The 70516-nt window shown below is 45.2% G+C and overlaps 5 protein-coding genes, 1 non-coding gene and 1 pseudogene across 6 annotated transcripts; 5 read left to right on the top strand and 2 right to left on the bottom strand.

Annotated features, from left to right (window-relative positions):
- The first annotated feature begins 13653 nt into the window (after nt 1-13653).
- Nucleotides 13654-14625, top strand: LOC119923303 (vomeronasal type-1 receptor 3-like). Its single transcript, XM_038742749.1, has one exon. It carries the CDS (start codon nt 13654-13656, stop codon nt 14623-14625), a length of 972 nt encoding a protein of 323 aa, XP_038598677.1.
- A 16130-nt stretch (nt 14626-30755) lies between these two features.
- Nucleotides 30756-34970, top strand: LOC119923302 (vomeronasal type-1 receptor 3-like). Its single transcript, XM_038742748.1, has 5 exons — nt 30756-31637; nt 34254-34279; nt 34400-34481; nt 34598-34615; nt 34908-34970. Exons 1-5 carry the CDS (start codon nt 30756-30758, stop codon nt 34968-34970), a joined length of 1071 nt encoding a protein of 356 aa, XP_038598676.1.
- Nucleotides 32926-33062, bottom strand: LOC119923310. Its single transcript, XR_005448818.1, has one exon. It is a non-coding gene; the product is annotated as a small nucleolar RNA SNORA7 (small nucleolar RNA).
- A 2410-nt stretch (nt 34971-37380) lies between the features above and the next one.
- LOC119923301 (olfactory receptor class A-like protein 1) lies at nt 37381-39873 on the top strand. The gene is made up of 2 exons (XM_038742747.1): nt 37381-37389; nt 38944-39873. The coding sequence occupies exon 2, from the start codon at nt 38953-38955 to the stop codon at nt 39871-39873; it is 921 nt and encodes a 306-aa protein (XP_038598675.1). The 5' UTR covers nt 37381-37389; nt 38944-38952.
- An 8417-nt stretch (nt 39874-48290) lies between these two features.
- Nucleotides 48291-53485, top strand: LOC119923300 (annotated as a pseudogene).
- A 339-nt stretch (nt 53486-53824) lies between these two features.
- LOC119923299 (vomeronasal type-1 receptor 4-like) lies at nt 53825-55981 on the bottom strand. The gene is made up of 4 exons (XM_038742746.1): nt 55965-55981; nt 54669-54792; nt 54063-54584; nt 53825-53953 (listed from the first exon to the last, which is right to left on the bottom strand). The coding sequence occupies exons 1-4, from the start codon at nt 55979-55981 to the stop codon at nt 53825-53827; spliced, it is 792 nt and encodes a 263-aa protein (XP_038598674.1).
- Nucleotides 55982-60526: 4545 nt separating this feature from the next.
- Nucleotides 60527-66355, top strand: LOC119923297 (vomeronasal type-1 receptor 4-like). Its single transcript, XM_038742745.1, has 5 exons — nt 60527-60547; nt 61236-61314; nt 61413-61479; nt 62968-63008; nt 65526-66355. Exons 1-5 carry the CDS (start codon nt 60527-60529, stop codon nt 66353-66355), a joined length of 1038 nt encoding a protein of 345 aa, XP_038598673.1.
- Nucleotides 66356-70516: the final 4161 nt, after the last annotated feature.

Here is a 70516-nt window from a genome sequence, read left to right as displayed (position 1 = left end):
TCTGCTCTTTCCACTGAGCCATGCTGCTTCTTGTTTCTACTTTCATTCATTCAATTGTATTTATTGAGTGCTTACTGTGTGCAGAGCACTGTACTAAGCGCTTGGGAAGTACAAGTTGGCAACTTACTTCTACTTCTGTTTCCCATTTCATTTCCCAGCCCCATCGCAAGAAGCCCACAGACTTGATCCTCACCCACCTGACTGCAGTCAACATGGCTATGCTGCTCACCCAAGGTGTTCCCTCACTGATATTTGCCACCGGGGTAGAGAATAGATGGGAAGAAGCTGGATGCCAGCTTTTGACCTACATTCGAAGAGTGACCGGAGGCCTTTCCATCTGCACCACATGTCTCCTGAGCGTGTTCCAGGCTGTCACCATCAGTCCGGGTACCTCCCACTGTGCACAGTTCAAACCCAGAGCCCTCAAGTACATCCTCTGGGGAAGTACATCAAGTACATCCATGGGGAAGCAGCGTGGCTCAGTGGAAAGAGCGCGGCCTTTGGAGTCAGAGGTCAGGGGTTCAAATCCCGGCTCCGCCAATTGTCAGCTGTGTGACTTTAGGCAAGTCACTTCACTTCTCTGTGCCTCAGAGACCTCATCTGTAAAATGGGGATTAAGACTGTGAGCCCCCCGTGGGACAACCTGATCACCTTGTAACCTCCCCAGCGCTCAGAACAGTGCTTTGCACATAGTAAGCGCTTAATAAATGCCATCATTATCATTATCCTCCCTTCTTTTCTCTTCTGCTGGATCCTGAACCTTTCAATATACATTAATTTACTAACCACCACAATAGTCATCAAAATGCCACCATCACAGTTAGTAGTTTAAATATAAAATACTGCTCTAACATATTCTGGGTGAAATATTTGAATGATATGATGCTTCTCAGCATCATAACTCTCCAAGATGTCATCTTTGTATTCCTCATGTGCTGGTCCAGTGGCTACATGGTGATGGTGCTACACCAACACCGCAAGCAAGTCCAGCACATCCACAGCACCAGTCTCTCCCACAAATCCTCCCCCGGGGCCAGGGCCACCCAGACCCTCCTGCTCCTCCTCACCTCCTTTGTTTGCTTTTACTGGATCAACTGCAGTTTTAACCTAGCCTTCAATTTTGCAGAGGATAAAGACTACAAGCTGAATGACATTGCAACATTCCTGGAGGCCTGTTATCCCTCTCTCTCCCCACCCATTGGTGCTAATAAACGGTAACCCAAGTGTCCCCAAGCTTCGATGTGTCCTGGAGAAGGCGAAAAGCCCCTCTCCTCTCCTTGACCTCGGTGGGAAACAACACATCAGCTCTTGGCCTTATTTTTCCCCAAGGTCCCTCTATGAAGAATCCAGCTAAAGAGAAGAAATGGATGTGGGCAGAGTACAATGATGCTTGGTCCTTCTGGTGAAAGAACACGATGGAAAACTTCAGCGACTCGCTCCTCCCAGGTCTGTGTACCCATACAGTTTCTTCCTTCCTTCTTACACTCAGGCAGATTTACAACGGGGTGACCACATAAAGAGAGGCTTTTTTAGCCCAGAGCACTCAAGTAAATGTCCTGATACTCCATCTCCCCACATAAAGAGAGACTTTCTTAAGTGTATTGCTATTCACCCCACCCTCAGAGCACTTATGTAAATATCCTGATAAGCAATCTCCCTTACCTGTTTTTATTGTCTTTCTCCCTTTGTAGTCTGTAAATTCGTTGTGGGCGGGGATTGTCTTTAACAACTATTACATTGTACTTTCCCAAGCACTTGGTACAAGCCTCTGAAGCCACTAAGTGTTCAAAAAATACCATTGATTGATGGATCGTTTGTGGTTGTAAATGGGGAAGGAGGAATTCGAGAAGATGAAATGTAAGTGTTTTTATGTGTGTATATGAAGTAGACAATATATATGAAGTGGACCAAGAGAGGCGGAGAGATTGCTTCTGAAACATCAAAATCAGAATCCTTCCCTATCCCCAGCCCCATTGTCCCACCACTCTCACCTCCTCCTGGCTTCTCAGGAGGGGTCATGCCCACCTTGCATAACCCCCAGCTCCTGTGGCTCCACCTCTTCGCGGGACAGAGAGGAGGAGGTAGGAACTTACCAGCGTGGCTCAGTGGAAAGAGCCGGGGCTTTGGAGTCAGTGGTCATGGGTTCAAATCCAGGGTTCGCCAATGGTCAGCTGTGTGACTTTGGGCAAGTCACTTAACTTCTCTGTGCCTCAGTTACCTCATCTGTAAAATGGGGATTGACTGTGAGCCCCCTGTGGGACAACCTGATCACCTTGTAGTCTCCCCAGCTCTTAGAACAGTGCTTTGCACATAGTAAGTGCCTAATAAATGTCATCATTATTACGGAGGGGGATGGAGAGGCCACTGCAAGAGGGGTATTGGAATGTCCCACCTCCCTTTTCCCCAACTTGACCCCCTCCCCACTGTCACTAGGCTGGTGACTAACCGTGGCTCAGTGGAAAGAGCCTGGGCTTTGGAGTCAGAAGTCATGGGTTGAAATCCCAGTTCTGACAATTGTCAGCTGTGTGACTTTGGGCAAGTCACTTCACTTCTCTGTGCCACAGTTACCTCATCTGGAAAATGGGGATTAAGACTGTGAGCCCCCCGTGGGACAACCTGATCACCTTGTAACCTCCCCAGCGCTTAGAACTGTGCTTTGCACATAGTAAGCTCTTAATAAATGCCATCATTATTGTTATTAACATAGTTTAAGTCGTGGAGACAATGGATGAGACAGTGAGAGACTGTAGCAGTTTTACCTGCTCATCTTATAGGACTTCAGATAAACGCATGATAGTTCAAAATGACAATAGTCTTTTGCAGAACAGTTCCTTGTTTGGAAATGGTTGGAAAAGGGTGGCAGTTACTATGGTTTCTGTGGAGGCTTCTGCCGTTCACATCCTCTCTTCCCTCCCTCCCCTTCCTTCCACCTTTTTACTGGGATTTCTCAGTAAGAAATGTGGAATCAGTCCAGCCCTGGTTCCATGGTTTTAAGTCAAAGGAAGGGACTTAGTTGCAGTTGCAGCAGGCTGTTGACGGGGGCTACATGCACAAACTAGTAGTTTCCTCTGAAACTGAAGAACGTGTGGGTGAAGGGGGACTTAATTGTGCAGTTTCTAACCCCAAGCCAGGGAACAGAGAGGAGGTGGAGGCACTGTGTGGGTGAAGGGGTATGAGCACTTGTGCAGAGAGAAGCGAGAGAGGAGCTGGAGGGGTTGTGTGGGGGGAAAGGGGACACACACGCATCTGTGGTTTCCAGATAAAGACACTGAGGCTCAGAAAAGTCAAATGATTTGCCCCAAGTCCGGCCCCATATCTCCAGCCCTGATTTCTTTATTGCAGCCTCAGAATTCCTCATGCCTTCTGTACTTTGATGTTCCACCCACATCTCAAACTTAACACGTCCAAAACAGAACCCCTAATCTTCCCACCCAAACCCTGTCCTCCCCGTGACTTTCCCATCATGATAAACAACACCACCAACCTCACTGTCTCACGAGCCCTTAACCTTGGCATTATCCTTGACTCATCTGTCTCATTGTACCCACATATTCATTCTGTCACCAAATCCTGTCAGTTCAACCTTCACAACATCACCGAATTCTGCCCATTCCTCTCCATCCAAGTTGCTACCATGTTAATCCGAATACTCAGCCTATTCCATCTTCATGGCTGCATCAGTCTCCTTGCTAGCCTCCCTGCCTCCTGTCTCTCCTCACTCCAGTCCATACTTCACTCTGTTGCCCAGATCATTTTTCTAGGAAACCATTCAGTCCGTATTTCCCCACTCCTCCCAAACCTCTAGTGGTTGCCCACCCCGCTCTGTATCAAACAGAAACTCCTTACTATAGACTCCAGGTCACAGACAAGATATGGGTGAGGGGTCAGTAAATAGAAGAGATTGAGGTACAGTAAGTAGTTTGGCATTAGAGGATGGAAGGCTGGGCTGTAATAACAAATCAGGGAGATAAGGTAGGAGGGGGCAGGTGATTAGAAGATGTTGGGGGTCATATCATAAGCTGTTTCAGGAGAGTGACAGAGGCCTGTCCATCTGCACCAGACTAAGCCCCGCTCTGTCCTCTTCTCCCACTCCCTTCTGCATCACCCTGACTTGCTCCCTTTATTCTTCCCCACTCCCATCCCCACAGCACCCAGCGCTTCAGTGCTTAGAACAGTGCTTTGCACATAGTAAGTGCGTAACAAATGCCATCATTATTATGTCTGTAATTTATTTATTTGTATTCATGTCTATCTCCCCCTGTCTAGACTGTAAGCTTGTTGTGGGCAGGTAATGTGTCTGTTTATCATTGCATTGTACTCTCCCAAGCACTAAGTACAGTGCTCTGCATACAGTAAGCACTCAATAAATACAATTGAATGAATGAATAATGTGTTAGATAAATTTAGTACCCAGCAGTGTCAGCTTAGCCGGACAAAATTGATAGTCCGAAAAACCAGCTCTTTCCCCAAAAGGGAACTAGTTTTGTCCACTAGAAAGAACATGGGCCTGGGACATAGAGGACCTGGGTTCTAATCCTAGTTCCACCACTTACCTGCTCTGTGACCTTGGGCAAGTCACTTAACTTCTTTGTGCCTCAGTTCCCTCATCTGTTAAATGGGTATTCAATATCTGTTCTCCTTCCTATTTAGAAAGTGAGCCTGATGTGGGAATTCATTATCTTGAGGCAGCATGGCTCATTGGAAAGAGCACGGGCTTTGGAGTCAGAGGTCATGGGTTCAAATCCCAGCTCCGCCACTTGTCAGCTGTGTGACTTTGGGCAAGTCACTTAACTTCTCTGGGCCTCAGTTACCTCATCTGTAAAATGGGGATGAAGACTGTGAGCCCCCTGTGGGACAACCTGATCACCTTGTAACCTCCCCAGCGTTTAGAACAGTGCTTTGCACATAGTAAGCGCTTAATAAATGCTATCATTATTATTATTATTCTTATTATTATTATCTACCCTAACACTTAATGTAGCACTTGGCACATAATAAGTGCTTAACAAATGTCACCATTATTAATAACAATTAACAATAGTGCATATTCCCAGTTATCATCCTTCTGCTATTTTCCAAATCCCTAAGATTCAGTGCCTAAAACGTTCCCCTGTCCCTGAAAAAGAAACACATTTGCAAAGACAAACAGGCATCCAGACTATCAATGACCATAACCTTTGCAGAGTGACAAACATTTATCCACCATTAGACCCCCTATGCCAAGCTGTAATAGTGATACCACACACAGTTTGCCCTTAACTCACCCTTAGCTCTAACCCTTAGATCACAGACATCTTATGTTAAAGATAATTAGAAAGAAAAGATCAGTGGAACCAGCAAAGTTGAACAGATAATCTTTTTTCTTTACATGTGCCTACACGCCGAATTTGTAGTGCTCAGGAAATAAATCCCTTCCTTGCGTGCACCTGCACCCTTATCACAGTTTCCCCAGGTCCCTGGATGCACTAAATTAAACCATCCCCGTGATTTGACACAACAGAAATTTTGCAGTGGGGTGGGAAGCTGGGTCATTCTTTGGAGAGGTCTCATTATCTGCCTGGAGACAGTGTCACAGCCAAAGTGAGTGACACAGTAATCACAGCCCTGGGGGAGATGAGCTCACATCATCTTCTCCCTATAACTGCTGCTGCCCAACTGTAACTTCACAAGGCATTACATGATCCAGTGAGAACATACGGAGCACTGGGTGAGTCTCTTTTAGGCTCGGGGCTCTTCTCTAGAAAGGTAATGGAGAAATGATGAAAAAGAAGGTTTAAGCTCAGGGTCATGGGATGTGATCATGTAACAGGAGAGATTTCTGAATGGGATCCGTGTGAATAGCTACTTTCTAAGTGTCTCTGCCCTGCTTATTTCTACCTCTAACTGCTTGTGTTAAACTCAGTCGGGGGAACCCGAACTGATAGAAGATTCTAGGGGGCAGAATCACTTGGTTCCACTGAACTCGACAGATAGCAAATATAGATAGATTCTCAGTTTAATATTTCTGCTGGTTCTTTGTGTTGCCTTGCTTACCCTGACTCTGTGTGCTCCCTCTCTGTCAGAAATTCATGTTCTGCAGGGAGCCTGGGAAAGTAATCAAGGGTGGGTGAAAAGGAATATGGAAGAGGAATCTCAAGAAATGATCAAAATAATGACTAACCGTTCCTGGAATTAATATTCTGTCCTTGGATTTCCATAGCCTATATCTTTCCGAGAACGCCTTCTCGTCTTCGATGTTATTTTGTCTCCACTTCATGGTGCAGCACAGGTGATCTCTATTATCCCGAAAGAGAAAACAAGTATCAGAGATGTTGAGTCTCAGTCCAGATCACACAGCATATCAGTCACAGAGCCAGATTAGAGCCCAGAATGACTCAGTGTCCAGCCAACCACTGAACCATGCAGCAAGAAATGCCAATGTGTTTTATCTTCGTAGTGAAGCTTTCTGAAGTATATACTCTAAGGGATTCCAGCACTTAGAACAGTGTTTTGCACATAGTAAGCCCTTAATAAATGCCGTCATTATTATTATCTTTGAAGTGATCCTAGAAGTTTTCCCCCACAGGGGCTAAAGCTGATTTTCCAGAGATTTCACTTCTATCAAGCAGAAATTGCTTCTTCTAGAAGTCACTGAAGTTTTGGTCGCTCCTTGATCAAATTCACCCTAGAAGCAGCCCCTACACTGGAAGTCCTAGCCCAATTCTCCCTGTTCCTTTGGGTTTCCTGGAGTCTTACCCACATCCCAGAATCAACCCCGATTTTCTTCCATCACCCCACATCCTTCTCTGTATTCCAAATGTATTTTTGTATTTTTTTTCTTGGGTTTCCTGGAGTCTTACCCACATCCCAGAATCAACCCCGATTTTCTTCCATCACCCCACATCCTTCTCTGTATTCCAAATGTATTTTTGTATTTTTTTTTCTGTCTGTAATGTAATAGATGTCTGCTGCTGCAGGTAGCAGCGCTGCTCTTGCAGTCCCCTCTCACTAGAGCTATAAAGTTGTGGGGCTGAGGGGCTACACTGGGGCAGGCAGTGGTGGAGGAGGAAAGTGGGGCCCAGAGAAGAAGATCTATGATCCTACTTCATCCCACACCTCCACTTCCTTCTTCTCTCTTGCTGCCGTCACCTGCTCACCTACATAATCATAATAATTTTGGTATTTGTTAAGCACTTATTATGTGCAAAACACTGTTCTAAGCACTGGGGAGGATACAAAGTGATCAGGTTGTCCCATGTGGGGCTCACAGTTTTAATCCCCATTTTACAGAGGAGGTAACTGAGGCCCAGAGAAGATAAGTGACTTGCCCAAAGTCACACAGCTGACAAGTGGTGGAGCCAGGATTTGAACCCATGACCTCTGACTCCCAAGCCCATGCTCTTTCCACTGAGCCACGCTGCTTCTCGCTGAGCTCCAGCATCAGTTCACCATCTCAGTGACTCCAGTCTAGGAAAGGGGGGGGCAATAAGATCTGCAGCAGCCCTAGAGGGGTCTTTTGCTTTGGGGTTGCAGGGTGGAGGGGAGCGGAGGAGGGAAGATTCAGAGTGCCTGGGATGAGACCCTATGAATGCTATGGAGTAACAATAATAATAATAATGTTGGTATTTGTTAAGTGCTTACTATGTGCCAAGCACTATTCTAAGCGCTGGGGTAGATGCAAGGTAAGGTCGGAGCAGAATAGCTTTGCAAAACTAGAAGGGAAAAGGTTGGAGTACATAGGTTCTGTGGCTTCTAGAGGAGTAAAATTCTCTCCTTCAGTAGTAACATTCCAGACAAAAAGCTGACTCACAGCAGGGGCTGGGGTAGATAATAATAATAATGGCATTTGTTAGGCATTTACTATGTGCAAAGCACTGTTCTAAGTGCTGGGGGGATACAAGGTGATCAGTGTAGGAGAAGTAGCGTGGCTCAGTGGAAAGAGCATGGGCTTGGGAGTCAGGTTATGGGTTCGAATCCCGGCTCCTCCACTTGTCAGCTGTATGACTTTGGGCAAGTCACTTAACTTCTCTGTGCCTCAGTGACCTCATCTGTAAAATGGGAATTAAGACTGTAAGCCCCATGTGGGACAACCTAATTACCTTGTATCTACCCCAGTGCTTAGAACAGTGCTTGCCACATAGTAAGCGCTTAACAAATGCCATCATCATCATCAGTTTGCCCCAAGTGGGGCTCACAGTCTTAATCCCCATTTTACAGATGAGGTCACTGAGGCTCAGAGAAGTTAAGTGACTTGCCCAAGGTCACACAGCTGTCATGTGGCGGAGCCGGGATTCGAACCTATGACCTCTGACTCCCAAGCCCGGGCTCTTTCCACTGAGCCACGCTGCTTTGCAAACTTCCCAGTCCTGATTGCCTCTGAAGGTAGCATGAGCAACCACCAGGAATCTGAGTGGGGGTTGCCCTGTGTAAAGGACTTTGCTGCCCAGATTCCATTATCACAGGATGAACCAATGCCAGTTGTGGAACTTGTTCTGGGGGCTAGGAACAAGGATAAGCCACATAGAAGGAAGATATGAAGTTGAGGGTCTCTTTCCGATCAGGTCAAGGTGAGCTCAAGTGAGGAGAGCAGCAGGAGGAGCTGCCTAGAGGAGCCTGGAAAAACCCAGTAGAGAGAAGAGCCCATGGGAGAGGAAAGAGGAGCCCAGATCTGCATCAGACTACAGGCTGCATTAACTAAATAATTAATAACCGTGGTACTAGAGAAGTGCTTGCTATTTGCCACACCCTGTGCTAAATGCTGGGATAGATACACTATAATCAGGTTGAACACAGACTTTGTCCCATTCGGGGCTTACAACGTAAAGGAGAGGGAGACAGTTATTTAATTGCAGTTTAAAATATGTGGAAATTGAGGCACAGAAAATTCAAGTGATTTACCAAAGGTCACACAGCAGACAAGTGCTGGGATGAGAATCCAGGTCCTCTAACTCCCAGACCTGTGCTCTTTCCATTATTCGTTCATTCATTCATTCAATCGTATTTATTGAGCTCTTACTGTGTGCAGAGCACTGTACTAGGGGCTTGGGAAGTACAAGTCGGTAACAGATAGAGACGGTCCCTACCCAACAGCGGGCTCACAGTCTAGAAGGGGGAGACAGACAACAAAACAAAACATATAAACCAAATAAAATAAATAGAATAAATATGTACAAGTAAAATAAATAGAGTAATAAATATGTACAAACATATATACATATATACAGGTGCTGTGGGGAGGGGAAGGAGGTAAGGCGGGGGGTATGGGGAGGGAGAAGAGGGGGAGAGGAAGGAGGGGGCTCAGTCTGGGGAGGTCTCCTGGAGGAGGTGAGCTCTCAGTGGGGCTTTGAAGGGAGGAAGAGAGCTAGGTTGGCGGATGTGCGGAGGGAGGGCATTCCGGGCCCGTTATGGGCAGGGAATGTGTCTGCTAATTCTGCTGTATTGTACTCCTCCAATTGCTTAGTACAGTGCTCTGCACATAGTAAGTGTTCAATAAATATGATTGAATGATTGATTGATTGATTATTGAAGTTCAGTTGATGTCCTTTTAAGCTAATCTTGATCCTGTTGTAAGATGTGTTGGCTTGTTTTCGATTACTGTTTGTGGTTATGCCCAACACTGAAACCTGCCTTTAACTTTAGTAACATGCTTAATGCATCTGAACCCTAAATGAAATACTGGTGGGTCTGGAATCGTGTGTTTTCCCCAACCCATTTGAGAGTGGGAGGGAGGATGGAAAACCCCCCAGCAAAGCACCTCTTCCAAGTTCTTAGGTAGGTCAAGAGTGGTGAACACCCACTTTGGCCTGTGCTGATTGCAGATGATTGGACAACCACGGGAATTTCTAAGTGAATTAGCTACAAATCAACTGATAATTTAAATGTCCCTTTCTCCAAGCATGTTCACTGCTAATCTTCACAGATTTCCCTAAAGGAATGTGCTGTATTTTACAAGTAAATACAGAAATTCCTTGGAATAATGGCATTGATAAATTCCATTTGAAATAGTGAATTTTCATGGGGTTCCATTTCTCTCACCATTTCTTGTCTCTGTTTTTCTCTCCACATGTGTGGAAGAAAAGAAATGCTTGTTGTATCACTTTCTAGACAAACCTGAAAATAATAATGATAATAATAATGATGGCATTTGTTAAGCGCTTACTATATGCGGAGCACTGTTCTAAGCACTGGGGGGGATACAAGGTGATCAGGTTGTCCCACGTGGGGCTCACAGTCTTAATCCCCATTTTACAGATGAAGTAACTGAGGCTCAGAGAAGTTAAGTGACTTGCCCAAGGTCACAGAGCAGACATGTGGCGGAGCGGTATTAGAACCCATAACCTCTGACTCCCAAGCCCGTGTGCTTGCCGCTGAGCCACTCTGCTTCTCATACTGTCAGTATCTGTCAGTGGATGACTTCCCATGCATTTGTGTCTCTCAGGAGTCTGTGTATGTGTTGTGGGGTGGCGGATGAGAAGGAAGTAGATGGGGGAAATGATCGAACCTAAAAGATGGGGATTTTCTTGAGATTCAGGACGAGGTAGATGGGGTTCCTGATGCAGTGAGAGAGTCTTGTGCGGATTCTATAGCTTTCACCAGCGAGAGGATGAAGCTGCCCGCCCCACCTTTATCAAAGCATTCAGTAAATGTTGTGGATTAGAGAGAAAAACTTACAAACTGCTGTGCGAGGAAATGTTTCCCTTTCTTTTTTAAACTACCAGGCTTCAGTGGACTTTCCCATTTCCTACTGTGTCTTCACCCCTTCCATATCGGATATCCCCGTGAGAAACTTCACGAACTTTCTCTTTCAGTCTTTATCTTTCTAAACTGGACACCGCTAAGCTTTTCAGTCTATCCACATCTGCCTCCATCCATTCTCCTCCACCCTGCTGGCAAGCACTCGGACGCTTAAACAGCTACAGAGAATGGCAACTGTGGAAACTGCTACCTTCACTCCCGTCACCAAGGGTACCTGGCTCCTGAAATGCTATTTGCTTGGTGGGTCAGGGATAAAAACCTGCTGCTGTGGGCTCTCGTCATTTCCATCACTGGGCAGCCAGACATGCTGCTTACCCTGGAAACGACACCCGCTCTCCTCTGTACCATAGAGAAGACTCAGTTCCACCACCCTGACAGGAAAGACAAAACCACTCTCTTCCTGAGGCCTTCCCAAGCCCCTGGAAGACTGGTAGCTGCTGTAGAAGTCACACTGTCCATGGGTGGGCCCTGAATTCTGAGCCCTGTGGAACCTGCAATTCTACTCCTCTAGCCCCAGAACCATGCTGACTTTTCTTTTTATTTCATGCATTTGTGTTGTGGTTTTATGTCTCATCATTCCTCATCTGTCTGTCTTCAGGTCCGTCCCCACTTCTACTTTTAGATTGTGAGCCCCCCTTGGGACTGGAACCATGTCTGATTCCCACCGGAGAAGCAGCGTGGCTTAGTGGCAAGAGCACGGCCTTGGGAGTCAGAGGTTGTGGGTTCTAAACCGGGCTCCGCCACTTATCAGCTGTGTGACATTGGGCAAGTCGCTCAACTTCTCTGTGCCTCAGTTACCTCCTCTGTAAAATGGGGTTTAAGACTGTGAGCCCCACGTGGGACAACCTGATTACCTTGTATCTAGCCCAGCGCTTAGAACAGTGCTTGGCACATAGTAAGCGCTTAAGAAATACCATAATAATAGTAATAATAATTCTCTCCCAGGGCAGAGTACAGTACTCTGCACACAGCAAGGAGCGTGGCTCAGTGGAAAGAGCACGGGCTTTGGAGTCAGAGGTCATGGGTTCAAATCCCGGCTCCGCCAACTGTCAGCTGTGTGACTTTGGGCAAGTCACTTCATTTCTCTGGGTCTCAGTGACCTCATCTGTAAAATGGGGATTAAAACTGTGAGCTCCCCGGGACAACCTGATCACCTTGTAACCCTCCCAGTGCTTAGAACAGTGCTTTCCACGTAGTAAGCGCTTAACAAATACCATTATCATCACCTCTTTAACCTCTCCTTCTTCTATGCAGATGACTCCTTAGAGCTCCTATCTCCGACTTGCTCAACAAACCTGTATTTCTTCTTGCTCCCAGGGCCTCTCCACTTGAATGCCCCACAATCTGGGCGGTTGGAACTCCACTTTTCCAAATCGAATGTGTAAGTTTCCTTCCTAAACCCAACTCTTTCCTCTCCACTGACGCCTGCCTCGGGGGCTGACAGGCTGGGAAGCTGCCCCTAAGCATGTCCCCAGGAAGGACTCCAAGGGGCAGAGCCTGGGCTCCCACCATCTAAAGATCAATCAATCAATCAATCAATCAATCAGTCGTATTTATTGAGCGCTTACTGTGTGCAGAGTACTGTACTAAGCGCTTGGGAAGTACAAGTTGGCAACATATAGAGACAGTCCCTACCCAACAGTGGGCTCACAGTCTAGAAGGGGGAGACAGAGAACAAAACCAAACATATTAACAAAATAAAATAAATAGAATAGATATGTACAAGTAAAATAAATAAATAAATAGAGTAATAAATATGTACAAACATATATACATATATACAGGTGCTGTGGGGAAGGGAAGGAGGTAAGACGAGGGGGGTGGAGAGGGGGAGAAGGGGGAGAGGAAGGAGGGGGCGAGGTGATGGAGAGCCTTGAAGCCGAGGGTGAGGAGTTTCTGCCTGATGCGCAGATTGATTGGTAGCCACTGGAGATTTTTGAGGAGGGGAGTAACATGCCCAGAGCGTTTCTGGACAAAGACAATCCGGGCAGCGGAGTGAAGTATGGATTGAAGTGGGGAGAGACACGAGGATGGGAGATCAGAGAGGAGGCTGATGCAGTAGTCCAGACGGGATAGGATGAGAGCTTGAACGAGCAGGGTAGCAGTTTGGATGGAGAGGAAAGGGCGGATCTTGGCAATGTTGCGGAGCTGAGACCGGCAGATGAACCAACATAAGCTGCTTTCCTTCAGGCTCCAGTGAGTGACTGTGATTCAAGCATTGCTGCCACCTCCCAGGCCCCAGCTTTCCTGTACCTGCCTTCCCTCAGACCCGTTCCTCCTACTTTATTTTTGATTGGTAAGTCCCCTGCCATCCACCCCCTCCTGCTGGGGAGTCCCCACATGAAAATAACCAATAACGTGTCAATAATTACAACTCTTAGCTGTCATTTTCCAGTACAGCTGCACCACTTTCCCAGTGCCCTGCTCAAAGTGAATGTTTTTGATTCCAGATGGTGACAGGCTGAAGGGGCCAGTGGTCCTCTCCAATAGCCGGGGAAGAGAGGGAGCTGCTGGGAAATTTCTTCCCCCACCCTGGTCTCTGGAAGGGATCATCCCAACTGGGATGGCCAGATCTCCGATTCCAAAAGAGGCTTGTCTGGGGTTCCAAAAATGGGCAAGGGAATCATCTGTTCTCCCCTCAAGCCCCTCAGCCTATCTCTAGCTATTCCATCTGTGGTCGTTCACGTACTGACCCTTAAGTCTCTCAGCACTCTGGGTGGTTTGAGTTACCTCTGCCTCATCATTTGATGTTGATGACCAAACTGACCTCCTTAGTTTTCGACCCCCTTGGTCATTTTTGTTGTCTGCAGATGATGAGCATGACAGTATTCTGGAAAGTTAAAATATAAAATAAGGATCACTATTGGCTTTACTTTTAGGAACCTCTGGGTACCCTGGTTAAGAAGAATTTTGCTGACAATGCTAACCAGCGACATAATCTTTGGAATTATTTTCCTCTACCAGAGTGTCTTTGGATTCCTAGGAAACGCAACTGTGTTTGTGGTGTATATGAACAGTTTCATAACTCATCCCCAGCAGAAGAAGCCCAAAGACCTGATCCTTACCCACCTAACCGTGGCCAACACGGTGACCCTTCTTACCCGTGGGGTCCCAGAGACCATGGTGGCTTTTGGGATGAGGAATATTTTCAATGATGTTGGGTGTCAGAGTGTCATGTACATTAACAGAGTATCTCGTGGCCTTTCCATCTGCACCACCTGTCTTTTGAGTGTCTTCCAAGCTGTCACCATCAGTCCCAGCACCTCCCAGTTGGCCAGGTTCAAACTCAGGGCCTCCAAATACATCCTCCCTTCCTTCCTCTTCTTCTGGATCCTCAACATGTTGATCTACATCAGAGTGATTACCTCCATTCAAGCAATCAGAAATGTTACCATCATGGGGCAGGGATATGTTTTGAAATACTGTTCCACTATTCCGGATCTAGATTTTATCCACTCGATTACCTTTATAAGTGCCATGACTATCCGAGATCTCTTCTTCATATTCCTCATGAGCTGGTCAAGTGGCTACATGGTGAACGTGCTCTACCGGCACCGCAAACAAGTCCAGCATATCCACAGCACCTGTGTCACCCCCAGGTCCTCTGCAGAGACCAGAGCCACCCAGACCATCGTGGTCCTGGTCAGTTGCTTTGTTTGCTTTTACTGGATCAACAGCTTTATAACAGTCTATCTGACCAATGTAGTTGATAAAGATCTTCACCTCGAGAGCACAACGGCTTTTCTCTCAGCCTGTTACCCCTCCCTCTGTCCCCTGGTCCTGGTCAGCAGTGATCCCCGGGTCAGGAGGAACTGCTGTGCCCTGGGGAAGGGGAGACGTCCCTCTCATCCCATGAGGGCCGTGACCAGTCGAGTCATTCCTGAGCACTAACCTCTGCCTTGGGCCCACCAGTGAGTGGTCCGATCACTAGGCAAAAGCAGATTCTGCGAACAGGCTCTCCCTCTGTAGGAGACCTTCTCTGTCCTTGGACAGCCAGGACAGTGGGAGTTAAGGTTGACCAAATGAAGTGGCATGCTTGCATGTGTGTTTGTCTCTCCCCTGCCTGCCTTTTCTCAATCAATCATTTGCATTTCTTACTTCATGTAGCGCACTGTATTCAACTCTCGGGAGAGTACAATGTGATTGAGTTGGTAAACACGAGCCCTGTGGAGGAGGAAACCAATCGCCTCTTCGCATTGCTGACCTTCTTCTCTTGCTAACCATTTCACTAGATTTGCAGAATACAAGCATCTGTCTGAACTCTTCACAGTCATTTGCACACAGAGAGATCTAAAGGAAGCAGCGGGAGGCAGAAGAGACAGAGTTTAGGTGGGTCAGGGACTGTGGCCCATCTAAGACCCTTATAGGCAGGGATCACGTCTACCATAATCTTGACATTATCCTCTACTCATCTCCCTCATTCAACCCACCAGCAAAATCTGTCACTGAATTCTGTCCGTTCTACCTCCATACGATTGCTAAAATCCACTCTTTCCTCTCCATCCAAACTGCTACCCCGTTGATCCACGCACTTATCATGCCTTGACTAAGGCACCAGCCTCCTTGCTGACCTCCCTGCCTTCTGTCTCGCCCCACTCCAGTCCACACTTCATTCTGCTGGCCAGACTTTTTTTCTAAAAATACACGGAGTCCACAATTCTCCACTCCTAAAGAATCTCCAGTGGTTGCCAATCCACCTCCACATCGAACAGAATCTCCTTGCCATTGGCTTTGAAGCACTCAATCAGCTCACTCCCTCCTATTTTACCTTGCTGAGTTCCTCCTACAACCCAACCCATTCATTGCACTCTCTTAATGCCAACCTTACTTACTGTACCTTGATCTAATCTATCTTGCCACAGATCTTGCCTCTTGCCTGGGATTCCCTCCCCCTTCAAATTCTGTCCATTTGTTTTGTTTTGTTGTCTGCTTCCCCCTTCTAGACTGTGAGCCCGTTGTTGGGTAGGGATTGGCTCTATCTGTTGGCAAATTGTACTTTTCAAGTGCTTACTACAGTGCTCTGCACACAGTAAGTGCTCAATAAGTGCGATTGAATGAATGAATATCCCTCAGACGATCACTCCTCCCACCTTCAAAGCCTTATTAAAACAGCATCTCCTCCATGAGGCCTTCCTCAAACAAGCCTTCATGTTCTCTACTCCCTCTGCCTTTGGCAGTGTCCTTGAACTTGGATTTGCACTATTCATTCCCCCCATCCACAGCCCCATTGCACTGACGTATATATCTGTAATTTATTTATTTATATTAACATCTGTCTCTCCCTCTAGACTCTAAGTTCACTGTAGGCAGGGAATTTGCCTACCAACTCTGTTATATTGTACTCTCCCAAGCACTTAGTTCAGTGCTCTGTATACGGTAAACTCTCAATAAATATGATCGACCGATTGGTTACCAACTCTATTGTGTTGTACTTTCCCAAACAGTACAGAGCTCTGAACACAGTAAGTGGTCAATAAATACCATTGATTGATTATTTCGTTGTTTCTACCTCAATGCTTAGTGCCTACTCTGATCATTATTACTAACATTATTATTGTTATAATTACTGAAATTATTAAGACTTTTGATTATAATAGAAGATCTCTCAGGTTCACAGGATGCCACACTGCTTCTCTCTAGACCTTTCCAAGGCAAAATAAACCTCAGATCTGCTTGGAAGAAATCTGGCATCCAGAGATCTTCCCCAACTCCTAGCACCCTTAGCTTCCAGAAGGCTGGTTGTTGGGGACTGTCCTTCCCATTCTGTCCTGTGGGAACGTGTGGGAATTCTTGGATAAATTTCACAAATCGTGTGCTGAACAAGTCACGCCTGAGACCAATTTTCTCCCCAGAGGTGATGGTGACAATCAAGTAGCAGTTGTGGACTCCGAGATTATGTCCAAGGCCTGTTCTTCAAGTGGGCAAAATCATCAGGTTTGCTTCTCCCAGAGTCACTTTATTTCTTATATTTTTCAATCTCCTTTGCTTTTAATTGTTATTTTCTGAAAGCCCATGTTGTCAATTTTTTGTCTGTGATTTATTTCTCCTTTCAAAATATCTGTCCTCCTCAGTCAAGATTGTGAACTCTTGGTGGGACAGAGGATACGACTGCGAAGCAGTGTTGCCTAGTGGAGAGAGCACAGGTTTGGGATTCAGAGGACCTGGCTTCTAATCCTGGTTCCCTCACTTGTCTATGCCTCAGTTACCTCATCTGTAAATCGGGGGCTAAGATTGTGAGCCTTATGTGGGACAAGGACTGTGTCCAGCCTGATTATCTTGTATCTATTCCAGCTCTTTGTACAATGTTTAGCACATATTAATAATAATAATGATGGTCTTTTTTCATTCAATCATATTTATTGAGCGCTTACTGTGTGCAGAGCACTGTACTAAGCGCTTGGGAAGTACAAGTCAGCAAAATATAGAGACGGTCCCTACCCAACAACGGGCTCACAGTCTAGAAGGGGGAGACAGACAACAAAACAAAACATGTAGACAGGTGTCAAAATCGTCAGAACAAATAGAATTAAAGCTATATGCACATCATTAACAAAATAAATAGAATAGTAAATATGTACAAGTAAAATAAATAGAGCAATAAATCTGTACACACATATATACAGGTGCTGTGGGGAGGGGAAGGAGGTAGGGCGGGGGGGATGGGGAGGAGGAGAGGAAAAAGGGGGCTCAGTCGGGGAAGGCCTCCTGGAGGAGGTGAGCTCTCAGTAGGGCTTTGAAGGGAAGAAGAGAGCTAGCTTGGTGGATGTGTGGAGGGAGGACATCCCAGGCTAGGGGAAGGACGTGGGCCGGGGGTCGACGGCGGGATGGTCCTTGTTAAGCACTTACTATGTGCTAAGCACCGTTCTAAGTGCTGGGGTAGATACAAGCTAATCAGGTTGTCTCATGTGGGGCTCACAGGCTTAATCCCCATTTTAGAGATGAGGTAACTGAGGCACAGAGAAGTGAAGCGACTTGCCCAAAGTCACGCAGCTGATAAGTGGCGGAGCCGGGATTAGAACCCACAACTTCTGACTCCCAAGGCCGAGCTCTTTCCCTAAGCCACGCTGTACATAATAAGCGCTTGACAAATACTATTAAAAAAAGGAATCGTGTTTTATTTTGACCCCAGCACTTAGGACAGTGTGCTGAATGTGCTGAAGGCATGCCATTTAAACTAATATGGGCTCAGAGAGCAGTGCCAGCAGAAGCAGAGCATTAAAATAATTCTGTTTGTCCTTGAATCTCTCTTCCTGTCACCCATAGCCCGAGGTCAACCTGTCCATCCTCATTAAATATGGGTGCTGACCAGAGGCAGATGCCCATGGTTTGGAAACTTAGAGAGATGGAAGCCTTCTGGAATTCACGTCCTGTGCCAGTTTACTTTTTGAAATGATCCTGGAGATTTTCCCCGGGATCTAGAACTTTTTCATTAAATGAAGCAACTATACCGTTAGAATGGCTTGACCAGACAAAGTGTTTGTTGCAATGGGAAGAAAAGATTGTTCATTCTCTGGATAGGTCTCAGACTCCCGTTACAGACAGTGTCACAGCCATAACATTTGACACATTTGAACTCACGGCATCCTGTCCTTATAACAGCTGCTTCCCATGCGTATCCCCTGAAACCCCAGACACAATCTTTCCATCGCATGACTGGGTGTAAACATAGGCAACCCCAGGTGAATCTCTCTTAGCATTCAGGCTTTCTGATAGGAAGGGAAGGGGAGAAATAGTAAGAAAGAGATTTTCAACTCACGACCATGTTGATGTGATGCGACAGTATGGTTTCCTGAATGTAATCTGTGTGAGCAGGTTAGTTCCCAGGGTCTCAGCCCTACCTGTTTCTGCCTAATCTCAGTCAGAAAAGCCTGTGGGGAGGGAGGCTTCTGCCTTTTGGGAGCAGAATCAGCCTGTTCCACGGCCTTCGGTAGGCAGCAATTGCAGATAGATCCTCAATGTAAGGTTTCTGCAGGATTCCAGTGTTATCTCCCTTATCCCGACTCTGTGTGCTCCCCTCCACGTCTCTGATTCTACTGCTCATCCTCAATAGAGATCATGGGGATGAGATGGGATATGAAAGAGCTTAATAGGAGTTTAAGAGGAGTTTAGTGGCTCATTTCCTCCCATAAACCAGAATGGCTTCTTACCTCATATAATAATAATAATAATGTTGGCATTTATTAAGTGCTTACTATGTGCTAAGCGCTGGGGAGGTTACAAGGTGATCAGGTTGTACCACGGGGGGCTCACAGTCTTAATCCCCAGTTTACAGATGAGGTAACTGAGGCACAGAGAAGTTAAGTTCTTTGATCTTCACCCCATGGGGTGCTGCAGATCATCTCCACTGTTACTAATGTTCTCCCTCTCCTTTGGACTGGGATCCCTGGCATAGTGGATAGAGCGTGGGCCTGGGGGTCAGAAGGTCATGGGTTCTAATCCTGGCCTGCCACTTGTCCAGTGTGTGACTTCAGACAAGTCACTTCACTTCTCTGGGCCTCAGTTCCCTCATCTGTAAAATGGGGATTTAGAGTGTGAGCCCCACATGGGACAGGGACTGTGAGCCCCACATGGGACTTTGCCCCCCTTCAAAGCCTGATCGAAGGCCCATCTCCTCCAAGAGGTCTTCCCTGATTAAGCTCCCTTTCCTCTTCTCCCACTCCCTTCTGCGTCGCTCCAGCTTCAGGGAATATGCCCATTTATTGTTATACTGTACTCTCCCAAGTGCTTAGTACAGTGCTCTGCTCACAGTAAGCACTCAGTAAAAAGATCGAATGAATGAAATATCAAGAACACTGCCTGCTCTTATTTGCTGTGTGACCTTGGTCAAGTCACTTCACTTCTCTGTGCCTCAGTTCCCTCATTTATCAAATCAGGATTCAATACCTGTTCTCCAAGACCATTAGACTGAGAGCCCTATGTGAGACAGGGACTGTGGTGGATCTGATTGCATTGTACCTACCCTAGTGCTTGGTAGGGTGTTTAGCCCATAAAAAGCAGCATGGCCTAGTTCATTCATTCACTCGTAGAGAAGCAGCGTGGCTCAGTGGAAAGAGCCCGGCCTTTGGAGTCAGAGGTCATGGGTTCAAATCCTGGCTCCACCAATTGTCAGCTATGTGACTTTGGGCAAGTCACTTCACTTCTCTGGGCCTCAGTTACCTCATCTGTAAAATGGGGATTAAGACTGTGAGCCCCCCGTGGGACAACCTGATCCCCTTGTTACTTTCCCAGCGCTTAGAACAGTGCTTGGCACATAGTAAGTGCTTAATAAATGCCATTAAAAATTGTATTTATTGAATACTTTCTGCATGTGGAGCACTGTACTAAGCACTCGGGAGAGTACAGCACAACAATAAACAGGCACATTCCCTGCTCACATGGATAGAGCAGGAGCCCGGGAGTCAGAAGAACCTGGGTTCTAATCCCAGCTCTGCCACTTGTCTGCCGTGTGACCTTGGGCAAGTCACTTCACTTCTCTGGGTCTCAGTTACCTCATTTGTAAAATGGGGATTAAGACTGAGCCCCTTGTGGGAAAGGGACTGTGTCCAAACTGATTAAATTTTGTCTACCCCAGCACTTAGTACAGCGCATGGCACATAGTAAGCCCTCAACAAATACCATAAACAAAATAAAATTAAGGTGGCATTTAACAATCCCATGATGATTATTAGGTTCTTTATCCTGGCACCTCTCCCTAAATTGGGAATCCATCAAGTATGTATGCACAGCATGGGATAATGTGTTTGGTTGTAAGGGAGAAGCCATGGTGCTTTCTAATGTATTAAAAATTGTAACTGGAACATGAAAGATCCATAAGAAGAAAATGAGAAAAGTGGTTGAGAGATGGAAGTGGTGTGAAAAGCGTACAGAGAACATTCACTATAAAATTGCAAGATATTCTAGACCTCAAGCTTATTGTGGTTCAAAGCCCTACTGAGAGCTCACCTTCTCCAAGAGGCCTTCCCAGACTGAGCCCCCCTTTTCCTCTCCTTCTCCCCCCCACCCTACCTCCTTCCCCTCCCCACAGCATCTGTATATATGTTTGTACAGATTTATCACTCTATTTTACTTGTACATATTTACTATTCTATTTATTTTGTTAATGATGTGCATTTAGCTTTAATTCTATTTGTTCTGATGACTTGACACCTGTCTACATGTTTTATTTCGTTGTCCGTCTCCCCCTTCTAGACTGTGAGCCCGTTGTTGGGTTGGGACCGTCTCTATATGTGGCCGACTTGTACTTCCCAAGTGCTTAGTACAGTGCTCTGCACACAGTAAGCGCTCCCCAGCACTTATTACAGTGCTCTGCACAGAGAAGTGCTCAATACAATGATGGATTGATTTCTCCAGGACTTTCAGCTGCTACTATCTGTCTGGACATTATAGGTATTCATTGTTCTGTAGAGAAGGAGCTGACTCAAATGACCTTTTTCTCTTCACTTCTGGATCTATTTATTTGTGTCTATCAACACCCAGGTTCAACCACTGATAAAGCTGCAAAAAGTTTCTTCCCATGCTTATAGTAAGATTTGTGCACTCATTAAATAATTTCTCAGTTGAAAAATGAAGCCATCCATGTGATATGACCAGACAGAAGGCTTGCAGTGGAGGGGAAAACATTGCTAATTCTTGGGAGAGGTCTCAGATTCCCACTTCAAACAGTGTCACAACCATTGCGAGTGACACAGTAATCAAAAGCCTAAGGGAGATGAGCTCACACCATCCTGTCTCTATAACTGTTGCTTCCCAACCGTGTCATTTCAGGGCATAGACGGGACAAGTCTTCCATCACATGATCCAGGTGAGGACCTCTTAGCTTTGGGGCTTTTCTGGATGAGGGGAAGGGAGAGATGGAGAGAAGAGAGCCTAGGGCCAGAGCCATGTGAATCTGATGATATAACAGAAGAGATTGCGGAATCCATGTGAATGGAATCAGTGCCTCTACCCTGACTGTGTCAGACTGCTTTTGTTAAGCTCAGTCTGGGGAACTTGAATCGAAGGAGGATTATGGGGAACAGAATCAGTTGATCTCAAGGCCCTTGGAAGAAGACAATTGCAAATCAAGTTTCATTTTACATTTTCTGTTCGTTTCCTGGATTGTCTTGTTTACCCCGACTATGTGTGTTACCCTCTTTGTCCTGAATTTAGGTGCTGCAGGGAGTCTGAGGAAGTAATTAGGGGTAGGTGAAAAGGAATATGGAAGAGGAATCTCAAGAAACGATCATGATAATGACTCACCATTCCTGAAATTGACACTATGCCCATATAGTTCTATAGCCTATATCTTTGTGAGAATGCCTTCTTGCCTTTGATGTTATTTTGTCTTCACACCATAGTACAGCACCAATGATCTCCATGTTACTAATGTAGAAATCGAAAATCAGGGATGTTAAGTGTCTTGGTCCAGATCACACAGGACATCTGTCACAAAACTGGATTAGAACCCAAATGACTCAGTGTCTAGCAGGCCACTAAACCATGAAACAACCAATGCCAGTGTGTTTTATCTTTGAAGTGAAGCTTCCTGAAGTTTATGTTTTAATAATAATAATGATGGCATTTATTAAGCGCTTACTATGTGCAAAGGAATTGAGATTTTATCTTTGAAGTTATTCTTGAGGTTATTTCCCAGAGGCTAAAACTGACTTTCCAGAGATTCCAAGCCTACCAGGAAGACATTGCTTCTTCTAGAAGAGATTGAAGTTTGTATATCGCTTTGGCCAAATTCACCCGAAGATCAGCCACCTACACTGGCCTTCCTAGCCCCATTCTCCTTGTTCCCCTTGGTTTTCCGGACCCTTGCCAGAATTCTGGGATCAACAAGAAGTCTTTCCAGTCACCCATCATTCCTCTGTATTCTACATCTATTTCTCTAACTTTGTTTTTTTCTGTCTCTGGCACATTGGATCTCTGCTGCTGCTGCTGCTGCCAGCGATTACTGGCCAATCTCCTCCCACCGGGGCCACAAATTTGAAGGACAAAGAGAACGGACTGGGAAAGTGGGTGGCGGTGGAGGTGGAGGCGGTGAGTGCTCAGAGGAGAAAATATTTTGTTCTTTCCCATCCCCCACCTCTGCTTCTTTCTCTTATTCTTCTAGCGCCATCGCCAGCTCTCCCTCATCCTATCCTGGCTCTGCTCCCTGACTATTATTATTAATATTAATATTATTATTATTGTTGTTGTTGTTGTTGTATTTTTTATGTATTTACTGTGTGCCAGGCACTGTATTAAGCACTGGGGGGAATACAACCAAATTGGGTTGGGCACAGTCCCTGTCCTACATGGGGCTTGCAGTCTTAATCCCCATTTTGCAGATGAGGGAACTGAGGCACAGAGAAGTGAAGTGACTTGCCCAAGGTCACACAGCAGACAAGTGGCAGAGTGGGAATTAGAACCCAGGTCCTTCTGACCACCAGGCCCATGCTTTATCCACTAGGCCACACTGCTCCTCCATCTACGATGTCTATTTCACTTATTACTCTATTTATTTTACTTATTACTTTATTTTACTATTACTCTATGTTACTTATTATTTTATTTATTTTACTTATGACTCTATTTATTTTACTTATTACTGTATTTATTTTACTTGTACATATTTACTATTCTATTTATTTTATTTTGTTAATAAGTTTTGTTTTGTTGTCTGTCTCTCCCTTCTAGACTGTGAGCCCGCTGCTGGGTAGGGACAGTCTCTATATGTTGCCAACTTGTACTTCCCAAGCGCTTAGTACAGTGCTCTGCACACAGTAAGCACTCAATAAATACGATTGAATGAATGAATGAATGAATGAATTTAGCTTTAATTCTGTTTGTTCTGACGACTTGACACCTGTCCACATGTTTTGTTTCGTTGTCTGTCTCCCCCTTCTAGACTGTGCGCCCGCTGTTGGGTAGGGACCGTCTCTATATGTTGCCAACTTGTACTTCTCAAGCGCTTAGTACAGTGCTCTGCACACAGTAAGTGCTCAATACATATGATTGAATGAATGAATGAATGAATCTAGTGCATCTGCCTCCTCTTAACCTCCCAGCCTCCATTCTCTCCCCACTCCAATCCGTACTTCACTCTGCTGTAAGAGTCATTTATCAACAACAATGTTCCATTCATCTCTCCCCACTTCTCAAGAACCTCCAGTGGCTGCCCATCCGCCTCTGTATAAAACAGAAATTCCTTACCATTGGCTTTAAGGCACTCAATCCGCTTGCCCTGTCCTATCTCACCTCACTAATCTCCTACTTCAGCCCAGCCCACAAATTCCACTCCTTTAGCGCCAGTTTAACTCATCGTGCCCTGATTTCATCTATCGCACCACTGACCCCTTTCCCACGATCTAACCCCTAGCCTGGAACTCCCTCCCCGTCCATATATGCCAGACGACCACTCTCCCAACCTTCCAAGCATTACTAAGGTCACATCTCCTCCAAGAGGCCTTCCCTGATTAAGCACTCTTTCCCCCAGCTTTCATTCTCTCCTGTGGCATCTATGCCCTTCCATTTGTGACCTTTGGACATTTGATAGTCTCACCACCCCCACCCCACAACACTTATGTACATATCCTTATATATTATAACTTATTTATTCACATTAATGTCTGTCTCCCCTTCTAGACTGTAAGCTCATTGTGGGAAGGGAATGTGTCTGCTAATTCTGTTTTATTGTGCTCTCCCAAGTTCTAATCCCGACTCCGCCACTTATCATCTGTGTGACTTTGGGCAAGTCACTCAACTTCTCTGTGCCTCAGTTACCTCATCTGTAAAATGGGGATTAAGACTCTGAGGCCCACGTAGGACAACCTGATTACCTTGTATCTACCCCAGCGCTTAGAACAGTGTTTGGCACATAGTAGGCGCTTAAAAAATACCAGCATTGTATCTGTTGCCGAATTGTACTTTCCAAGCGCTTAGCACAGTGCTCTGCACACAGCAAGCGCTCAATAAATATGATTGGATGAATGAATGAATGAATGAATGCTCAGTAAAGTGGTCTGTACCTAGTAAGCATCGAATAAATACCAAGGATCAATTGATTGCCCCACATCAGTCCTCCAACTCTGGGGCTGTGGGGTAAGAAAAAGTGGTGCAGCAGCCAAAAGAGGGGTCTGTTGCTTTAGAGCTGTGAAGCGGGAAAAGGAAGATAATTGTGTGGATTTGGAGTGGAAGAATGCTGAAGGGAGCAGCAGAGGGCAGATTCAGGCACAAGGAAAGGGACCAGGACAGGATGAAAAACTTGTGGCTACTAGAGTAGTGAAATTCCATCCTTTACTTGCAACTGTCCAGGTAAAAAGCTGACTCATGGTAAAAAGCGGACAGGGAAGATGGTTTTGGCAAACATGCCAGTCCTGGTTGCAGCTCAATATAGGGTGAGCAGCCATCAGGAATCTGAACAGGACCTCTCCTTGGGAAAGTTTCCCCACAAGGAAGAGGACGCTGAGGATCCTGGGGAAAGAAATAGCCTGGTGGAAAAAGGCTCTGTAAAGGTCTGGCGTATGGTCCGTGAGTCTCCCAGGAGTCACAGCCAAGAAAGTCCCAGGGGTTGGGCATGGAGCATCTTTGGCACTTGGCAGCTGGTGCCCAGTGAAGGCACTTAGTTAGTAAATGCCCGGTGGCCTCCTTCCTTTGTTAGGTAGGACTCTTCCAGACATATAGCTGAGCAAGAGTGGTGGGAGAATTCCTGCCCTTCCCTCAACTCCAGAAGGAAAACTGGAGAGTTGAAGGCAGACCACTGACCCCTTCCCCACCTCCCCAACCTCACATCCCTGTAGAAAGATCTGCAGTTATTAAACTCCTGTCCCTCAATTGGTCCTCTGAGTCATATTGCCCAACATCATGACCTTACCATGCACTTGGCATTAACCATCTCCCTGTCTTGCTAGAGAATATTTCCCACGCATGATCTTGGGCAACTCACTGTATTTATCTGGGCCTCTGGTTCTGCATCTGTAACAGTGGAGATTGAATACTTACTCTCCCTCCTTACTAGACTGTGATTCTCCGATGTGGGACAGGGGCTATGTCCAACCTAATTAATAATAATAATGATGGCATTTATTAAGCGCTTACTATGTGCAAAGCACTGTTCTAAGCGCTGAGCACTGTTCTAATTAACTTATGTCTACCCCAGCACTAAGTATAATGCTTGGCATATAGGAAATATTTAATAATAACGATGGTATTTGTTAAGCGCTTACTATGTGCCAAGCACACAATTATTATTATCATTACAAATCTCACTCTTCATAAGAGTGTTCATGGCTCATCTTCACTTCTTTCTGTAAATGAATAGATTCATTCATTCATTCAATCGTATTACTGTGTGCAAAGCACTGTACTAAGCATTTGGGAGAGTACAATAGAACAACAAACAGACGCATTACACATTCCCGCTCACAACAAGCTCCCAGTCTAGAGGGGGAAACAGACATTAATAGAAATAAATCCATGAATAAATAAATTACAGATAATGATAATAATGATAATAATAATTGCGGCATTTGTCAAGCGCTTACTATGTGCCAGACACTGTACTAAACATTGGGGTGGATATAAGCAAATGGGGTTGGACACAGTTCCTGTCCTCCAGGGGGCTCACAGTCTCAATCCCCATTTTACAGATGAGGTAACTGAGGCACAGAGAGGTAAATTGACTGGCCCAAGCTCACACAGCAGACAAGTGGCAGAGATAGATGATGAAATCTAAATATGAAATCTAAATACATGAAATTTCAGTATTCCATGAGAGGAAGAAAAAGATTAATTTCATTATAAGAACTTATGAAACTGAGACATCTCATCAGATGTTTCTTTTTCTCACACTCTTTTGTGTCCCTATTTTGTGATCCATGCAGGGAGAGGGGTCAAGCCTTCATATATCACTTTCTAACTATAATTTTTTGGGTGTCAGTGCATACACGCCCATATGTGTATGTGTGTGTCCCTGATGGGTTTCTATATAATTTGTTTGTGTTGGTGATTATGACTCTATTAACTGTAGATAGACTATGACTCTATATATTTGTGTGATAAATTGCATGTGCTAACATGGATATTTTTCTGGATGTGTGTATGTGTGTATTCTGGATGTGTGTGCTTAGAGAAGCAGCGTGGCTCAGTGGAAACAGAACGGGCTTTGGAGTCAGAGGCCATGGGTTCAAATCCTGGCTCCACCAATTGTTAGCTGTGTGACTTTGGGCAAGTCACGTCACTTCTCTGTGTCTCAGTTACCTCATCTGTAAAATGGGGATTAAGACTGTGAGCCCCCCGAGGTACAACCTGATCACCTTGTAACCTCCCCAGCACTTAGAACAGTGCTTTGCACATAGTAAGCGCTTTATAAATGCCATCATCATTATTATTATTATTATTCCATGTCAAAGTTACAAGGAAACTCACCATTTGCATTGTCTACCTATATTAATGAGGATGAAAGGGGAAGGAAAAGTCCAAGATAATTCTAAGGTGGAGGGATTGAGAGACAGGGAGGGTGTTGCTGTTGTTGAGAGTGTTGGGAATTTTAGAAGAAGAGGATTTGGGAGGAAAGATGAGGCCTTGAGTTTTGGACATGTTGAACTTGAGGTGCTTTGGAATATTCAGGTAGAGATTTGTTGGAGGCAGAAGGAGATTCATTCATTCATTCACTCAATCGTATTTATTGAGCGCTTACTGTGTGCAGAGCACTGGACTAAGCGCTTGGGAAGTACAAGTTGGCAACATATAGAGACAGTCCCTACCCAACAGCAGGCTCACAGTCTAGAAGGGGGAGACAGACAACAAAACAAAACATATTAACAAAATAAAATAAATAGAATAGTAAATATGTACAAGATATGCAAGAGTGCAGAGAAGCAGAGAAGGAATATGTGTTCTCCATTATTTATTTTGCCCAATTTAATTGTAAATAATTTCCTGCTGGCTCTCCCTTTAGGGTGCAAGTTCCTTGTGGGCAGGGAATGTGCCACTTCTTTATTCTGTACTTTCCAAGCTCCTGGTACAGAGCACTGTATCTGGTGAGTACTCAGTAAGTACGGCACTTCCACCTACTATGAAACGTGCCACCAATCAATCCAAATATTTTAGTGGTAGTACTGAGAACCCACTGAGAACAATGCAGGGTATTACGCACTGTTGCAGTTCAAAGCCAAGCTGCCACACATTTCTAATCCCCTTGTTAATATGGAACAAAAAATAAAAACATTGACAAAAGGAGTCAAAGTAAGTACAATCGATTAAACCTATATGCAAAAGTTACTGAAAACACTGATCTTGCCCCCGATAAGCCATTATGGACTCCTCATCCATAGATTAATCAAAACCCTTTTAAACCTACTGGTGGAGTCAGGTTCTCTGGCCCTCATCCTCTAGACTGTAAGCTCGTTGTGGCGAGGGAAGCTGCCTACCGACTCTGGGATACTGTTATATTGCATTCTCCCAAGTGCTTGCACCTAGTAAGAGCTCAATAAATATGATCGATTGGTCCTGTGAAAATGGATTCTACTTCACTCATTATTCTGTGTCCGACCGGGTATACACACCTGCTCCCTGCATAAATGCCTTCAATATTCAATCTGACAGAACGCAACCTTACCCACTTTCAAGGCTGACCAAGAAAAATAATCCTCTCGAGGTGATGCCCTAATGCATCCTGATCTTCCTAATCATACCATCCCACTGACACCATAGCAGAGTTGTGCATATTTGCCCATTCTATTTATTTCTTTAATTGTCTATATTTATTAGTATTTTCACCACTTGTAGTTTGTCCCTGTGTTGCCTACGCAGGCTGATAGAATGGTGGTTGTGTAGCTCTTCAATTGTATTGTAAACTCAAAGGCAGGATTCAGGTTTTTAACCTGTTCAGGATGTTCCAAGCAAGAAGTCAGTGAGCAGTCTGTAAATATTATCAAAACACTTGCCCTCTTTCCCGCCCCTGCAACAGCCATCTTTAACTGTTCATTCTCCACTGGCTTCTTCCTGACTGCTTTCAAATATGCCAGTGTCTCACGTATCCTAAAAAACTCTCCCTTGACTCCACGGCTCCCTCCAGTTTATTGCCCCATCTCCCTCCTAACGTTTCTCTCCAAACTCCTTGAGCCAGTTGTCTACACCCGCTGTCTCAAATTCTGCTCCTCCAATTCTCTTATTGACCCCCTCCAATCTGGCTTCTGTCCGCTTCACTCCACAATAACTGCCCTCTCACAGGTCACCAGTGATCACCTCCTTGCCAAATCCAGTGGCCTCTACTCCATCCTAATCCTCCTTGACCCCTCAGATGCCTTCAATACTGTTGACCACCCCCTTCTCCTGGAAAGATTATCCAACTTTGGTTTCACAGACACTCTTCTCCTGGTTCTCCTCTAATCTCTCTGGCCATTCATTCTCAGTCTCCTTCACGGGCTCCTCATCTGCCTCCCACCCCCTAACTGTCGGGGGGGGGTCCCTCAGGGTTCATTTCCGGGTCCTCTTCTATTTTCCATCTACACCCACTTCCTTGGGGAGCTCATTCGATTCCGTGGATTCAACTACCACCTCTATGTGGATGACACCCAAATCTACATCTCCAGCCCTGATCTCTCTCCCTCTCTCCAGTCTCGCAACTCCTCCTGCCTCCAAGACAGATCTACTTAGATGTCCTCCTGTCACCTCAAGTTTAACATGTCCAAAACCAAAGTCCTTATCTTCCCATCCAAATCCTGTCCTTCCCCTGACTTTCCCATCACTGAACATGGCACCACCATCTTTCCTGTCTCACAAGCCTATAACCTTGGCTTTATCCTTGACTTCTCTCTCTGATTCAGCCCACATATTCAACCCATCATTAAATCCTGTCAGTTCCACCTTCACAGCATCGCTAAAATCTGCCCTTTCCTCTCCACCCAAACTGCTACCATGTTAATACAATCACTGATCCTATCCCGCCTGGATTACTGCATCAGCTTCCTTGCTGATCTCCCAGTTTTCTGTCTCTTCCCCACTCCAGTCCACACTTCACTCTGCTGCCCAGATCGTTTTTCTACAAAAACTTTCAGGATATGTTTCTCTACTCCTCAAGAAACTCCAGTGGTTGCCCATCCACCTCAAACAAAAACTCCTCACCATTGGCTTTAAAGCACTCAATCACCTTGCCTGCTCCTACCTCACCTCGCCACTCTCTTACTACAACCCAGCCCACAGATTTCGCTCCTCTAATGCTAACCTTCTCACTGTGCCTCGATCTCATCTATCTCACCGCTGAACCCTCGCCTACGTCCTGCCTCCGGCCTAGAATGTCCTTCCTCCTCAAGTCCAAAAGACAGTTACTCTCCCCCACCTTCAAAGCCTTATTGAAGGCACATCTCCTCCAAGAGGCCTTCCCTAAGCCCCCATTTCCTCTTCTTCCACTCCCTTCTGTGTCACCCTGACTTGCTTCCCCTGTTCATCCCCCCTCCCAGCCCCATAGCTCTTATGTACACATCTTTAATTTATTCATTCATATTAATGTCTGTCTCCCCCCACAAACTCTAAGCTCACTGTAGGCATGGAATGTGTCTGTTAATTGTTGTACTCTCCCAAGTGTTACATACAGTGCTCTACACACAGTAAGTACTCAATAAATAGGATTGAATGAATGAAATGTTGTTAATGAAGTTGACATGTTGATTATCTGCTGCGAAAAGAAAGGTTTACCTTTGCTTGTTTGAACTTTCAGCCTTCAATAGACATCCCTTCCATTTTGCACTGTAGATTTCGATGAGTGACAATTTGTGATTTTACCTCATCTATAACTTTGATGGTTTGATACACTTTACAATTGTCCCCATCCAATCTTTGTCTTTATGAAGTGGAAACCACTAAGCTGTTCAGTCTCTCCTTCTCCAGAATGTTTTTGACCACCTTGGACATCTTTGTTGCCCTTCTATTGTCCTTCTGCAGATGATGAATGTCACAGCATTCTGGAAAATCAAAAATTAAATAAAACAACAATCACTATTGTATTTACTTTTCAGGATATCTGGGTTCCCTGGTTAAGAACAATTTTGCTGACAATGCTATCCAGCGATGTAGTCTTTGGAATTATTTTCCTCTACCAGAGTATCTTTGGATTCCTAGGAAACTCAACCATGTTTCTGGTGTATATGAACAGTTTCATAACTCGGCCCCAACAGACGAAGCCCACAGACCTGATGTTCACCCACCTAACCGTGGCCAACACAGTGACACTTCTCACCCGTGGGATCCCAGAGACCATGGTGGCTTTTGGGATGAGGAATATTTTCAATGACGTTGGGTGTCAGAGTGTCTTGTACATTAATAGAGTGTCTCGTGGCCTTTCCATCTGCACCACCTGTCTTCTGAGTGTGTTCCAGGCTATCACCATCAGTCCCAGCACCTCCCAGTTGGCCAGGTTCAAACTCAGGGCCTCCAAATACATCCTCCCTTCCTTCCTCTTCTTCTGGATCCTCAACATGTTGATCTACATCAGAGTGATTACCTCCGTTCAAGCAATCAGAAATGTTACCATCATGGGGCAGGGATATGCTATGAAATACTGTTCCACTATTCCTGATCTGGATTTTATCCACTCACTTATCTTCCTAAGTGCTATGACACTCCGAGATGTCTTCTCTGTGCTCCTCATGAGCTTATCCAGTGGCTACATGGTGATTGTGCTCCACCAACACTGCAAACAAGTCCAGCACATCCACAGCAGCAGTCTCTCCCCGAGATCCTCCGCGGAGACTAGAGCCACCCAGACCATTCTGATCCTAGTGAGTTGCTTCATTTGCTTTTACTGCCTCAACAGCTCTATTACACTCTATTTGACCTATGCATTTCAAAAAGATCTTCATCTGGGGAGCACAACAGTTTTTCTCTCTGCCTGTTACCCCAGCCTCTGCCCCATCTTCTTGCTCAACATCGATCCCCGGGTCAGGAGGAACTGCTGTGGCCTGGAGAAGGGGAGACATCCCTCTCACCCCATCAGGGCCTTGACCAATCAAGTCATTCCTGAGCGCTAACCTCTGCCTTGGGCCCACAAGTGAGTGGTCCAATTGCTAGGTAGAAGCAGATTCTGAGAACAGGCTCTCCCTTGGTAAGAGACCTTCTCTGTCCTTGGACAACCAGGACATTGGGAGCTAATGTTGATTAAATGATATGGTCTGTGTGCCTTTGGATTTGTCTCTCTCCTGCCCACCCTTCCAAGTCAATCAGTCAATCAATCAATGGTATTTCTTGAGCACTTGCTATGTGCAGACCACTGATTCAATATGTCTGATCTCTTCACACCACCAGAAGGAGGTGGAGGAGATAAAGGCTCAGTGGGTCAGGGTCTGTGACCAGTCTAAAATCCTTGTGGGCAGGGATCACATCTACCGTGATCTTGGCATTATCCACAATTCTTCTCTTTCATTCAATCCACATATTCAGTCTGTTACCAAGATCACTAAAATCCACTCTTTCCTCTCTCCCTTTGCCTTCTGCACTGTCCTTGCAATTAGATTTGCACCTTTTATCCACCCCACCTTCAGCCCCACAGTACTTATGTGCATAACCATAATTTATTCACTTACATCAATGTCTTTCTACCCCTCTAGACTGTTAGCTTATTGTGGGCAAGGAACGTGTTTACCAACTCCGTTGTATTCTCCCATGTGCCTAGTAAATTGCTCCACACAGGTCAATAAATATGACTGATTGATTTATTGATGGATTACAACTCAATTGTGTTGTACCTTCCCAAGCACTTAGAACAGTGCTCTGCACCCAGTAAGTGCTCAATAAATACTGTTGAATGAATGAATTCTCCCCAATGTTTAAGTTTCTGTAATTTGTAAATTTATGATAAAAATTGCATCCCCACTCAACCTCACAGGAACAATGCACCCGTGGATTAAAAAAATTAACTGTGATAAGTGCTTTGGAAAATTTAAGTGATGCTCAAATGTCTTTCCCAGTGATACACAGTACCCCCAGATCTACCTCTACTACTTGTTATGCCTTATGCTGTCGAGACGTGTCCGACCCATAGCGACGCCATGGACACATCTCTACCAGAACGCCCCACCTCCATCTGCAATCATTCTGGTAGCGTATCCATAGAGTTTTCTTGGTAAAAATACAGAAGCGGTTTGCCCTTGTCTCCTTCCGTGCAGTAAACTTGAGTCTCCACCCTCAACTCTCTCCCATGCTGCTGCTGCCCAACACAGGTGAATTTTGACTTGTAGCAGATTGCCTTCCCCTCGCTAGCCACTACCTGAGCTAGGAATGGAGTGGATTTGCCTCTGCTTGACTCTCCCTCCGTAGTCGAGACTGGTAGAGTACTGGAAACTCTCCAGGTATGATCCTGAGAGGCCTCCTACTTGTACTTATGTATTATATCATTCATTTATTTATTGGTATGTTCAGTAATTTGTTCAGCTATATAATCTGGATATTTGTATGGCTTCCTGTTGTACCCTCATCCTTCCACCTGCTCTCATTATCTGTAAATGGTCATTGTCTATCCCCTTCACAAAACTGTAAATTCCTTGTGGGCAGAGAACACCAGATTAGATCAGTTCCTTGTCCTGTTTTCTGCCCAAGGACCCTCCAGGTTGTAAAAAAGAAGAAGCAGCTTCTGGAAACAGTCTTGAAAACCATAATCAATTTTTTTTTAAATGACTGGTTTGATGAACCTCTGACGTGAAACCCTGTAGGGGAATTCTCCCCCATTTTCTTACTCCCCTCCTTGAAGAGAATGTCTCCCCTAGTCTTTCCTCTGAACTGTGTGTATTGTGATTCCATTGCCTCAATAAAGACAAAAATAAGTGTATTCTGGTCTGGATCATATTCACAGGATGCTTTTTCTGCTCTTGTCCATGAACTGCAAAGCGCTTCTGGTAGAAATCCAGATACCACGTTGACCTCGTCCATCTCAACTTCATTCTTACCTATTTTTACTTTGCCCTCTTCTCCAGCTGGCAACAATTCTTCTCCCTCTTAATTAATTAATTGCCCTTAATTACACATATTAAAACTTCATTGCTTCTCCCTAGTTGTAATTCATTTTAGTGTACATCTCCTCTGCTAGAAATTTGACTCTTTGAGGAGTGATCCTTGCCCCATAGATTGTGAGCTGCACGAAGAACAGGGACCTTGACTGATCTGATTGCATTGTATCTACCCTAGCGCATAACACAGAGCATGTCACATGGAAGTATTGTTTATCAAATACCACGATGATTATTAGGTTCTAAGTCCTGAGGCATCAACCTGAAGCTTTGATATGTGAGAGAAACTACAGGGTTTTCCAATATGTTAAATATTGTGCTTGCAACCTGAAAGATCCCTGAAAAGAACATGGGAAAAGAGAGTGAAAGGAAGGAGTGGCAGTGAAAAGGATATGGAGATAATTCACTTAAAACTTCACTTAAAATAATTAAATTGCATTACATTAAAACTTCAGGACTCTCACAATTTCTTTTCTGTTCTGCTCATTTTAAGTAATCACCATCCTGGATGCTGGGGCTGAGTTAAATGACTTTTCTATTGCCTTCTGGGTCTAGGAACCTGTGCTTGACACTACCTCTAGGTCAATCATCGATTAAGCTTCAAAATGTTTCACTCTCATGCGATGATATTAAGATTACTGCCTTCATCAAAGAATTCCTCAATTGAAAAACTAAACCATCCATGTGATTTGACCTGACAGAAAGCTTGAGAAGGGGAGGAAAGATGGCTTATTCTCCATCTCCAGATCTCAGGTCTCAAGTCTCAGACTCTCCCTGGAGAAAGTATCACAGCCCTGGGCAAGATGAGCTTACACCATCCTCTCCCTATAACTGCTGCTGCCCAAATGTGTCCCCACATGATCCCGATGGGACAAACCTTCCATTGCATGATTCTTTAGGACCATAGGCAACCACAGGTGAGTCTCTCTTTAGCTTTCAGGCTCTCTGCTAGGAGGGGAGGGAGAAATGGAGAGAAAAAGAGACCAGGTTGAGGTTCATGGAGATGTGGTGATGTAATAGGAGAGATTCCTTACTGGAATCTGTGTGAACAGCTGAGTTCTGAGTGTCTTCCAGACTGCCTGTGTTAAGCTCAGGCAGGGGAACCCAAAGCAAGAGGGAAAGAAAGAGTTAGCCCTGTGGCTCTCGGTAAATGACAATTATAGTTTGATTCTCAGTGTAATTTTTCTGTTAGTTCCCTGTGTTATCTAGCTTACCCCTCTTCATACCGCTCCTTATCCTAAATTCATATGTGCTGCAGAGAATCTTGGATAGCAATCAAGGGTGGATGAAAAGGAATATGGAAGAGGGACCTGAAGAAATGATCATAATAATAACTAGCCTCTCCTGAAATGAATGTGATGTCCTTTGGATTCTATGGCTTATATCTTTTTGAGAATACCATCTTGTCCTCGATGTTATTTTATCTTTACATCATGGTGCAGCGCAAGTGATCTCCATGATGCTGATGGGGAAAGAGAGGATCAGTGTTACTAAGTGTCTTGGTCCAAACCACAGAGGATCTCTGACAAAGAGCCAGACAAGAGCCCAGAATGATTCAATGCTTAGCAGGGAATTAAACCATGCAGCAAGCAATATCAATGTGTTTTATATTTGTAGTGAAGATTTCTGAAGTGAATATTCTGAGGAACAGCATTGATGTGATCCTGAAGTTTTACAGTGGGGATAGAAATGACATTCTAGATATTTCATTTGAACCAGATTGGCATCACACCTTTTAAAGTGGGTCTCCCCATAATCAAATTTGCTCAAGAAGAAGCCCCTGCACTGGACTTTCTAGCCCAATTCTCCCTATTCCCCTGGGTTACCTGGAGCCATTCATTCAGTCATTCGATTGTATTTATTGAGCGCTCACTGTGTGCAGAGCACTGTACTAAGTGCTTGGAGAGTACAGTTTGGCAACAGATAGAGACAATCCCTACCCAACAGTCTAGAAAGTCTAGAAAGGCTCACAGTCTAGAAAGGGAGGGACAGACAATAAGACAAAACAAGTAGACAGGCATCAATAACATCAAAATAGATCAATAGAATTATAGATATATACACATCATTAATAAAATAAATAGAATAATAAATAGGTACAAATATACACAAGTGCTGTGGGGCAGGGAGAGGGGTAGAGCAGAGGGAGGGAGTGGGGAGGGGAGGAAGAGCAGAGGAAAAGGGGGGCTTAGTCTGGGAAGTCCTGGAGGAGGTGAGCTCTCAGTAGGGCTTTGAAGGGAAGGAAAGAGCTGGTGCTCCGCTACTTGTCTGCTGTGTGACCTTGGGCAAGCCTATTAACTCCTCTTTGCCTCAGTTACCTCATCTGTAAAATGGGGATTAAGACTGTGAGCCCCACGTGGGACAACCTGATTATGTTGTATCTACCCCAGAGCTTAGAGCAGTGCTTGGCACATAGTAAGCGCTTAACAAATACCATTATTCCCTGTAGGCATCCTGGGGTTCACATTCTTCTTGCTCTCCTAAATGCGGGATCCAATGGAACTGGTCATCAGAGCCATGAAGCAGGCAAGTGGGGGGCAGCATCAATAAAATCTATGTTTTAGCCCGAGGCAATGATCTGATGGGACAACACACTCCCTCTTGGTCTTCTGAACCTCATCATGATTCTTCTGTACCTAATCATGATAGACTGTAACATTGCTGCACGGATCATCCTGAAGCGTTGCTCAACCCCCAGCTCTCCAATCCTCCCAAATTCTCCACTGGCTTCCCGGGTCCCTCCTTGTTATACAAACACCCCTCACAACTGGTTTCAAGGCAACCCACCAATTCACCTCCCCTTATTCATTCAATCGTATTTATTGAGCACTTACTGTGTGCAGAGCACTGTACTAAGCACTTGGGAAGTACAAGTTGGCAACATATAGAGGTGGTCCCTGCCCAACAGTGGGCTCACAGTCTAGAAGGGGGAGACAGAAAACAAAATGAAACATGTGAACAGGTGTCAAGTCATCAGAATAAATAGAAGTAAAGCTAGATGCACATCATTAGCAAAATAAAATAAATAGAATAGTAAACATGTACAAGTAAAATAGAGTAATAAATCTGTACAATAAATCTCCCCTTATCGTTCTACTCTTTTCAACCACCTTTGCCCAACTTGCTATCTTTGTTACCCCCCAAACTGCTTGCCCTCCCTTCCCCTTCCTCCTCAAATTCCATAGTCCACAGCCCTCTGGAAATTTCATCTTTTCCATCAAACCTTCCCAAATGAATTCCCAGTTTCCCAAGTTGTTTAAATCCATCAGTCACTTTGAGCATGCATGTCCCTGTTCAACCCCCCCCCTCAATAATGCTTCCACTGTTCCGTAACATTCCACTGTTATGCTCATTAATATATTTGAGAATATTTTTATGTCTATATTCCCCATTAGAGCTGAATTTCCTTGTGAGCAGCAAATGTGTCACTTATCACAGTGTATTGACACCCAGTCGGTGCTTAATAAATGCTAACACTACCACTACTGCTACTTCTCATACTACCAATCCCGGCTCAGCCACTTGGGCAAGGGTAACCTTGGAGATGTTCCAGTCTGAGTGTCAGAGTGGATTAATGATCAGTGACTCACACATTCATACACATGTGCGTGCGTGCGGGTGCACACACAAACACACACACACACACACACACACACAAATCACCCCCTGAGGGAGGGGAGCAAAGAGGAAAGTGGCTGATAAATACTGCCTCAGCCTTGTTCTGACAGTCTGGCTGCCCACGAATGGCCATCCCAGCCAGCAGAAGCAAGGGAGGTGAGTAAGAGAAAGCCATCTCTGTGTCATTAAGGTCCGGTGTTTGGATTTACCATCGAATAGGGAAATTCTGACTTTTACTGAAGCTCAGAGGTGTCTCTCAGGTCTCTCCCATCTCTCTGTTCCCTGGACCACAGAACAGAAGTCATTTGGCATTGGATGGCACCATTTTCTCTCTGCAGTGGCAGAAAAGAATCAATTTTAATCTTGTGAGAAGGCAGAGAGCTGTATGTGGGTTGCCTGGAGGCTCTAAGATAGAGGTTGGCAGGCAGTATTGGGGCAGAGAGAGGTGTCTGCACTGTAGTATGTGCCTCTGGGTGATACCCAAATCTACATTTCCGGCCCTGATCTCTCTCCTTCTCTGCAGTCTTGCATTTCCTCCTGCCTTCAAGACATCTCTACTTGGATGTCCTCCTGCCACCTTAAGCTCAACATGTCCAAAATAGAACTTCTTCTCTTCCCACCCAAATCCTGTCCTCCCCCTGACTTTACCATCACTATAAATGGCACCACCATCCTTCCTGTCTCACAAGCCCGTACCCTTGGTGTTATCCTCAATTCCTCTCTCTCATTCAGCCCATATATTCATCCATCATTAAATCGTGTTGATCCCACCTTCACAACATCACTAAAATCTGCCCTTTCCTTTCCATCCAAACTGCTACCACATGAATACAAACTCATTCTAGCCCACCTGGGTTATTGCACCATCCTCTTGCTGACCTCCCAGCCTCCTATCTCTCCCCACTCCACTCCGTACTTCACTCTGCTGCCCAGATCATTTTTCTACAAAAACAGTCAGGACATGTCTCCCCGCTTCTCAAAAAACCTGGCACATAGAAAGCACTTAACATATGCCATATTGAAAAAAACACCCGAGGGTCTCCGTAAAAACCATACAACCATAAAAAGACACACCGTCTGGGGGATGAAATTGTTGGTGGGGTTGGCCTTGTTGGGTAGAATGCTGTCTATTTCTTCTGGCAGTCTCTTCTGGACTTCAGCATGAGTAGTCAAGTTGTAAAACACAAAGTTGAGAATTGACCTGGTGGTTTTGAATCCAGCAAAAATCCAGAATACTCTCCCTCTTGACTGTAAGCTCATGGTGGGAGGGGAATGTGTCTGTCACATTGTTATTTTGTATTCCCCCCAAGTGCTCAGTACAGTGCGTTCTGCACACAGTAAGTGCTCAATAAATATGACCGACTGACTGACTGACTGATCAGAGCATCTGTCAGGATGCTGTCATTGATTTGGGCCAATCCGAAGAGAGGAGGGTTGCCAGGGAGGAGATGCAAGGCATAATGCCTAACTATTAGAAAGTAACAAGTGTAGATTCACTTCCTCTCTGCCTCTCTCCGTCCTTTCTTCTCTCCTCACATTTTCTCTCCTCTCGCCTTTCCTCCCTCTCTCCTTTCTTCCCTTTTCCCGGCTTGCTTTTCAGGAGGCTTCCTTTCATGTTCACTGCCAGTTCAAGACAATGAATGCCATTGAACTCCACTTTGGAATCCTGCTTCTGTTACAGATCACCATTGGGATTTTGGTAAATGTATTTCTCCTCCTATTTTATGTCCACTTGGGTTCCACCACTCATAAACTCAACTCCCCAGACCTGATCCTTGCCCAGCTGTCCTTGGCCAACACCATAATTCTTCTTACCTTTGGGATCAGAGAGACCATGTCAGCTTGGGGACTGAGAAAATTCCTGGATGATGTGGGATGTATAATCCTCCCTTACCTTTACCAAGTGTCCCGGAGCCTGGCCATCTGCTCCACCTGCCTTCTGAGCATCTTCCAGGCCATCACCATCAGTCCCAGCACCTCCTGGTGGGCAGGAGTCAAAGCCAAATTACCCAAGTGCATCATCCCCTCCTGTGTCCTCTCCTGGATCCTCAATATGCTGATGGAGTTTGATATTGTGATGAACCTAACAAGCCCCCAGAACGGCAGCGATGTCCGAATCATATTAGATCTCAAATACTGCACCAGTGTCAGTGAAGATACTCCCCTTATAATTTCAATCGTGCACTCCTTCCGGGATCTGTTCTTTGTGGGACTCATGACGGTGGAGAGCGGCTACATGGTATTTGTCCTGCGCAGACATCAACGGCTGTTTCGGCACCTTCACGGTCCTGGCCACTCCCCCAGGGCGATGACTGAGGTCCGAGTGGCCAAGAGAGTCATTGCCCTGGTGACCCTCTATGTCCTCTTCTATGGGCGGCAGTCAATCATGCTGAGTACTATAATGAACATGAAAGAAAATTCTCCTCTGCTGGTGAATGCCCACATGGCTTTAGGATTCACCTTCTCAGTCATTAGTCCTTTCTTGATTATTCACAGCGACAGGAGAATGAGAGCATTCTGGATCAGAGAATCTCTTGTTTTCAATATGGCTTCCTAACGGGGTCCAGGAGGAGCAGCGTGCCCTCCCACTGGGTCCCGTTGGGATAAGGCCACCTGAGATTTCTATTTGGGTAGCACCAATCAGTCAATGGTATTTATTGAGTGATTAACGTGTGCAGAGCACTGGTCTGAGTGCTTGAGAGAACAATATATAATAGCACCAAACTGATGTTGGGGGACTTGGGCCCAGGCAGCGGCAGTCCTTACTGCTCCCGCCCAGACCCCAGCCCAGTCGTCAGCCCTCCGCAGACTCCATGGAGCGATGGCAATGGAATTTGTGTGGAGGGAGGAAGTGAGCCCGCCCACTCTGCCATGGAGCCCCAGCCCAGGTTTTGCTCCAGGTGGAGCTTCTTCTGTTCTTGCTGTTGTGGGGGTTCCATAGTGGAGCTGTCTTCAAATACCAGAAATCCTTGGAGACAGACCCCAATGGGAGCAGCAGAGAACAAACAGTGGCCATGGTAGAGAACCACTGTGAGGAAGGGGCAGGCTTTGTGCCTTATTCCGTTGGCCCAAGTGAAAACTTACCTGGTGAATACTTCTTGGACATATGTGCTGCACCCTGAATGTCTGGTACCCCTGTCTTTCTTCCCTTCTCTTCCTGCCTCTGGTTCTGTTCCTTGGGACTCCACCCCTTCCTCTGACCCCTCTTACTCTTTCTGCTCTTCTCCCTTCCACTTCTTTCTCTAACTTTTCTGCCATTTTCTCTTCAATAGTCTACCACTTGCTCTTTCCCCAGTCAAGCTCCACTCCTCCAAAGACTCCACTCCTTATCTCATTTTGGCATTCAGAAAATACGACTCTCTGTCTTGGTCTGTGAGTCCTAAGTGGGACAGGGACTTCAGCGCTTAGAACAGTGACCAGCGCTTAGAACAGTGCTTTGCACATAGTAAGCGCTTAATAAATGGTATCATTATTATTATTATGCCCGACTTGATTATAATAATAATAATAATAATAATGGCATTTATTAAGTGCTTACTATGTGCAAAGAACTGTACTAAGTGCTGGGGAGATTACAAAGAGGTCAGGTTGTCCCACGGGGGGCTCACAGTCTTAATCCCCATTTTACAGATGAGGTAACTGAGGCCCAGAGAAGTTAAGTGACTTGCCCAAAGTCACACAGCTGACAATTGGCAGAGCCAGGATTCAAACCCATGACCCCTGACTCCAAAGCCCGGGCTCTTTCCACTGAGCCACGCTGCTTCTCTGATTATCTCTAATCAACCCCAGTACTTAATACAGTACTTGACACACAGTAAGTGCATGCTTAACAGATGTTATCATTATTACTAGGGGTATTATTGCCATCATTATTATTATCATTGTTATTAAAAGACTGATAGAAAGGGAAGAACCAAAGAATGGCTTCACAGTACCATCAAAATTGCTGAGGTCACGTCTCCTCAGGATCAGTTTTGCTACTCACTGGGGTGTTGGGGCTTCTCTTTTTGGGAAAACCACCTCCGATAACTAAAATATGAATGTCTGTATGCTCTTTGAAATTACAATAAAAGTAAAGTCCATTTCACTTGCTCTTCTGGGTATATGTAGGGGTGTGTACTAACAAGGATTGCAATCACATGCTGGGCTATGCTCTACAGTTTGTAACTCATTAGAAGTGAAGATGGTACACTGGTTAGTGTGTCGCCTTATGCTATGCTTTACGGTGAGTTGGTGCTTAGGTTGCTAGGAACCTATGGAGGCATCAAGGAAGTGCCCAAGAGGAAATGTCCTGGGCCTGGGACTCAGAAGACCCGGGTTCTAATCCTGGCTCTGTCAATTGCTTGTTGTGTGACCTTGGGCAAGTCACTTAATTTCTCTGTGCCTTAGTTTCCTCAACTATAAAATGGTGATTAAATCCTATTCCCTCCTACTTAGGCTGTGAGCTCCATATGGGGCAGGGACAGTATCCGACTAATTAACTTAGAGAAGCACCTTTGAAATTGTGAGGGTCTCTTTTTTTTTAAATGGTGCTTGCTAAGCGCTTACTATGTTGAGGGGCAGACAACAGCACAAGGAAATATCACCTACTGGACTGGAGGATGGGATTGGGCAAGAGGATAACAAGACCCGACCAACCAACCACAGAGGGACACAGATTCCAGAAAGGACCAATGGACACCCAGCAGAAATCCAGGCAACCAATGGAAATAAGGGAGGGTGTATGGAGAAGGGTGGACTGAACTGATCATTGTGTATTCTCCAGTAGCTACAGAGAGTGTGTCCATCAGGTGTACAACCGATGCAGCACCCCTCCTTCAGCAGAGATAACAATAAAGCTGCTCTTTGCTACTTCCAAGTACCTCTACATTGTGGCTTTGCGGCAACAACCCACTGGGGGTAATCTATTTCATTTGCAATACTGGCCATTGGGTCGTTATTCCGATCCATGCTCCACTCTGAGATCTCACATTAAAATTTTGATGTTAGACTGACCAGTGAGACAGTGACACCAGGTGTCTCTGATGAGAACCTCCAGGGACCACATTAACAATGGGCTTCCTACCCAGATGCCCCCCACCCCGCTGGAAAAAAAGCCTCCTTCTGCATCTTGAGTTTGTACAAACAGGCATCAGGCCCTTCCCACCCCACCAGCTCCAATGGCCTGTGGGGTCAATGGCCCCCCTTCTCCGCTCTCTGGGATGACCCATGAGCGAGTCTCATTAGGATCTGACTAGGAAGAAAGATGAGTAGGGGAGTTGGGGACTCCATATCCAGAAAAGCCCAGGACCCTCACTGCTCCCCTCACCTCTAGGCTGTAAACTCGTTGTTGGCAGGGAATATGTCTGTTTATTTATAACGATAATGACAGTATTTGTTAAGCACTTATTATGTGCAAAGCACTGTTCTAAGTGCTGGGGGGGGGATACAAGGTGATCAGGTTGTCCCATGTGGGGCTCACAGTCCTAATCCCCATTTTACAGATGAGCTAACTGAGGCCCAGAGAAGTTAAGTGACTTGTCCAAAGTCACAGAGCTGACCAGAGGTGGAGCTGGGATTAGAACCCAAGATCTCTGACTCCGAAGCCCAGGCTCTTTTCACTGAGCCACGCTGCTTCTCAGTGTTATACTGTATAGTATAGAGTACAGAGTTATACTGTATTCTCCCAAGCTCTTAGTTCAGTGCTCTGCACACAGTAAGCACTAAATAAGTACAGTGAGGCTTTCCTTTTTGCCTCAGGTGACAATTGGATGGAAGACCTCAGCAGCTGTGCTTAATGTGAAGAGGATTGGGAAGTATTTGCAAATATATGTTTCCTGGATTGTTCATAAAGTTATTTACTTTTACTATCTTGTAAATATTTTATGTTTATCTCCTTGAGGACAGAGAATGCACCTTTACTCTGTACTGTAGTTTTCCCACCACTTAGTAAGAGTACATGACACTCAATGGAGGCTCAATAAATACTATTATTGCTAGTTACTCATCTCACTAAATCTTAAGGTCTTTGAGGGCAGGAACCATGTCTACCAATTCTATTGTATTGTACTTGGAAAAAGACTTAGTACAGTACTCTGCACAAAGTAAGCGCTCAGTTGAATACCACTGACTGGCTGATTGATTGATCATTTCGTCAATCTCCCCACCCTACTTTTCTTTCCTCACCTGGACCAAATGGAATTCAGATGGGGAAGGGCTTTTAAGGGTCTGTGCTCCCAAGACTCTTCCTAGACAGTCATGATCAAGCAATGAGATGGGAGGGTTGGCTATGGGCAGAGCTGGAGAATGACTAACCACATCTGGGCACATAGTAAGTGCTTAATAAATGCCATTATTATTATTAAACTGGGCACGGGGGGTTGTGCAGCTTACTTGACTGAGTTTTTAAACTGGTGTGTGTGTCTCCATTGCAGGAGCTAAGGCTTGGTGGTGGGCTCTTGCTGGCCACCAAGTGAAACCTCTATGTAATCGGTCAGTCAATCAATGGCAGAGCACTGTACTAAGCCCTTGGGAGAGTACGCTACAACAGAGTCGGTAGACATGTTCCCTGTCCACCAGGAGTTAACAGTCTAGAGGGGGAGACGGACATTAAAATCAATTAAGGGTAAAGTTCAAAGTGCGTAAGTGACACAGAAGGGAGAGGGAGGGGGGAGAGAAGATGAAGGCTTAATTGGGTAGCACCTCTTGGTTGAGGATGTGATTTTAAAAAGGCTTTGGAAGTAGGAAGAGTGGTGGTCTGTGTGGATGTACTAATAATCGTATTAATAATTGTGGTATCTGTTAAACGCTTCCCCACAGCACCTGTATATATGTTTGTACATATTTATTACTCTATTTATTTATTTTACTTGTACATATCTATTCTATTTTATTTTGTTAGTATGTTTGGTTTTGTTCTCTGTCTCCCCCTTTTAGACTGTGAGCCCACTGTTGGGTAGGGACTGTCTCTATATGTTGCCAACTTGTACTTCCCAAGCGCTTAGTACAGTGCTCTGCACACAGTAAGCGCTCAATAAATACGATTGATTGATTGATCTGGGGCCTGCAGGATGTGGCAGTGAGTATTTTTTGTTTTCTCAAGGATCCCTAAGTGGGGTTAATTAGCATCTGTGCCTTGTTGGGAATTGTCTTAAGATTCTTAAGTCCCAGATTGTTGGATAGCAGGGAGGGGAGTCAGGATATTTCCAAAGACTTCCCAGTTGGAGGGTCAGAGTGATTTAATGGTCAGCAACCCTCACCCCCCTGCGTGCCCTCCCCCCAACAGCCCCTCTCCATGTATGCACACACTAATCATACCCTGGGAGAGGGAAGTGATGAGAAAAGTTAGCTGATAACTGCTACCTCAGCCTTCTTCTGCCTGTGAGATATCCTCTGAGCTGGAACTTCACAGACAGGTGAGTAGGATGGTGCTATCTCTCTTCTCATAAAGTACAAGGGTCAGGAGTTTGAGTGGAGAGACTCAGCTTGAGACACTAGTTGCAAACTAGTATTGAAGCAGTGTGGCTTAGTGGAAAGAGCACGGGCTTTGGAGTCAGAGGTCATGGGTTCAAATCTCAGCTCTGCCGATTGTCAGCTGTGTGACTTTGGGCAAGTCACTTAACTTCTCTGTGCCTGTTACCTCATCTGTAAAATGGGGATTAAGTCTGTGAGCCCCACGTGGGACAGCTTGATTACCTTGTATCTACCCCAGTGCTTAGAACAGTACTTGGCACATAGTAAGTGCTTAATAAATGCCATTATTATTATTATTAAACTGGGCATGGGGGGTTGTGCAGCTTACTTGACTGAGTTTTTAAACAGGTGTGTGTGTGTCTCCATTGCAGGAGCTAATTTGGGGTGGAAAGGGGACTTGAGATAAGATGGGAGGGTTACAGTTGGAGTCATATGACCCTACACCTTACTGTGCCTTGATGGGGGTATGATTTGCATGGCAATGCTGTGATTGATCTCAGAGGCTGTGTGGGGGCCCTATCTGGTTTACCAATCTCAAGACCAAGGGGTTAATGATTTTCATATATGGTGCCCTCTACTTCCCCTCCTCTTCCTCCAGTCACATAATGCAATCCTTAGTGGCTGCCCCCTAGACAAACTCTTGCTCCTACAAATGATCAGTTATTTTAGGATGAGGAAACTGAGGCACCAAGAAGTTGTGCCGTGCACCCACAACGCCCACCTAAGGTGCTTTCCCGAATATTTAGTGCAGTGGTCTGCATTCTATGAATGTCCACTAAATACCACTGATTTAATGATCTGAGTGGTCCTAAAATTTCCAGTAGGCAGGTAGATAGAATTGGAGGAGGAGGAGGAAGCACCCTGAAAAGCAAAGATTCTACCCAGCTGATCACTTCTTCAAAATGTAAATATTTTTTCTGCACTTCTTGCAGGAATGGGGCCTTGTTTCTGCCTGCATATTCTTCCTCTCCTAAAGGAGAAGCAGTGTGGCTCGGTGGAAAGAGCCCGAGCTTTGGAGTCAGGGGTCATGGGTTCAAATCCCAGCTCTGCCAACTGTCAGCTGTGTGACTTTGGGCAAGTCACTTCACTTCTCTGTGCCTGTTACCTCATCTGTAAAATGGGGATTAAAACTGTGAGGGCCCCCCCCGCCCCCGGGACAACCTGATCACCTTGTAACCTCCCTAGCGCTTAGAACAGTGCTTTACACACAGTAAGCACTTAACAAATACCATTTTTATTATTATTAAAGGCACCCCCTCTTCCAGGAGAAGGGCTGTAAAGGTCCTAACACTAACAACAGCAAGAGAGGTGGGGGATGGTAGCAGGGCCTCCCAAGGGTGTGGGCTGCCCTCTCCCAAAATGAATTTTGAAGAAACATCAGTGGGGTAGGGTCTTTGCTTTTCAGGGTACTTTCCCTGCAGTGTGAGGGGGGAGCTCTGAAACTCATCTCATTGATTGATATGAAACTCAGTAATTGTTTTATCACTGAGCCACCCACCAAATACTTAAGATATAGTCTCTTCTGTAGAACTGGAGGTGTTGGATACTAATGTTTCATTGTCTGAAATCTCTACCCACCGGCTGCAAGGTTTTTTAGCATACAACACCCTTCCCCCTCCGCCCCCACACTGGTAGGCCATTTGGTTTATCATTGAGAAGGACCATTGTATACGTTAATTCTCACAAACCTTTTGGAAGTTATTTGGAGGTTTTTGAGGGGTTTTCTTTGATAACTTCACAATTAACATGAGTCAGAGTTCTTGGAGAGACAGGGAAAGTCCATAATCATGGAAATGACATTTTCCCCCAAGGCGAGGAGTCTGAAGCACAACTTTAGTGGGGAGGAGGAACTAACTCCTCCACGCCCTTCCTCCATCCACTCTGCCTTCAATTCTCTTAAACTGCAGCTGAAAGTTTTAGGGCCACTCAGATCAATAAATCAATTAACGAGCACTTACTAAGTGCCCAGAACTGTACTAAATGCTTGGAAAAAGGAGATGGGTGGAGTTAGAGGTGGAACTGGGATTGCTAGGCAGGGTGTAGTGCAAGAAGCACGCCACTTAACTTCTTGTGCCTCAGTTTCCTCATGATGAAATAACTGATAAGGCTGTCACCATTTCACAATTGGTGGAAGTGGATGGGCAATGACTGGAGTTTTTTGAGGAGTGGGGAGACATGTCCTCAATGTTTTTGTAGAAAAACTATCCGTACAGCAGAGTGACGTTTGGACTGGAGTAAGGAGAGAGAGGAGGCTGGGAGGTCAGCGAGGAGGCTGATGCAGTAATCCAGGCAGGATAGGATGAGTGACTGTATATAACGTGGTAGCAGTTTGGATGGAAAGAATAGATTTTAGCGATGAAGGTGGGACTGACAAGATTTAGTGATGGATTGAATATGTGAATATATTGTGAATATTTAGATTGAATATATTTAAAGTAAACCAGTGATTAAGTGGCACAGAATTGCCGAAGTTGCAGTTGGAGCCATCACTTAGGGAGATGAGAGATTGAAGGAAAGGTAAGAAAACCTACAGAACCCGAGAGGCAAAGAGGATGTTTTCATCTATACTTCGTAGAAGCCACTGGGATAGTTTAAGAAGAATTTTCTTTTCCTTAAATAAGGGAAGTACTCCACTCCCCCTATCTGAATGGGACTAAGTTTTCCTTAGAGGATTATAGGGCTAAAAGCCTCAATTTTGTGTGCTGACTTTTGTTCCTGCTGGTTGCTTTTGATATGATCCAAGTTCAAACCTTACTAGAAGGGATTTCTGTATGGTGAGGTTATTTTTGTTCTGTTTAATCTATACCTGGGGTAAGGGGAGGGCTGAGTGAGCTCATTTGGCATTATTCCATCTGAAAACATTTGTCAGTCCCCTTCCTTCAAACCAAATCCTCAAAGTGCTCATGTGACAAGCACATGATGAGTGGCTTTTGGTATTCAGACAAATGTTTTGCATTTGCAGCTTTAAACCTCAGTGACTTTTAACGGTTATTCTCTAAACCTCAGTCTCGGTATCTCTCTGGGTATGCTTTCCAATTTTAAATACTGACTAAATCTTGGCCTTAGCCAGTATTCTGTTTGGGAAACTGGTTTAGCTATGACTACTGGGGTTTTTGCAGAGTTTGTGGTAGGTCTTGGTCAACGTCTATTCAGTTTCCCCTACTAGACTGCAAATTTCTTGAGAGAAGGAATCGTGTCCAATTTCTCTATTGTACTCCCCCTGATGCTTAGTATAGTGCTCTGCACACAGTAGGTATCCATAAATACCATTGATTGATTGATCTTGGGCTCCCAGTCCACTCCTCTTTCCACTAGACCGTTCTGCTGCTCAGATGGAATAGGTGAGATTTTTTTAAGGTGCTACAAATTAATTTCAACTTAATGTGGTGCAAATATGTACATCGTGTCTCAATGAAACACTTCCATCTCTCGTTTCCTCTGTCTCTTCTTCTCTCTATTTCTCTCTCTATCCAGGTTGCACTGAAGGAGATCCTCTCTAATTCTGACTTAGAATTCATATGAATGGATGCCAGTGATATCTCCTTTGGGACAGCAATTCTGTTACAGATCAGTATTGGGTTCTCAGGAAATGCATTCATTCTCCTATTTTATGCCTGTGTGGTTTCTGCCAGACAGAAGTTCTGCTCCTTAGACTGGATCCTCGCTCACCTGGCCTTGGCCAACACCATAAGACTTCTTGCCAGTGAAATCCCAGAGACCCTGTCAGCTTGGGGATTGAGGAATTTCCTAGACGATGTCGGGTGCAAAATTCTCCTTTACCTTCGAGTGGCCCGCAGCCTGACCATCTGTACCACTTCTTTCCTGAGCATCTTCCAGGCCATCACCATCAGTTCCGACACTTCCCGCTAGGCAGGAATCAAAGCCAAGCTGCCCAAGTCCATCCTCCCCTCCTGCCTCTTCTCCTGGATCCTCACTACGCTTATAGATACTAGTACACTGATTTTCGTCACAGGCCCCAGGAACAGCACCAGTGTATGACTCCTATGATCTAAAGTATTGCTCAATAGGTGTTCTTAGTGCAGACGCTAGCCTCATAAATGCAGTTGTGGCCTCCTTCAAGGATATGTTCTTTGTGGGTTTCATGAGTGGGGCCAGTGGCTACATGGTGTTTGTCCTGCACAGACACCACAGGTGGGTCCACCATCTTTATGGATCTGACCACTCCCACAGGGCAATGCCCAAAGTCAGAGCAGCCAAGAGAGCCATTGGTCTGGTAGCACTGTATGTCATCCTCTATGGGAGACAGTCGATCATGCTGAGTGTTTTAATGAACATGAAAGAAAATTCTCCTCTATTAGTGACTATTCATGTAGTTTTGTCCCCGACCTTCTTGGCTATTAGTCCTTTCTTGATCATTCTTAGTGACAGGAGAATGAGAACATTCTGGAAAGGGAAGTTCCCTGTTTCCAACACAGGTCTTTCATTGGAGCACATGAAATAATAGTGGTAATAATAATAATGATATTTATTATACATTTACTCTGTGCCAATCACTTTACTAAGTACTGGGATAGGGACAAGATAATCAGGTCAGTCACCATCCCTGTACCACTTAATGCTCACCATCTTAGTAGGAGAGAGAACAGGCATTGAATCTCCAACTCACAGAAGAAGAAGAAACAGGTACAGAGAAAACCATTGACATGCCCAAGGTCACACAGCAGGCAAGTGGTTGCTCTCCTCTGAAGATGCCTTGTGGGCAAGGAAAGTGTTTGCTAGTTCCTTTATTTTGTACTCTCCCAAGCATTTACTTCAGTGTTCTGCATATTGTAAGTGCTCAATAAAGACCATTGACTGGATCAAAAGCATGAGTCATGAAAACCCTCAGCAGCAGTCAATCAATCAATCAATCGTATTTATTGAGCGCTTACTGTGTGCAGAGCACTGTACTAAGCGCTTGGGAAGTACAAGTTGGCAACATATAGAGACAGTCCCTACCCAATAGTGGGCTCACAGTCTAAAAGGGGAGACAGAGAACAAAACCAAACATACAACAAAATAAAATAAATAGAATAGATATGTACAGGTAAAATAAATAAAGTCCTATCCTGATTACAATTCAGTAGGTTTCTGAAGCCTATTCCTGGATTTCTCCTCAGACCCCTCCCCCCAAACTTATCACCCCAAAAAATATTTCCCAGAAGAGGTCTCAGTTCTTTGATCTCAGCTCAGACACACAATTTGAGTTCCTCCATGAGGTAACAAACATTTCTTTCCACAAATATCCTCCCAGAGAGGAACTTACCATAGGGTGACTCCAGTCCTCTCCCTTTTGAGCCATTTATCCTGAGCATATCAGGCTGAGAACCAAAGCCCTGAAAATCAGCAAGAGCAGCAGGGAGTGAGAAAATGGCAGTTTCCTGGGATCACAAGAACAAAGAAAGTCATAGGATATTAAAGTGTTTTTTTTCTCCCACCTTAAGTGCTCTGATTCTTACCCCTCTCAAACCCCACAGCACTTATGTACATATTCTTATACCCTGCTGCTTCCCCTATCTGTAATTTATTTTAATCTCTCTCTTCCCTATTAGGTTATAAGCGCCTTGAGTGCAGAAAGCGTATCTATTGCATTGTACTCTCCTAAGCCCTTAGTACAGTGCACTGTGCACAGTAAGCTCCACTGAATACCATTGATTGGTTGATTGAAAGTCACTATTTTGATATTAAAGCTGAACAACAAAGATGCTTTGGATTAGAATGAGACGTTAGCACGAGACCCCATCAATGTAGTGCGACTTGGTAAGAAGGAATAATTTCAACCAATAATAAAAAGAAAAATCTCTGCAATCTTCGGTGTAGAAGAACAAGGCTAAGCTTAATAATTTTTGTGTGCGTCAAACCTCCCAAGGCAGCAAGGGAGAGAGAATGTCCAGGCAGAGAACAAGTGTCTTGATTCCTTTGCTGCTAAATCAGAGATGGGAAGCCTGACAGTCTTTCAGAATGTTTCTATTGGGGTGAAACCTTTACGCATGGAATTTATATAAGTGCTCTGCACACAGTAAGCACTCAATAAGTACAACTGAATGAATTGTACAAGTTTTATGTCACTGTATCCCTGGAATTTGTGCATTTTTACCTTTATACTACCAGATAAAACATTTAGGATATCTTCAAATATGCATTTTATATTACTAATCGCAGCGTGGCTCAGTGGAAAGAGCACGGGCTTTGGAGTCAGAGATCATGGGTTCAAACCCCGGCTCCGCCAATTGTCAGCTGTGTGACTTTGGGCAAGTCACTTAACTTCTCTGTGCCTCAGTTACCTCATCCATAAAATGGGGATTAAGACTGTGAGCCCTCTCTGGGATAACCTGATCACCTTGTAACCTCCCCAACGCTTAGAACAGTGCTTTGCACATAGTAAGCATTTAATAAATGCCATTAAAAAATGTATTTTCTGTGTTTCCTCTCACATTTCCTGTACATTTATCTTGACCCTTACCTGATATTCTACTATTATATCATATGTATCAAAAGTTATACGAATAGTGATTCCTAGACATGCCTCCTGGATTTATTTAGAATTGTCAGGACATGTGCTCTTGAGAAACAGTATCATCACAGCCTGACTGGACTACTGCATCAGCCTCCAAGCGCTTAGTAGAGTGCTCTGCACACAGCAAGTGCTCAATAAATACGATTGAATGATCTCCATGGCAGAAGAAGTAAGCCTGATACAGTGGGTTAGAGGCTCAGCTGGGAGGAGGTGAAAGTGCTTAGCCGATAGCTTTGTGTAGATGACCCCAGGTCATCTATCAGATTTATTACTCCATTTTACTTGTACATATTTACTATTCTATTTATTTTATTTTGTTAATATGTGTTGTTTTGTTGTCTGTCTACCCCTTCTAGACTGTGAGCCCGCTGTTGGATAGGGACCGTCTCTATATGTTGCCAACTTGTACTTCCCAAGCGCTTAGTACAGTGTTCTGCACACGGTAAGCACTCAATAAATATGATTGAATGAATGAATGAATCTCTCAGGCTGCCTTTACTCCCTATTTCAGACAAGTTAGCGCTAATCTTATTACTCTGCACCCACTGATATTGGCCCAATTTTCTTGCCACTGAGAACATAGCACATCCTCCCCCAGAAGAATGTTTGTTCTTCTTCCTGCTTCTACTATTGGCAAAATTTTTTGTGCCTCTCCAGGTTAGAGCAAGAGCATAGGTGACTCAGAAGGGAGAGTAAATAGGGTGGGGAAATGAGAGGTTAGTAAGGGAAAGTCCCTTGGAGGAGATTTGATTTTTGTAGGGCTTTAAGAGGATTTTAGTAGGGATTCTTAGTAATAGCTACCTTTCTATTGTTGGAAAGTATCCCTTTCACATAACTTTGTGATTATAGTCTCCTCATAGTCTGAATACAATCAGGATATTCCTCCTCCCTGCCTTTTCTAGCTCAAAATCTATTCCTCACAGACTACTGGATATCACAAAACATCACAATATCTGCAAGATCCCCCCCCCCCAATTTTTTATTTAATTTTGCTTCTGTAGCGTGTACATAATCTCGCTACTTATACCCCAGTTGTGCTCAAGTTGTCATAGCTGAATTAGTTCTTTAGTTGTGCTCAATCTCAACCATCTCCTTCCTGTGGTTATCAGCTCTGCAGCCAGGTAGCACCCCAATACAGTAATTTCATAAGCAAACCCCAGGCAGGGCCTTTAATCCTCTCCAATGAAGAAAAGATCTATGAATGCTGTCCCATCAATTATATAGAAATATGTTTCCATCTTCACCCAGATGATGCTGATACTCATAACTCCCTGCACTGTGTGATCCTCCAACTCCAGGTTCCCTTTGCTATTATGTTCACATCAAAGCTCAAAGTGAAGGCAGATTTTGTGAGATGTAGTTGAGAGGATAGTCATTTCGCTAGGTCTGTCTGATATGTTAATGTCCAGTGCCCACATTAGACCTATCAGTCAATCAGTCCATGGTATTGAGTGCTTATTTTGTGCAGATCACTGCACTAAGTGCTTGGGAGACTATAATTGAGTTGGGAGACACGATTCCTGCTCTCAAAGAGTTGACTCACTTGATTTGTTGTGCTCCTCTGTGACATCACTTCACCAAGTAACAAATATTTCTTTGCTTAGATGTCTACACTTTTCTTCATTCCAAGTCCTTTTAACATTGACCAAAGCACACATTTTGGGAAGGGAGGCCAAGTTCTCTTCAGCTCTGTTTATTTGTAGTCTAGCTCCCTCTAGACCGGCAGCTTAGTTTGGGCAGGGAAAGTGTCCGCTAATTCTGTTGTATTGTACTCTCCCAAGTGATTGGTACAGTGCTCTGCACATACTAAGCACTAAGTAAATACAATTGATTGACAGTCACCCAGGGACTTAGAACAGTGCTCTGCATATAGTAAACACTCAATGACTAACATTGATTAAAAAAAAACAATAAAAACTATGCTCCTTGGATCTTCCAACTCTCATGGTCTCCAGAGATTTGTGGCATGGGTGCTGAGTTTCTAATTCAGAGCTAAATATTATTTCTGTTGTACAGGCCAGAGAATGTTTGAGTCCTTTTCCACACATTCTTAATGACACCCAATTCTTAATCATGTAACAATTTTCAAACCCTTCGAGTATAAAATTAATACCTTGATTGTCATATGATACCAGGGAACTTGGTACTGAAACTCAAGCTTTTATGCAACAAAGATATGGGGCTCATCCTTGGTCCATGATTGAGAGAGGCAGTAGTTGGCCATCTTTGAGAGGGGCAGAGATGGTGATTGCTTTTGAGAAAGGTGGTGATGGTGATTGTGGTTCCCATCTTTGAGGAGAGCAGAGGCAGTAGCCATGATTGAGAAGGCCTATGTTGGTGGACATCCTTGAGATGGAAAGTGTATGTAGCCTCAGCCATCTCTGAGAAGAGTGAGAGAGGTCACCCCCCACCACAGGACATCCTGAGCCAACCCCTTACCTCTTCCACCCACGGGGAGAAAGAACAAAATGGAAAGAGCCTGGGAAGGTCTGGGATATTACATGTCACAGGGATCTTATGAATGGCTGAGATCTTTGCCTCAGACCTGGCACTGTTCTGCCAGAAACAGCAAAGACCAAGCTCCTATGAGGAGGAGTCTGTCCCAGTAGGCTCCTCTCATCAGAGCCAGTACAACGTCTCTCTCGGCTGCATAGGGCTCGGCCACAGCCTGAAACATGATGGGGTTGATGCAGGAAGCAGACAACTTCTGTTTTCCCACAGGGATTCTACCTTGCAAAGGATCTCTTGTTGGTGTTGATGATCAGAAAGGGACTCACAGTGGGGAAAAAGAGTGACAGAGTCATGTGGATATTCAACAAGAGGGGAGAATCTATCTTGTTGTTCAGTAAAGCATTCAATGTGATTGTGTTGTTTCCATAAAGGAGGACATATAGAGTCACCAGGGCAATGACTCTCTTAGCTGCGCTCACCTCGGGCATCACTCTGGGAGAGTGGCTGGATCCATGAAGATGGTGGACCAGTCGGTGGTGTCTGCGCAGGACACATACCATATAGCCACTGGCTGCACTCATGAGCTCCACAAAGATCAGGTCCCAGAGAATGAAAACAGTTGAAAGTCCATGGGTGACTCCTGAGGGGAGACTGACTGAGGAACAGTATATTAAATTGAACATATTTCGGGTATTGGTCTTGTTCTTGGGACCGGTTATGTACAGCAGGGAAGGGACATCCAGGCTCAGATTGAGGATCCAGAAGAGGAGACAAGAGGGTGTGATACACATCGGGGCCTTGGCTTTGAGTGTGGCCCAGAAGGAGGTGCCGGGACTGATGGTGATGGCCTAGAAGACACTCAGGAGACAGGTCATGCAGATGGACAGGCCACGGCCCACCCGGGAACAGTAAATGAGGATTTTGCAACCAACGGCGTCCAGGAAGTTTTTTATTCTCCAAGCTTCCATGGCCTCTGGGATACCCTTGCTAAGAAGGACCAAGGTGTTGGCCAAAGCCAGATGGGTGATGATCCGCTCAATGGGTCTCAGGCTGGAGCTGACAGAGAGTAAGAGGAGGCCTACATTCCCCAAGACCCCTAGGACTACTTGCAGTGAAAACAGGATGGCAAAGGAGATCTCCACCAGATTCATTCTCATCAGTTCTCAGTGGGACCTGCTACTGTTGGTGGAAAAATAATAGTAATAACTGTGATATTTGCTAAGTGCTTACTGTGTCCCAGGCATAGTATGTCCCAGACACTGGGATAAATACAAGGTGATTAGGTTGGACACAGTGCCTGTCCCACATGGGGCTCACATCTAAATCCTCATTTTACAGCTGAGGTAACTGAGGCACATAGTAGTTAACTGACTTGTCTATGGTCACACAGTGGACAAGCAGCAGGTTTTCTACTACGACCCAGGACATTCATTTCACTCCTCTATTGCCAATGTACTCACTGAACCTCATTCTAGTACATCTTACCCCTCGTGAAGTCCTACCTCTGGCCTGGAATTTCCTCCCCCTTCATATCTGACAGGCCATTACTTTCCCCACATTCAAGGCCTTATGAAAATTGCATCTCCTTCAGAATCTTTCCCCAAATAAGCCCTCATTTGCTACACTCCCTCTCCCTTCCTTATCACCCTCGCACTTGGACTTATACCCTTTATTCACCCCACCCTCAGCCACAGTGATGCACATATGCATAATTATTTTTTTATATTAATGTCTTTTCCCCTTCTAGACGTGAAAGTCTCTGTGGGCAGAGAACACATCTACCAACTCTGTTATATGGTATTTGTCTAAGAGTTTAGTACAGTGCTCTGCACCCAGTAAGGGCTCAATAAATATGATTGATTGATTAATTGATTCAACTCAGCCCCCAGAAATTACATGGCCTAGTTGAAAGAGTTTGGGACCCCGAGGATCTGTGTTCCAATCCCAGCTTCTCCACTTGTCTGCCATGTGACCTTGGGCTAGTTACTTCTTTGTACGTCAGTTTCCTAATCTGTTAAATGGGGATTAAATTGAATCCCCTCCTATTTAGGCTGCAGTCCCCATATGGGACAGGGACTCTGTCCAACCCAACTATCTTTCAAACACCCAGGCATAGTACAACACTTAATCACTTAACAAATGGCATAATTATTGATTGCCATTTGTATTATCTCCTCTGAACCATCTGAAACTCTGCAGCCAGTGAGAGGTGGCTCTGAGTTACTCACCCACGGTTATTGCTCATCTCGGTGGGAACAGGGCTATGGCAACCACCGTCAGATGGGGCAGGACTGGGACAGGATGGATGAGTTGAGGCAGCTGCTGTTGGATATAGCTGGACTGGAGTAGGTTGGCGCAGAACTGTGGAAGCTGCTTCGGGATGGAACTGGGCTGGGGAAGCCACCATCGGATAGAGTCGAGCTAGGGCAGTCACCATTGGATGAAGCAGGGCTGGGGCAGGATGAAATGGAGCTGAGACAGCCACCGTCGGATCGAGTGGGTTTGGGGAAGCTGCTCTTGGATTGAGTGGGGCCGGGACAGCATTTATCAGCCACGAGTCTCATTTCCGCCTTCCCTCAGGGGTTATTTATGGGTTCATGGATGAGAGCATCAGTGAGCACTGGTTTGCTGTGACATAACGAGGGGGGAATCTCTCTGGAAATAATAATAATAACAATTATTATTATTATGGCACTTGCACTCACTGTTCCAAGCACTGGAATAGATACAAGTTGATCAGGGTTGCACACAGTCCCAGGAAAAGTGACCAAAATGTGCAACAGACAGAATTAGCGCCTGAGCTCTTGGGTCCTTATAAAGGGAGAGCCAATGGTTTGCAGCATGTTTTCCCAAGATCAGTCTATCACTCCGATCAATCATATTTATGTGAACAACACATACTAAAGACTTGGGAAAGTACAGTACAATGGAGTTAGTAGATACGTTTTCTGCCCACAAGGAACTTACAGTATACAAACAAGATGTGTTCCTTATTATTGTTATTATCATGATTATTATTATGTTATGCTCTATGTAGCAAGAACTATTCTAATGGCAAGTGTAGATAAAAATCAGGTCAGACACATTCCCTGTCCCACATGGGGTTCACAGTCTAAGTAGGAAGGTGAATATTCATTGAATCCCAATTTTACAGGTGAGAGAACTGACACACAGAGAATAAAGTGACATCCCTAAGGTCACACAGCAGACAAATAGCAGAACCGGAATTAGAACACAGGTCCCTTGACTCCCAGGCCTATGTTCTTTCCACTAGGCCATGCTGTTCCACAGTTCTCCAGCTGTGTGACTTTGGGCAAGTCACTTAACTTCTCTGTGCCTCATCTGTAAAATGGGGATTAAGACTGTGACTGTGGAACAACCCGATCGCCTTGTAGCCTCCCCAGCGCTTAGAACAGTGCTTTGCATATAGTAAGCACTTAATAAATGCAATTATTATTATTATTTTTATTCTCAGGCTCTGCTTTGACAAATAAGGGATAGGTTCAATCAATCAATCATATTTATTGAGCGCTTACTGTGTGCAGAGCACCGTACTAAGCGCTTGGGAAGTACAAGTTGGCAACATATAGAGACAGTCCCTACCCAACAGTGGGCTCACAGCCTAGAAGGGGGAGAAAGAGAACAAAGCCAAACATATTAACAAAATAAAATAAATAGAGTAATAAATTTGTACAAACATATATACATATATGCAGGTGCTGTGGGGAAGGGAAGGAGGTAAGATGGGGGGATGGAGGGGGGACGAGGGGGAGAGGAAACAGGGGGCTCAGTCTGGGAAGGCCTCCTTCAGGGCAAGCCACGCTTGCTCATGTTAAAAAACTACTTCCAATGCAGAGAGTGATGATGATGATGATGATGGCATTTATTAAGCGCTTACTATGTGCAAAGCACTGTTCTACGCACTGGGGAGGTTACAAGGTGTTCAGGTTGTCCCACATGGGGCTCACAATCTTAATCCCCATTTTACAGATGAGGCAACTGAGGCCCAGATAAGTGAAGTGACTTGCCCAAGGTCACACAGCTGACAATTGGTAGAGCTGGAATTTGAACCCATGACCTCTGACTCGAAAGCCCGGGCTCTTTCCCCAGAGTTGAGGGAGGAGCCACTTACTGTAATAACTGTATGAGGATACTCACTGTTTTAGGGTCTGCCTTGTAAACTAGGTTTCCCAATGGGGAATCTGGGCCAGGAGACATGACAAAGGGCTTTCCCAGGTGTGTGGAGGACATTGTCACCCCTACTGACATCCAAAGCACCAGACACGCACACCAGCTGGGTGGTGGGTTTGGAGCTAGGCCCTGCAGCCTGGAAGAAGCCCCTCTAGTCATGGAGAAACAGCAGCTCCTGCCAGAACTGGATCGGTGAAAATCCGGGTGATGTGTAGGTGCCAGCCTGAGCTCTATCTTGCCTGCCAGGGCAACAACCTGGTTGTGTTCCAAGCCAGAACAGAAACAGACACACTTGGTACTCTGGTGATCTTGAGCCATCTGATAGCCTGTCCTGGACCAGAGGCTCCCCAAAGCCTCACTGAGACTCCTCCACTCCCAACTCTGGGCTGCCCTGGAGCAGTGACTTGGGACGTGGAGGATGGGAAGGGTGAACGAAGGTGGTGGTTGAGGGGCCTGATCCAGGATCATTTTTCTACAAAAATGTTCAGGACGTATCACCCCCACTCCTCAAAAAACTCCAGTGGTTGCCCATTCACCTCCATAGCAAACAAAAACTCATCACAGCGTGGCTCAGTGGAAAGAGCCCGGGCTTTGGAGTCAGAGGTCATGGGTTCAGATCCCATCTCCGGCAACTGTCAGCTGTGTGACTTTGGGCAAGTCACTTAACTTCTCTGTGCCTCAGTTACCTCATCTGTAAAATGGGTATGAAGACTGTGAGCCCCCTGTGGGACAATCTTATCACCTTGTAACCTCCCCAGTGCTTAGAACAGTGTTTTGCACATAGTAAGTGCTTAATAAATGCCATCATTATTTATTATTTTATTATTTAAGGCACTCCACCACCTTTCCCCCTCCTACCTCACCTCGTTACTCTTCTTCTACAACCCAGCCTGAACACTTCGCTCCTCTAGTGCTAACCTTCTCACTGTGCCTCTGTCTTGCCTGTCTCGCCACCGACCCCCTGCCCGCTTCCTGCATCTGGCCTGGAACTCCCTCCCTCCTCAAATCCAACAGGCAATTACTCTCCCCCCCTGCTTTCAAAGCCTTATTGAAGTCACATCTCTTCCAAGAAGCCTTCTCAGACTAAGGCCCCCTTTCCTCTTCTCCCACACCCTTCTGAATCACCCTGACTTGCTCCTTTTGTTCTTCCCCCCTCCCAGGCCCACTGCACTTATGTATATATCTGTAATTTATTTATTTGTATTGATGTCTGTCTCCACCGCACACCTCCCCAGACTGTAAGCGTGTTGTGGGCAGGGAATGCGGCTATGCATTGTTATATCGTACTTTCCCAAGCGCCTACTACAGTGCTCTGCACACAGTAAGTGCTTAATAAATGCAATTGAATTAATGAATGAATGAGGGAGCTTTTGGGAAGGGCTTGTCTGTGCTTTGGCAGAACTGAAAGGCAGAATGTTGGGGCGGTGATGGAAAGCGGAGGGATCATACAATCAGTCTATCAATCAATCAGTGATATTTATTGAGTCCTTACTGTGTGCTGAACACTGTACTAAGTGCTTGGGCAAGGACAATACAGTGGAGTTGGTAGACATTCCCTACTCAAAAGGAGGACATAATAATAATAATAACGACGATGATGGCATTTAATAAGCGCTTACTATGTGCAAAGCACTGTTCTAAGTGCTGGAGAGGCTATAAGGTGATCAGGTTGTCCCACGGGGGGCTCACAGTCTTAATCCCTATTTTCCAGATGAGGGAACAGAGGCCCAGAGAAGTTATATGACTTGTCCAAAGTCCCACAGCTGACAATTGGCAGAGCTGGGATTTGAACCCATGACCTCTGACTCCAAAGCCCATGTTCTTTCCACTGAGCCAGGCTACTTCTGATATTTCCTGCCCACTTAACTTCTCTAGGTCTCAGGCATCTCTTCTGTAAAATGGGTATTGAGTGAGCCCCATGTGGGACATGAAGTGAGTTCAACCTGATTAATTTGTATCCACTGCAGTGCTTAGGATAGTGCTTGGCACATAGTAAGCACTTAAAAAGTACCATAATTATCATTTTTATTACAAAGGAGCTTACAATCAAGAGGTTTATGTCTGGATGTCCCTTTCTGTGCTGCTCCCTGGACCCCTCTCTCTCCCCATTGGCCAAATGATTGTAAGCTCCTTCTGGGCAGGCATTGTATCTACCAGCTCTGTCACTCTGTACTCTCCCAAGTGCTTAGAACAGTGCTGTCCACACCAAATAGGTGTTCCAGCTGGATCAGCCTTCAATAGTCACCAGATCCACCAGATCTAGTGCTCTGCTACTTGTCTGCTGTGTGACCTTGGGCAAGCCACTTAACTTCTTTGTGCCTCAGTTACCTCATCTGTAAAATGGGGATTAAGACTGTGAGCCCCACATGGGACAACCTGATTAACTTGTATCTACCCCAGCGCTTAGAACAGTGCTTGGCACACAGTAAGCACTTAAAAAATACCATATCTATTATTTCCATTCTCTGCCCTCCCTAGCATCCTGAAGCCCATTGCAGACTCTGACCACATTCCCATCTGGCAGGCAACACTGGCAACTCATTCCCACCGGTTTCCAAGAATTCCACCCACCCAGCCCTCAATCCGGTTCTGCAAGATCATGTCGCTGGCCTTGAGTGGGGTAAAGCTGCCATGGGTGGGACTGGGGGAGGGGGACGGGGAGGGGGATGTATGGGTGGTTCCTGTCCCTTTGTCCCATGGGCTCTTCAAGCATCGATGGGACACCCTACCCCCAAAATACTCCTTGGAACATTTTCATCTGATCACTGAGAGCTGCAGAGTGACAACCTGCAGCTGAAACCTGAAACCTGGAGAAGCATCGTGGTGTAGTGGATAGACAATGGTGGAACTGGGTTTAGACTCCAAGTCTGTCCTCTTTCCATTAGCCCATGCTGCTTCTCTGGGAAAGCTAGAGTAGGCACTTTCCTCATCATTTCCTTTCTTTCCCAATATACCTTAGTGGAAAAGTCACAGCATTGGAGGTCAGGAATATTTGTCCTGCTGCATCACTTTGGACAAGCCACCTAACCTCTCTGGGCCTAAGTTTCCTCCAAATTTTAATGGTATTTGTTAAGCACTTACTATGTGCCAGATACTTTTCTATGCACACGGGTAGATGTAAGCTAATCTGGTTGGACAGAGTCCATATTCGATGTGGTGATCCCAGTCTTAATCCCCATTTTACAGATGAGGTAACTGAGGTACAGAGAAGTGAAGTGACTTGCCCAAGATCACACAGCAGACAAGTGGCAGAGCCGGGATTAGAACACAGGTCCTTCTGACTCCCACGCCTGTGCTTTTTCCATTAGGTTATGCTGCTTTTGAAGCAGGAAGGGATTCACATTCCTGCCATGGTCAGTGATCACTCCTCAATGAGGCCACCAGCTCGTGGGCAGGCTGTGGGAAGGACCGGTTTCTGTAGGGAGTCAGTACAAGCCAACAGTATAATCTCCCTCTACCCTATTAATCACCTCCTTGCCGACCAGTTAGGGAGACTAGACCAACAGAGAAGGAGGAGGCTGACCTGGGGCTGTGGCAGCCGAAATTCTGTTGGTAAACATGATTCTGGCCATTTTGGCCATCCTGCAGGGATCATTTACACATTAGAGATGCAGTCTTGAATCCTGTTAAAATTGAGCTGCGACTATAGCAGAAGGCTGTGGGAAACAACGTGGCCTAGTGGAAAGAGCACAGGCCTAGGAGTAAGAAGACCTGAGTCCTCATCTGGGCTCCACCACTTGACTCCTGTGTGACCTCAGAGAAGTCATTTAACTTTTCTGTGCCTCGGTTTCCTGAACAGTTTCCTTCCTTTTTAGACTTTGAGTCCTGTGCGGGACAGTGACTATGTCTGACCTGATTAACTTGTATCTCCCCCAGCACTTAGAACAATGTCCATTACTTAGTAAGTGCTGAACAACTAGTATAAAAACAATAAAAAAAGAACAGGTTTTTTCAAACATGATTTTGACCACGCTAAAGGGGTCAGTCACGCATTTGAGATGCAGGCTTGAATCCTGCTAGAGCTCATCTGGGACTTTCCTGAGATCTGCACAGTGCAAGACAATTTGTTATATATGTTAACAAATTTGTTAACATATTTGTTAACAAGCCAATTTGTTATATATATATATATGTTGCCAATTTGTATATATTTATGTATACATATATATTTATATTTATTTATATATTTATATATATGTTGCCAATTTGTACTTCTCAAGCGCTTAGTACAGTGCTCTACACACAGTAAGTGCTCAGTAAGCGCTCAATAAATACGATTGATGATGATGATGATGATGATGATGCAAGCGCTTAGTACAGTGCTCTGCACATAATAAGCACTCAATAAATACGATTGAATGAATTGAATGAATCTGCAGGCTGGCCCTGTGATGTTGCCATGCCTTGCCAGTGTCATCTCTGATGGGTTGATGATGAGTGGATAATTGCAGAGAGAACTCTGGAATTAATCTTGTCCCAGGCTTCAGTGCCATTAGGGAGGGGAGGGTGGGCACTTCCAAAGAGATAACAATTGGAGTGTCAGGGTGGATTAATGATGTTTACATACATACCCACACAATCATTCCCAAAGGGGAGAGAGAAACGAAAACTGGCTAATAAATGCTGCTTCAGCTTAGATCTATCAGGGTTTGCCTGCGAGCTGTCTTCTAGAGCCAGCACGAGTGATGGAGAAGAGTGAATAGGATAAAACTATCTCTCCAATACTGTGTTTTCAAGGCTTTCAATAGCAAATCTGTAGCTTCCCACTGGAGCTACGGTTGGTCACCCTCTGGGAGCCTTCTCCCAGGGCTCCTCGAACCTTTGGACAAGTGACTTTATGGCATTAGAGGTTTCAGAAAAGAATCCACTTTAGTCTTGATATGCAAAAGGCAAAGTGTCGCCTTACAGGTGACCGCTGGTATTTCAGAAAGGCTTCCAGGTGCCTTCTAGGTGGCAACTGGCAGGGAGGATTGGGGCAGAGAGACAGGTGCCCACAGAGCATACATCTTCTTGAGCCTTCACTTCTGCTCTCCATTTCAGGACTGGTGGAGGTGGAGGCAGCCTGGAGCAGTCTAATAAAGGTAAGTGACATAAGGGAGAGGGAGGGAGAAGTTGGGAGGGAGATGTGGAGAGGAGATAGGTTTGACACAACACCAGATGATTTAATCTACTTAGCACCATGTCCCAGTGTGCGTAACTTTCAGGTCTCAGATCTGGGCTCTTTTTTAGTGGATTTAAAGGGGTAGAAATCATGTCATGCAATGCATTGTATACCAAGCTTACCTAGGGACAGTCCAATAGAAGCACGTGACAAGTTCCCTGTCCACAGTGACTTTGTACTTTAATGTGGGAAACGCACATAAAAATATGGACAAATAGAATGATCAGGAAGCAGCGTGGCCTAGTGGAAAGAGCCCAGGCTTGGGAGTCAGAAGACCTGGGTTTTCATCCCAGCTCTGTCAATTGCTAGCTGTGTGACTTTGGACAAGTCACTTAACTTCTTTGTGCCTAGGTTTTCTCAACTGCATAATACCTATTCTCCCTTCCACTTAAGACCGTGAAACCCATGCGAGACAAGGACTGTCTCTGGCTTAATTAACTTTTACCTACCCAAGTGCTTAGAAAAGTTTTTGACATGTAGTAAGCCCTGAACAAGTACCATAAAACAAACAATAATTTAATGTATCATTACATAGATAATATATAATATATATAGCATGTATATGGTATGTGATCATACATACATGCTAATGGTATACTTAAGTGCTAGTGGTGGATTTCGGGTGGTTACGATTCCTTATCCCACCCTAAAAGCCTTATTAAAATCACATCTCCTTCAAGAGGCCTTTGCCAGTTAAGCCCTCTCTTCCCCTATTCTCTCTCCCTTCTGCATAATCTATGCACTTGGTTCTATGAACTGTGAAAACTTGGCACTCATCCCGTACTCAGCCCCATAGCACCTAGGTACATATCCATAAGTTATTTATATTCATGTCTGTCTCCACCTCTAGGCTGTAAGCTCACTGTGGTCAGGGAATGTGACTCCAAAATTTGTTGTATTGAACTCTTGCAAGACCTTACTACAGTGCTCAGCACACAGTAAGTGCTCCAGAAATATGATTGATTGAATACAATTTATTGAGTATCAACAGTGTCCTAAGCTCTAGGAAAAGGTACACAGTGACAATTAGACATGGAGAGTGGTAGTCTCTCCGAGAGGTTGGAGAAAGGAGTTCCAGGGCAGGGGCAGTGGAAATTGCCTGATGACAAGAGGGGAAGTGGAACTGTAGTTTGGATGAGAGATCTGGGCTGGAAAGGAAGATTTCAGGATCATCCACAAAGAGGTGTTAGCCCAGTTCCCCACATACCTGCTGTGTGACCTTGGGCAAGTCACTTAACTACTCTGTGCCTCAGTTTCCTCAACAGTAAAATGAGGATTCAATTCCTGTTCTTCCTCCTACTTAGATTACGATCCCCATGTGGGAAAGTGACTGTGTCTGGCCAGATAATAATAATAATAAATAATAATGGCATTTATTAAGTGCTTACTATGTGCAAAACACTGTTCTAAGCTCTGGGGAGATTACAAGGTGATCAGGTTGTCCCGCGGAGGGCTCACAGTCTTAATCCCCATTTTACAGATGAGGTAACTGAGGCACAGAGAAGTGAAGAGACTTGCCCAAAGTCACACAGCTGACAATTGGAGGAGCCGGGATTCCAACCCATGACCTCTGACTCCAAAGCCCGTGCTCTTTCCACTGAGCCACGCTGCTTCTACTTTTGTGTTTACACAATGATTTCTTTGGGTCTACCCCAGTGCTTGACGCATGGTAAGTGCTTAACCAATCAATATCAGTACCAATTCTTGCTCTCCCTTTTACTTGGACTGTGAACCCCATGTGGGGTAAGGACTGTTTCTGACCTGAATGATTTGTTTCTATTCCAGCAATTAGAACTGTTCTGGACAAATAGCATTCAAAAAATACCATAATCATCAACTGAAGGTCCAGCTATTGGCTAGAGGGATTGAGCATGTTCAGGGGGCTGTGGTTTACAGTGCTGAGAACAGTGCTTTGCACATAGTAAGCGCTTAATAAATGCCATTATTGTTATTGTTATTGATACAGCATGGCATGAAGCAGCATGGTTTAGTGGATAGAGCACAGGCCTAAGAGGCAGAAGGCCATGGGTTCTAATCCAGCTCCACAGCACTTATGTAAATATCTGTAATTTATTTATTTATATTAATATCTGTATCCGTCTCAAGGCTTGTAAGTTTGTTGTGGGCAGGGAATGTATCTACCAACTCCGTTATGCTGTACTCTCCCAAGCACTTAGTACAGTGGTCTGCGTACGGTAAGCACTCAATACACATGATTGATTGTTTGATTAAATGAGATTGAACCACTGGAGCAGATTTCCATTTCCCTTCCTCTCTCCTTCATCGCAGGTTTCTTTGAAGGAGACTTCCTCCGGTTTTGATGAAAAACTAAAGGGAATGAATGGTACTGCCAACTCCTTTGGGGTTGTGATGCTATTACAGATCACCATTGGGATCCTAGTGAATGTGATTCTCCTCCTATTTTATATCCTCACAGTGTCCAGAAGCCCCATGATCTGCTCCTTGGATTTGATTTTCAGTCACCTGACTTTGGCCAACACCATAATTCTCCTTTCCATTGGAATCCCAGAGACCATGTCAGCCTGGGGACAGAGAAAGTTCCTAGATGACGTTGAATGTAAAATCCTTATGTATCTTTACCGAACGACCCGAGGTTTCGCCATCTGCACCACCTGTCTCCTACGCGTGTTCCAGGCCGTCATCATCAGCCCCGGCACCTCCCGCTGGGTACGAATTAAAGCCAAATTACCTAGGTGCATCATCCCCTCCTGCCTCCTGTCCTGGATTCTCAGTCTGCTAATAGACTTGAGTACACTAATACACATGAAAGGCCCCCAGAACAGTAGCCTTGTCCAAATCATGCTAGACCTCAAATATTACACAAAAGTAGGTGTCAGTGCAGAATCCGCTCTGGTAATCACGGTCGTGCTCTCCCTGAGGGAGCTGTTCTTCGTACGGCTCATGAGTGTGGTCAGTGGCTACATGTTGTTTATCCTGTACAGGCACCACCAACGAGTACTGCATCTCCACGGACCCGGCCGCTCCCCTGGGGAGATGCCCGAGGTCAGAGCGGCCAAGAGGGTCATAACCCTCGTCGCACTCTATGTCCTCTTTTATGTGCAACAGTCAGTCATGCTGAGTGTTATATTCAGCGCGAAGGAAAAGATGTCTCTGCTGGTGAATTGTCAAATGATATTAGGATTCGCTTTTCCAGTCATTTGTCCGTTTTTGATCGTTCATGGTGATAGGAGAATAAAGGCATTCTGGAAAAAGGAACCACCTGCTTCCGATGAAGATTTTCCATAGATTCCTAGAAGATTCATAGAAGCTGCCTGCCCTCCCTTTGAGTTCCACACAGACAAAGAGACCAGTATCTCGATCGAGTTCATGACATGCCAAGGTTGTGGGTGCTTTTTACCCGGGCCCAGCTCTAGACAATTAAGCATACTGAGGCATGGAAGAACATCTGGAAATAAAAGGCAGCGAAGGGGAGACAGCAGAATAATAACAAATTCAAAGAAACATGGATTTCAGAGCAAGAGGTCTTTAGGAAGGGGGAATCATCACGGAAGAGCTGCTGAGTGTTGGGTCTCTTGAAAGACGGGGAGAAAGGAGCCGATGTCAGTAACACCCCAAACAAGTCTCCAATGAGCCAAGAGGAAGCTGCCACCTGTGCACAGGCCACTCGGTTCACTGTGATCTCATAGTGGAGGGGACAGCAGTTGGTGGCAAGAGGTCATAAGAGGTCACCATGAGGACGAACATCCCTGAAGCAGAAAACAAAATCACCCAAAAGACTTGAGAGGCACCTCCTAGCAGAGATATTGAGTGGATATTTGAGGCAGTTGAGGATGGATTTGGGGACGGTGACAGGAGTGAAGCAGAGGTCAAGGACGGACAGGAGTCTGAAGAAGTAGCACATGGGGTGTGGAGGTTCTGGAAGAGGTTGGTGACAGTGAAAATGAGGGGATTCCACATCATGGCCGCAGATAGAGAGCGCTGCAGCTCCTGGACATCGGAGCACCACAGGTGGAAGAATCACATCATCGTGGTGACTTCGGTCCCGGCATGAAACTGGTCCTGAAATGAGGAGAGTGACAGATGCATAAAACAGTTTTTGATCATGGAGAAATGGCTTTCATTCCTAGACCTTCTCCAGAGTGGCCTTCATGACCCTATTCCTCAGTCTGTATATGAGGGGGATCAGCGTGTCGAAGTGTACCTCATGGTCCAGCATTGAGGAGGAGTCTCAGGGGGGCTTATCTTAAGCAATGGCAATGGTGGCCGTAGAGAGGAAAACCGTGATGAGAGTGAGGTGGGACAGGCAGGTGGACAAGGCTTTGGTCCAGCCCTCGCTGAATGGCATTTTCAGAGCAGCAGAGAAGATGTGGACATAGGAGATGATGATGGAAAGGAAAGACGTTAAAGTGAATCCAATCCCAAAGGCCATGCCAGCATCAGAAACAATATGTGTTTCAATACAGGAGATGTTCAGCAGGGAGGGGCCATTGCAGAAGAACTGCTGGATCTCATGGAATACACAGAAGGTTAGTGTGAACATCCGAGTTGTGTGTATCACTCCAAACAGTAAGCCCTCACTACATGTCATCAATTGATAGAATTGGTAGATATGCTCTCTGCCTTCCTGGAGATTAGGGGGAGTAGAGTGTAAGGATATGGACATAGATACTGAGTAAAGGGGATGGGTGTGGGGGGTAATATCTAAGTCCTTGAGCACGGGAATAAGTGTGCAGGAGAGGCAGAAGGACGGGAAAATAGTGTCAGGGGTTTTGAGAGTTTAGTCCAGGAAGTCTTCTTGAAAGAGATATGATTTCAGTAAGTGTTTGAACATGGGGAGAGTAGTGATGTTTAGGATTTGGAGAGAGAGGGAGTTCCAAGCAGAAGGGAGGATGTGAACAATTGATCGATATCGGGTGAGGTGAGAGCTACTGAGTTTCTACCAATTCTGTTGTATTGAACTCTCCCAAGTGCTTCGTACAGTGCTTTGCGCACAGTAATCACTCAATTAAAAACTACTGATTGAGATTCATTCCAGGACAAGGGGATTACCTTGCTGTATGAAACTCTCTTGGAGTGTTGTCATCCTTGTCTGAAATCAGATCCTATCCCATGATGCCCAGAGGCAATTTGCAGGATGTGGCCAGCATTACTATGGTAATCAAATTCCTCCTCTTGGAGTTCTCAGACATCCAGGAGCTGCAGCTGGTCCATACCACACTATTCATCCTGGTCTACTCGGTGGCCCTGAGAGGGAATCTCTACATTGTTGCTTTCACCTCCCTCGACCAGCACTTCTACACCCCCAGGTGTGGAAGAGCCTCAAGAGCCTCAAGAATACATCTGTCCTAGTTCTGTGCTACATCTCCATCACCATCCCTAAATCCATTCTCATACCTCTGACAGTGCAGCTCCCTCTCCTTCCTGAGCTGTGCAGTACAAGTCTGGCTGGTGATTTTTTTCCTAGATGCAGAACAATTTGTCCTCATGGTGATGTCCTAAAACTGCAATGCCACCATCTGCTGCCCCCTGTGCTATGAGGTCATGGAGAGCAAAAAAGCCTATGTGCAGATGGTGGCAGATTCTTGGTTCAGAAGGATTCTGTTTGTAATCTTGATTTCAGCTTCAACATTTTCCTTATCCTTCTATGGGCCTAACGCTGTCCAGCAGTACTTCTGTGGTGCTCTCTCCCTCCTGAATATCCCCTGCTCTGAGGACCATGTCGCTATTGATTTTGGTGTGATTTTTGTGGTAGTCTTACGTGTCTTCTGGTCCATTTCCATCATCACCTCCTATATCTGCATCTTCTCTGCTGTGCTGTGGATACCAGCTCAGCAGAGAAGAGAATTATAGTATCATTATTATTACTACGATTATTATTCACAGAGGGTTGGACCCAGGTTTTCTCCACTTTCTTGCCCCGCCTCGTGGTGGTAACTCTCTTTGTCACGATTTCTTTCTGTGCTTAAGTGAAGCTGTCCTCCGATTCCCCCTCAATACTGGACCTGCTGGTATTCTGTGATGTGGTGAACTCTGCCCTGAATCCCCTCATCTACAACTTGAGGAAGAGGCATGAAAGCCTCCCTGGGGAAGATTCTGGGTGGGAAATGTCTTCCATCTTGGGGATGTGATGTCAACATCCCTTCCCCGCTGGACTTACTGTGGACCAAGTGAATGACCCCAGCACTCGTCAGTGACTAAATCTTTGCACCTAAACGTGTGTCACTCTTTGGTGACACTTGTTTAGAACAATCTCCTCATTTTCGTAGACAGAATAGGTCAGACTAGGTATATCTTCTGTCTTATGAGCTGAAACCTGCTAGACTGTTGGGTAGGGACCGTCTATATAACAATAATAATAATAATGTTAGCATTTCTTAAGCTCTTGCTATGTGCCAAGCACTGTTCTAAGCACTGGAGTAGATACAAGGTAATCAGGTTGTCCCACATGGGGCTCACAGTCTTCATTCTCATTTTACAGATGAGGGAACTGAGGCCCAGAAAAGTGAAGTGACTTGCCCAAAGTCACACAGCTGACAAGTGGCAGAGCCACGATTAGAATTCACGACCTCTGACTCCCAAGCCCGTGCTCTTTCCACTAAGCCGCGCTGCTTCCCTGTTGTCTACATGTTGCCGACTTGTACTTCCCAAGCGCTTAGTACAGTGCTCTGCACACAGTAAGTGCTCAATGAATACAATGGAATGAATGAATGAATAGCACCAGCCTTCCTGGAAAATGGCACTTAAGTCATAGTATTGTCATTTGGAATTGATTTTCCCGGGAGAATAGTGTCCTCAGTGGGGAGTTAGTCCCTGAGCTGCATCATGGCCTAGTGGACAGAGTTCGGTAAGCACATAGTACAGTGCTCTTCACACAGTAAGCACTCAATAAATACGATTGAATGAGTCTGGAGGACCTGGGTTCTTACCCTAGATCTATCACTTGTCTGCTCTGTGACCTTAGCCAAGTCTCTTTGTCTTAATTATCTCATCTGTAAAATGGAGATTAAATCCTCTCCCTCCAACTTAAACTGTGATCCCTATGTGGTACCGGGACTATGTCCAACCTGATTATCTTGTATCTAGAACAATCTTGTCTTTAGAACAATCTTAAGCAGCGTGGCTCAGTGGAAAGAGCACGGGCTTTGGAGGCAGAGGTCATGGGTTCAAATCCCAGCTCTGATAATTGTCAGCTGTGTGACTTTGGGCAAGTCACTTAACGTGTCTGGGCCTCAGTTACCTCATCTGTAAAATGGGGATTAAGACTGTGAGCCCCCCGTGGGACAACCTGATCACTTTGTAACCTCCCCAGCGCTCAGAACAGTGCTTTGCACATAGTAAGTGCTTAATAAATGCCATCATTATTATTATCCTCCCTTCGTTTCCTTCTGCTGGATCCTCAACCTTTCAATATACATGAATTTACTAACCACCACAATAGTCATCAAA

This window comes from Tachyglossus aculeatus, unplaced genomic scaffold (genome assembly GCF_015852505.1).
Source record: "Tachyglossus aculeatus isolate mTacAcu1 unplaced genomic scaffold, mTacAcu1.pri scaffold_170_arrow_ctg1, whole genome shotgun sequence".
In the NCBI taxonomy this organism is placed as follows: Eukaryota; Metazoa; Chordata; class Mammalia; order Monotremata; family Tachyglossidae; genus Tachyglossus; species Tachyglossus aculeatus.
Note: the sequence above shows the minus strand (reverse complement) of the source record. Positions and strands in the feature narration are given on the sequence as shown.

What these genes read in the sequence shown, in the direction of transcription:
- LOC119923299 (XM_038742746.1), bottom strand. An exon ending in TAAAAAACTTCCTGGACGCC is followed by an intron (nt 54,585 to 54,668) that starts GTTGGTTGCAAA and finishes AGTGTCTTCTAG; the next exon opens with GCCATCACCATCAGTCCCGG. An exon ending in TGTCACTCTTTTTCCCCACT is followed by an intron (nt 53,954 to 54,062) that starts GTGAGTCCCTTT and finishes ATCATGTTTCAG; the next exon opens with GCTGTGGCCGAGCCCTATGC.
- LOC119923302 (XM_038742748.1), top strand. Translation starts at nt 30,756, where the DNA reads ATGCTATCCAGCGATGTAGTCTTTGGAATTATTTTCCTCTACCAGAGT. An exon ending in TGCTCAACATCGATCCCCGG is followed by an intron (nt 31,638 to 34,253) that starts GTCAGGAGGAAC and finishes TTCTGGGTCTAG; the next exon opens with GAACCTGTGCTTGACACTAC. An exon ending in GTGCTTGACACTACCTCTAG is followed by an intron (nt 34,280 to 34,399) that starts GTCAATCATCGA and finishes TTGACCTGACAG; the next exon opens with AAAGCTTGAGAAGGGGAGGA.
- LOC119923303 (XM_038742749.1), top strand. Translation starts at nt 13,654, where the DNA reads ATGCTAACCAGCGACATAATCTTTGGAATTATTTTCCTCTACCAGAGT.
- LOC119923301 (XM_038742747.1), top strand. Translation starts at nt 38,953, where the DNA reads ATGAATGCCATTGAACTCCACTTTGGAATCCTGCTTCTGTTACAGATC.
- LOC119923297 (XM_038742745.1), top strand. Translation starts at nt 60,527, where the DNA reads ATGTCGCTGGCCTTGAGTGGG. An exon ending in TGTCGCTGGCCTTGAGTGGG is followed by an intron (nt 60,548 to 61,235) that starts GTAAAGCTGCCA and finishes TTTTTCCATTAG; the next exon opens with GTTATGCTGCTTTTGAAGCA. An exon ending in CCTGGAGCAGTCTAATAAAG is followed by an intron (nt 63,009 to 65,525) that starts GTAAGTGACATA and finishes ATATCCTCACAG; the next exon opens with TGTCCAGAAGCCCCATGATC.